Genomic DNA, 71,634 nt, shown 5'->3' with positions numbered 1-71,634 from the left:
CAAACCTTGGTTTTACTAAATAAATCAGTCTTTTACAACAACGGCTGTTAATTAACTGCATTAACAGCCGCCAAGAATTCAAAGAATAATAACTGAAAGCTTACTGTGGTTGGCAGAATGCCCAGAAGCAATTTGCAGGAAGCTGATAAGATAAGCAAGACAAGACACGAAGGTATGTGAACGAAGTTGTTCCCTGCAAATTGCTTCAGTCGGCGTTCTTCCTTAAACATGTTGCGGCCCTCAATGAAATCGAGTTTGACATCCCTGGCTTAAGAGATAACATTTTTCCATCGGAAAGGGCATTAAGAACCGTCCACCCTGTTCCATTCTCTCTTTTTACGTCCAAAAAACCCCACTCTTAGGATCCGTTGTGTGTTCTAAGAAACTCCGGCTGATTCTAATCCTTGCAGGAATCAGAATTGGGAAGGGTTCGCGCATCTTTCCCGACGCATTTAGTGTCTGCCTTATTGTCATTCCTGTTCTTTCCTGCGTGAAACACAGACGCGATGACCAAATTACTCGGGGATTCCAGTGACATGCTCGCAAACCACAACAGCAACAACAACAACAAAAATCTGGCTGCCTAAAGGGTTCTTTACTGTTACACTTTGTAATAAATTTCTTACTTTCTCTGTACAATATCCTACTCTTCACTTCCTGCCTTGGGCTGGCCTTTTATAAGATTTTATGGCATTTAGGAAAAATAGGGATGCAATTCTGATATTTTGTTTTTAAAGTACGTCTCCTCCTGTTCTCCTACCCTTCGCCTTTTCTAACCTAGGGCTCTCTCCAGATAGCCCTTAGAGGCGATGGGATTTGTAGTCCAAAGATATCTAGAAAGCCCTCTATGAATTGGACACGTTCAGCTTAGTGGTGGGTTTCAAGATTTTTTACTACCGGTTCTGTGGGCGTGGCTTGGTGGGCATGGTTTGGTGGGCGTGGCAGGGGAAGGATACTGTAAAATCTCCATTCCTTCCCCAATCCAGGGGAAGGATACTGCAAAATCCCCATTTCCTCCCAATCAGCTGGGACTTGGGAGGCAGAGAATAGATGCGGGTGGGGCAGTCAGAATTTTTACTACCGGTTCTCCGAACTACTCAAAATTTCCACTACCGGTTCTCCAGAACTGGTCAGAACCTGCTGAAACCCACCTCTGGTACAGCTCAATTAAGATATAGAGTACATGAGTTTCAGATGGAGGAACTCTCCCGTTAATTACAGAAAGTATAAAATGTTTCTAAAAGTCTCCCGAGTGTGAACAGCTTATATGTGTAGGCCGCTCTTCCTTTTTAATATAAAGGCCACCAGTGTCCCATCCCAGCTCGTGTGCATTTTATAACAGAAATAGGTAAAACACGTGCCTGTTCCGGTTTTGTCAGCCAATATTTGAGGACTCCAAGTATCCTATTTGTAAAATCCCCTGGAGCAGAAGCCCTCCACGCTGATTTGCACAGGGGGTGAGCTTACACTTACTCACAGAGGGAATTTGCACATGATTTTGCAGGGGGGGGGGGTCAATTTCCTTTTTGAAATCAACATTTTATATACAGCCTCCTGGGAGAGAGGTGCGGTGGCCTAGAGTTAGAGCTCTTGCCTCAGAGTCAGGAGGCTGTGAGTTCAATCCTAGGTAGCGGCAGATATTTCTCTCTCTCTCTCTCGGCACAATGAGAATATACCCTGCTGAAGAAAACTCCGCATTGGCGACAAGGAAGGGCATCCGGCCATGAAACTCTGCTAGCTCCATTCAGTTGCCCAGACTCCACCCCGCAAGGGATTATGGGGGTTGTTAAAAGAAGATGATATATATGATATATATATATATAGAAGATGAGCCATTAAGTCTTGAATTCTCAAATGACACGAGGCCAACAATGTACGTTCAAAGGGTGAAGATGTTGCTCTAGAATACTTGTGGGTTTTTGGACTATTATGGAAACAGCTGCCTAATTCAATTGAAATTTGCAGCTGAGAAATTGGATATTAGGGTAGGCGTGCCAGTTGACCAAATACGTTTGCGCTTTAGTTTAATTGAGCTGTAGAGTGCATTTCCTTACAGGTTTTTTTTCGCTCATCCAACGTTTTAAAGTCATTCATCAACTTGGTTCAGGTAGTCCTTGACTTATGACCACAATTGTGCCCCGCGTTCCTGTGGCTAACTCAGACAGGGGTTAAGTGACTCTCATTTTACGACTTTTCTTGACGCAACTGTTAAGTGGATATTCCCGACAACTCTACACTGTTTACTTATCACACCCCAGCTGTTTCATGATGAGTCTTAACAATTCAGGCTCACGTATTAAGCCCAACCTTTAAAACGTCGATAAAACCAATTTAAAAGAGTTGCATAAAATAAAGTGACTTGAGGTCCTCAAACACATACACCCCAAGAAATAAATAAATACCATATTTTTTGGAGTATAAGACGCTCCGGGCTATAAAACGCACCTAACTTTTTTGGGAAGGAAAACAAGAAAAAAAAAAATCTGCCTATGCCTCCCGGCAATTTGCCTCCTTGCAGCAAACAGCAAACAGCCTGTTTCAGTTTGTTTCATTTTCAGCACAGCCCGATTAGCACAAGAAAAAAAATCTGCCTCTGCCTCCCAGCAATTTGCCTCCTTGCAGCAGACAGCCTGTTTCAGCTTCAGCACAGCCTGATTAGCACAAGCAGCTGATTGTCGGTTGGATCAGCCTCCTGACGATCAGCTGTTTCAGGCTGCAGGGATTGCCATAGCCTATTGCCGCCTCCGCGCGTCCCATTTTCAGCCTCCGTGCACCCAGTTTGGGCAGTGGAGATCAGAATGGGCAGTAGGCAATGGCAATCCCTGCAGGCTGAAACAGCTGATGGTCGGGAGGCCGATCCAACCGACCATCAGCTGCTTGTGCTAATCAGGCTGTGCTGAAGCTGAAATGGGCTGTTTGCTGCTTGCTGCAAGGAGGCAAATTGCTGGGAGGCAGAGGCCAAAGTGTGGGGGCCGTAGGGTGGGCGGGGCTACATTCAGTGTATAAGCTGCACCCAAATTTTCACCCTCCTTTAGGGGGGGGAAGTTGTCTTATACTCCGAAAAATTCGGTAAATAAACATGCTGTGCCTCGCTTTCTGACACATCTCTGCAGGAAACACACACATGTTTGTGTGTGTGTGTGTGTGTGTTTAGATATTATGCCTGAAGGAGCCCAGTCTAAGGACTTTGAGGTCCCTGGTATTGCCTGAGCTTGGATGTATTCTTGCAGATGTTTTATTATTCAACTATGTCACATTATTAGTGGTTGCAGGATGTAGGGTGAGGAGGAGGAGGAAGAGGAGGAGGAGGAAAGAAGGGAGAAGGAAGAAAGGAGACAGTAGAAGGAGAACTTTTGTAGCTCAGGTTGAACTCTATGGGGTACTCGCTGAGGTTGGGTTTTTTTCTTGCAGAAGTTTCATCTTCTAACTTGGTAACATCATAGTGCTAGAGACGGTTTGTGGAGTGGAGGAGGGGAAGAAGGAGGAGGGGGAGGGAATAGAATAGAATAGAATAGAATAGAATAGAATAGAATAGAATAGAATAGAATAGAATAGAAAATTTGGAATGGAATGGAATCCAGTGTTGTGGGAATCAGCTGTTTAGCAGAGTGATGGCGTTCGGGAAAAAACTGTCCTTGTGTCTAGTTGTTCTGGTGTGCAGTGCTCTATAGCGTCATTTTGCGGGTAGAAGTTGAAATAATTTATGTCCAGGATGCGAAGGGTCTGTAAATATTTTCCCAGTCCTCTTTTTGACTCGTGCAGTATACAGGTCCTCAATGGAAGGCAGGTTGGTAGCCATTGTTTTTTTCTGCCGTTTTAACTATCCTCTGAAGTCTGTGTTTGTCTTCTTGGGTTGCAGAGCCAAACCAGACAGTTATGGAGGTGCAAATGACAGACTCAATTATTCCTCTGAAGAACTGTATCAGCAGCTCCTTGGGCAGCCTGAGCTTTCAGAGGTGGAGAAGGACGAGGACGAGGAGGAGGACGAGGAGGACAAGGAGGACGAGGAGGAGAAGGACGAGGAGGAGGATGTGAAGTCCTTGGTGCTCCCAGACGTTGGTTGTTTTCTTACAGGCGTTTCATGACCCAACTAGGTAACGTCACTAGTGTAGAAGGGAATGGGTTTCATCCCCATTTATATACAAGTAATTTTCTCTCTCGGTGTTGGTGGAGCTGTTCTGGATGATTCCTTGATTAAGCTGTTGCTTACTGATTGATTATTTGTGTAGTATTAATTTGGGTATTAATCTCTGCCTATCTGATAATCTCTACTAACTTAATCAAGGAACCACCAAGAACACTCTTGCCAATATTGATGGGGCAAGCCACTGGTATATCAACAGAGAACAAATCCCACTCCCTTCTTGCACTGAGGATGTTACCTAGTTGGATCATGAAACATCCCTGCAAGAAAACAACCAAGATCTGGGAGTACCAAGGACTTCACAGTCCTCCCCTCCTCCTCCCCCTCCACTTCCTCCTCCTCTTCCTCCTCTTCTTCCTCCCCACACCATCTTCCTCCTCCTCCCTGAAAATTCCACTCCCTTCTAGCACTGAGGATGTTACTTAGTTGGATCATGAAACGTCCCTGCAAGAAGACAACCAAGATCTGAGAGTACCAATGACTTCACAGTCCTCCCCTCCTCCTCCCCCTCCTCTTCCTCCTCCTCTTCCTCCTCTTCCTCCTCCCCACACCGTCTTCCTCCTCCTCCCTGAAAATTCCACTCCCTTCTAGCACTGATGATGATACTTAGTTGGATCATGAAACGTCCCTGCAAGAAGACAACCAAGATCTGAGAGTACCAATGACCTCACAGTCCTCCCCTCCTCCTCCCCCTCCTCTTCCTCCTCCTCTTCCTCCTCTTCCTCCTCCCCACACCATCTTCCTCCTCCTCCCTGAAAATCCTACTCCCTTCTAGCACTGAGATGTTACTTAGTTGGATCATGAAACGTCCCTGCAAGAAGACAACCAAGATCTGAGAGTACCAATGACCTCACAGTCCTCCCCTCCTCCTCCCCCTCCTCTTCCTCCTCCTCCTCCTCCTCCCCACACCATCTTCCTCCTCCTCCCTGAAAATTCTACTCCCTTTTAGCACTGAGGATGTTACTTAGTTGGATCATGAAATGTCCCTGCAAGAAGACAACCAAGATCTGAGAGCACCAAGGACCCCACAGTCCTCCCCTCCTCCTCCTCCTCCTCCTCCTCCTCCTCCTCCTCCTCCTCCTCCTCCTCCTCTTCTTCTTCTTCTTCTTCTTCTTCTTCTTCTTCTTCTTCTTCTTCTTCTTCTTCCTCCTCCTCCTCCTCCTCCTCCTCCTCCTCCTCACCCCCATCTTCCTCCTCCTCCCTGAAAATTCCACTCTCTTCTAGCACTGATGATATTCCCTAGTTGGGTAATTAAATGTCTGCAAGGAAACCACCAAGCTCAGACAGAACCAAGGACCCTCACAACTCAGTCTTGACCTACAAATCTTCTATCTGAAGACTAAATCAATACCCCCACCTAATACAGGTAGTCCTCAACGTATGACGACAATGGAGCCCAAAATGTATGTTGTTAAGTGAGAAATTTAAGTGAGTTTTGCCCCCCGTTTTACGACTTTTTTTGCCACATTTCTTTAAGTGAATCACTGCAGCTAAATTAATTAAGTTAATTAATTAAATTAGTCACCCGATGGTTAAGTGAATCTAGTTTCCCCGTTGACTTTGCTCGTCAGAAGGTCACAAAAGGCGAGCCCGGGGACACTGCAACCCGTCATAAATGTGAGTCAGTCGCCAAGCATCCAAATGTAAATCACGTGACTAGAGGGAATTCCGCGAGGGTCATAAGTGTGAAAAACGGCCTTTTTTCAGTGAGGTTATAACTTCGAACCGTCACTAAATGAACTTTTGTAAGTCAAGGACTACCTGCCCAGATGTCACACAACTAAAGCATCTTTCACCCCACATCCTCTAACAGGAAGTGTAGAATCATGCGTATGACAACGTATGAAGTCAGAACAAAATGGTTAAAAATGTTAGAGCCAAGGGGTATTTTATTGTCTGGATCAGGGGTCAGCAACCTGTAGCTCTGGAGCCGCCTGTGGCTCTTTCACCCCTCTGCTGCGGCTCCCTGGCACTCAAAATATGCGTCACAACCGCCAATGTGCGTCACCCGCCAGAACGTAATTTATTGAGCTTTTCAACCCCATGGATAAATCCAAGAAAAGAAAAGTTTCAGAAGAAAACAGAACGTTTAATTCAACTACATATGTTAGTTTTGTGGTCGCTCAAGAAATAGTCAGGCAGGGGAAGAGTTTTGTGGCTCCCGGTGTTTTCTTTTCTGTGGGAAATGGGTCCAAATAGCTCTTTGAGTGTTTAAAGTTGCAGAGCCCTGGTCTGGATTGTGTTTTATCCGTTTTCCTCCCTTCCCTGATGGCATCATATTTGTGGTACATGGCAAACCTGGATGGGTTGAATCATCCTTGTCGTGCGTTCCAACTCTGCAAATCTGTGATTGAATGATTTCAGATGAACGTGATGAAAAGAAACTTCTAGATCTCTCTGGTTTTGTGACAGAAATTGATTAAAATTCCTGCTCTCTTCTCTCTTTGGGGACCAGTAAATTGTCGGCCAGTAGACAAGATTGAACCAGACCTGAGTTTAACCCGTTGGACTTCGAAAACTGTCTGCATTTTGAACCTCAATGACCCTTTTTTGTACAACAAATAGAGAACAGACTGCAGCAAACAATTCTTCTGTGTAAACGCCCCTCTAGAATATGAATAATGCCTTTTCTTAACTTGTTTGCAACCGATAGATCATACTGAATGTTTTTAGGTAAACTTTGTATTGTCGGGGGAAGAATTACCCCGGGTCAAAGATTTATATTTTCATAAATGTTAAATTTAGTTACCTTTTGTTACAGGGTTGTTAAATTAGAAATCTACGGCTGTCTTCAACCATATATTTGTCTTGTCTACTACATTGTTTGTATGAATAAATATAAACGCCGTAATAAAAGCAACGACTTTTTGTTGTTATTTTTCTCAACGTTCGCATTCTCCACCAATTTTCCACAAGCACAGGTAGTCATCCTTGAGAGTAGTGCGGTGGCCTAGAGGTGGAGCTCTTGCCTCACAATCAGGAGGCTGTGAGTTCGATCCTAGATAGAGGCAGATATTTCTCTTTCTGGGCACAATGAGAAAATACCTGCCGAACAAAACTCCGTATTGGCAACAGGAAGGGCATCCGGCCAGAAAAACACTCCACTCCATTCAGTTGCCCAAACTCCACCCCGCAAGGGATTATGGGATCATTAAAAGATGATGATGACAGCTAGTAGTCCTTGATTTAAAGCCACAATTTCCATTGCTAAGCAAGACAGTTGTGAAGTGGTGTTTTGCCCCCGTTTTATGCCCTTCCTTGCCACAGTTGCTAAGTGAAGGCGTCATGAAGTGAATCCTCCCGAGTGACATGGCTTGTTTGTTGTTAAGCGACATGGTGGCAGTCTTCCAGTCAATCAGAATAGAACTGGAAGGGACCTTGGAGGTCTTCTAGTCCAGCCCTCTGCTCAAGCAGGAGATCCTATAGAATTTGAGATCAGTCTCTCCTTAAAGACCTCCAGTGATGAAGCACCTACAACTTCTGAAGGCAAGTCGGTTAATTGTCCTCACTGTTAATTCCTTAATTCCAGGTTGCTTCTCTCCCTGATTAATTTCCACCCATTGTTTCTTGTCCTGCCCTCTGGTGCTTTGAAGGTACTTGAGATGCTGTTACTGTTCTGTCCCCGTCCCACACGCACACACACCAACAGACGTCCAAGAGTTAAAAACCAAACCAGCCGACAAAATCCTTTTGATAACGGAACTTGGCAGCAACCTAGTGGCTGCCTGCCAAGAGTTTATTATTCACGAAGAGAAGAGATAACTTCTCTCCGCTTCTGGTACATCAAAGTAAAATGTTCAATAATTACAGAGTAAATCAAGTCCAAAGATAATCCAGCAAAGTCTATAGCAAAAGTCCGGCAATGCAGAATGGCGTGGAAGCTTTCAGCTTTGTTTGTCACAAGGCTTGACTGGCCACCACGCTCCCTTTTATACCCTGTGGGGTGTGTTCCAGTGACTCAGCCTAATCTCTGGCACGCCTTTTCTTCTGCTGCGCGTGCTTATCTCTGCGACGCTGGCGTGGATCCAGCCAAGACTCATTACTCTCATCACCTGTGGCTGCGTGGACGTGCTTGGCCCTGGCCCTATCTCTTGCCCTTTGGCGGACACCGAAGGCATTGCCAGAGAGGAGGGTCCTGGACAGGGAGGCCTTGCCAACTCCTCTCCTTCACTCTCGGAGTCCTCTCCTGCCGATGACACAGGCTCAGGTAACGGAGCCACAACAGTTACAGAGAAGAAGTGGAAACCTATTCTACAAAGCACCCGGGGACAAGAAGTAACTTCCTCCAATGGAAGATCATTGGAGGTCTTCGAGATCGAACTTTACAACTAAGAAGGAATTTCCTGACAATGAGAACAATTAATCAGTGAAATGACTTGCCTCTAGAAGTTGTGGATTCTCCATCACTGGAGGCTTTCAAGAAGAGACTGGACAGCCATTTGTCCAGAATCGTATAGGATCTCAGGAGGAAGACCACCAAGGTATCTTCCAATTCTATTATTCCATGTTCTAAATGATTAAATCAGAATGTTTGTATTGGTTAAAAAGTGTGTCTCAACTTTGGCAAATTTAAGATGGTAGCCTTCAATTCCCAGTTCATGGCTGGCTGGGGGGAATTTTGGGAGTCCACCTGTTCTGTCCCCGTCCCACACATGCATTCCCACAGATGGCCCGGAGTTAATAAGCCACACGACAAAATCTTTGAAGATAAAGCTGGCAGCAACCCAGTGGCTAGCTGCCAATTCAGACTTTACTCACACAAAACGAAGATTAGACTGCAGGCATTCCTATAAAGCAGGCACAGTTTCAGCAATACAAGGATTAGTCCAAATGGAGTCCGACAAGGCAGGCAGAAGTCCAGTAACGCAGAGATCATGGATTATTTCTAGTTTTTGCTCGTCACAAACTGAACCGGCCACCACACCCACATTTATACCATGTGGGGTGTGGTCCAGTGACCCAGCTAATCTCTGGCACGCCTTCCCCTCTGCTGCGCACGCTTCTCCCTGCGCCTCTGCCGAGGGTCCAGCCAGCACTTATCTTCTTCGTCACTGTCCACCTGTGGCTGCGGGGACGTGCTTGGCTCTGGGCCTATCTCTTGGCCTTCGGTGTCCTCCAGAGGCATTGCCAGAGAGGAGGGTCCTGGAGAGGGAGGCCTTGCCAACTCCTCTCCCTCAGTCTCAGAGTCTGCATCTGTTGATAGCCCAGGCTCAGGCAACTGAGCCACAACACCACCATCCATCTTAAAGTTGACAAAGTTTAAGAAACACCCACGATAGGCTAACTCTCTCAGGTCCCCGGCGTTTGACTGCACACAAGAACACATCCAAAAGTTAGTTTAATGTCTAGTCTAATGAAAAGAAGGACTAGGGGAGACATGATAGCAGTGTTCCAATATCTCAGGGGCTGCCACAAAGAAAAGGGAGTCAAGCTATTCTCCAAAGCACCTGAAGGCAGGACAAGAAGCAACGGGTGGAAACTGATCAAGGAGAGAAGCAACCTAGAACTAAGGAGAAATTTCCTGACATTGAGAACAATTAATCAGTGGAACAACTTGCCTCCAGAAGTTGTGATTGCTCCAACACTGGAAGTTTTTAAGAAGATGTTGGATAACCATTTATCTGAAGTGGTGTAGGGTTTCCTATCTAAGCAGGGGGTTGGACTAGAAGACCTCTAAGGCCCCTTCCAACTCTGTTATTCTAAATTCTAAAGTTGTTAGCCGTTTGATCTTGAGATAAAAGGTAAAAGTCACATTACGATTGACCAGTAGATGGAGCAAGCGTGTTGCACACTTATTTTTTTCACACCCACCTGATAGTGTTACCAGAATGGCAATCAGGGCATTGATGCTCTTTTAATCATGGGCAGTAGAGAACAAAACCCACAGGAAAATCTCTTCTATCCTCTGTTGCAAGAGTTTCTCTGGAAGTCCAGAAAAAGAACAGAATGGAAAATGATGGAAATGATCACAGCTTTTCATCTTTCCGGGAGCTGGCATGGTTTTGCAGTGATTGACATTTAGAGTATCTGCATCAGTGGTGAAATCCAAATTTTTTTTACTACTGGTTCTGTGGGCGTGGCTTGGTGGCCGTGGTATGGCTTGGTGGGCGTGGCTTAGTGGGCGTGGCTTAGTGGGCGTGGCAGAAGGATACTGCAAAATCTCCATTCCCACCTCACTCCAGGGGAATTATACTGCAAAATCTCCATTCCTATCCCACTCCAGGGGAAGGATACTGCAAAATCTCCATTCCCACCCCACTCCAGGGGAAGGATACTGCAAAATCCCCATTCCCACCCCACGCTAGGGAAATTATACTGCAAAATCTCCATTCCCATCCCACTCCAGGGGAAAGATACTGCAGAATCTCCATTCCCTTCCACTCCAGGGGAAGGATACCGCAAAATCCCCATTCCCTCCCCACTCCTGAGGGAAGGATACTGCAAATCTCCATTCCCACCCCACTCCAGGGAAGGATACTGCAAAATCTCCTTTCCCATCCCACTCCAGGGGAAGTATACTGCAAAATCTCCATTCCCACCCCACTCCAGGGGAATGATACTGCAAAATCCCCATTCCCTTCCCATTCCAGGGGAAGGATACTGCAAAATCTCCTTTCCCATCCCACTCCAGGGGAATGATACTGCAAAATCCCCATTCCCTTCCCACTCCAGGGGAAGGATACTGCAAAATCTCCATTCCCACCCCACTCCAGGCGAAGGATACTGCAAAATCCCCATTCCCTCCCCACTCCTGGGGGAAGGATATTGCAAAATCCCCATTCCCACCCCACTCTGGGGGCCAGCCAGAGGTGGTATTTGCTGGTTCTCTGAACTACTCAAAATTTCTGCTACCGGTTCTCCAGAACCTGTCAGAACCTGCTGGATTTCACCCCTGATCTGCATAATTCTAGAAACAATGGCAGTTCAGCCACTCAATAATTTAAGCCATGGCCAACACACACCCAACATTGGGAGGAGGGGGGGATTTTGTTCACTCTTGAGGAAAGTCTTTTGGCATCAAAAGAGGCATGAAAGAGGAAGGAAAGGTGAAAAGGGCAAGACACGTCGTAAAACGGGGCAAAACCGCCTTGGCAAATTTCTCCCTTAGCGACTTGAATTTTGGGCCTCAATTGCAGTCGTATGTCGAGATCTACCTATACAAGATCAGTATTAATGACTTTAGCAACTGAGCAAGTAGAAAAGCAAACAAAGGGAAAACATTTGTTATGCAAATGAGGGCTCTGGTTAATTTGCATTTAAAAAGGGAAGGATTCGGTATGACCCAAAGTTGACTTTGCCTCAACTTCCTTGTGAGTAAAAGTCTGTAGAGATTCTCAGTCATTCAGGTCACGGTTGTCCCAAAGGTGTTTTTTCAAGAGGCGACTGGACTTCCTTGTTTTTTCTTTTGAAGACGTTTTGCTCCTCATCCAAGAAGCTTCTTCAGCTCTGACAGGATAGTGTGGAAGTTCCTGAGGTTGGTTGGTTGGGGGGAATTCTGGGAGTTGAAGTCCACCTGTCTTAAATGTCTGTGGAGATTCTCCGTCATCCAGGTCCTGGTTGTCCCAAAAGTGTTTTTTTTTCAAAAGGCCACTGGACTTTCTTGTTTTTTTTCTTTTGAAGACGTTTTGCTCCTCATCCAAGAAGCTTCTTCAGCTCTGACAGGATGATGTGGAAGTTACTGAGGTTGGTTGAGGGGAATTCTGGGAGTTGAAGTCCACCTGTCTTAAATGTCTGTGGAGATTTTCAGTCATCCAGGTCCTGGTTGTCCTAAAAGTGTTTTTTTTTTCAAGAGGCCACTGGACTTTTTCTTGTTTTTTTTTTCTTTTGAGGACCTTTCGCTTCTCATCCAAGAAACAAAACAAAACAGAGCTGAAGAAGCTTCTCGGATGAGAAGCGAAACGTCTTCAAAGAAAAAAAAAGTCCAATGGCCTCTTGAAAAAAAATGCACCTTCGGGACGATTTATGAAAAGAGTTTCAAAAACGCCACCAAAGGATTACACAGAGACAGATATGGACCTGGTGGCTCAGCAGACTGAGAGCATTGTGATTAACACCAGCTGTCTGCAATTACTGTAAGTTCGAATCTCACCAGGCTCAAGGTTGACTCAGCCTTCCATCCTTTCTAAGGTAGGTAAATTGAGGACCCAGTTTGTGGGGGCAATAAGCTGACTTTGTATAACATATACAAAAGTATGAAGGCTATTGCTTAACGCATTGTAAGACGCCCTGAGTCTCCGGAGAAGGGTGGCATATAAATCAAATTAAAAAAAAAAAAAAGATATGGAAGGAAATCCCTTCAAAAACTCTACATCCAAACTTCCAGAGCCTCGTGGATATAAGATGTAGGTGTTCCTCATCTTATGACCGCCATGGAGCCCCAAAATCTCTCTTGTTAAGCGAGACAGTTGTTCAGTGAGTTTTGAGAAGCTTGGATTCTTGGATGAGAAGCGAAAGGTCTTCAAAAGGAAAAAAAAACAAGGAAGTCCAGTTTGTTTGTTTGTTTGTTTATTTATTTATTTATTTATTTATTGGTTCGATTTATATGCCGCCCTTCTCTGGAGACTCAGGGCGGCTTACAATGCGTTAAGCAATAGCCTTCATACTTTTGTATATACCTGCTTAGTAGGGCTTTCAGCCCCCCTCCTAAGCGGTGTTCTTTTTTATACAAAGTCAGCTTATTGCCCCCACAATCCGGGTCCTCATTTTACCTACCTCGAAAGGATGGAAGGCTGAGTCAACCTTGAGCCTGGTGAGATTTGAACTGTAAGAGCCTTGGTGGCGCAGTGGACTAAGTGCTGTTAAAGTAGCACTTAGTTGCCAGCTGCCTGCAATTACTGCAAGTTCAAATCTCACCAGGCTCAAGGTTGACTCAGCCTTCCATCCTTCCGAGGTAGGTAAAATGAGGACCCGGATTGTGGGGGCAATAAGCTGAACTTTGTATAAAAAAGAACACCGCTTGGGGGGGGGGGCAAAAGCCCTACTAAGCAGGTATATACAAAAGTATGAAGGCTATTGCTTTAGCCTTAACGCATTGTAAGCCACCCTGAGTCCCCGGAGAAGGGCGGCATATAAATCGAATTAATAACTAAATAGATAGATAGATAGATGGATGGATGGATGGATGGATGGGATGGATGGATAAATAAATAAATAAATAAATACATGAATGAGTGAATAAATAAATACATGAATGAATGAATGAATAAATAAATAAATAAATACATGAATGAATGAATAAATAAATAAATAAATAAATAAATAAATAAATAAATAAATAAATAAATAAATAAATAAATAATTGCTGGCAGCTGGTGCTAGTTAACAGCACTTTAGTCTGCTGCGCCACCAAGGCTCAATTGCCTCCTGAAAAAGCCCCTTTGGGACTGATGTCCTTGTGAGTAACTCAGGTGGGGATCCTGAGTCCTCTTCCCCTTCAGTAACTCCTCCTGGGATTTTTTTTTTGGGGGGGGATGGGTGAGGGGGCTTGGAAAAAAAAAACAGCATCCCAAATCTACCTGGCAAAAAACAAACAAAGCACAGAGAGATTGTTGATTGGTGGTTATTGTTGTTTTTTTCTAACAAACAAACAAAACTTGGCTCCTTCCTTTCATCCTTTGTCGGCTGAGGTTTACACACACACACACACACACACACACACACACACACACACACACACACACACAAAACCCAAAAACAACAAAAACAACAAAAACAACAACAAAGTGATCCCGGCTCGCTTGCAAGAAAAGAAGGGGCCCGATTCTCTCCAAAGCCTCGCGATCCAAAGACTTCGCAAAACTTTTCCAACTCCGTCCCCCCCCCCTCGCCCCCCCACGCCACAAACTCGTCTGGGTGCCCACGTGACGCCCGCTGCCCAATGAGGGCCGGTCATTCGGACAGGGCTCCTGCGAAAAGAGGCAGAATCGGAGAGAGAAAGAGAGGGAGGGAGGGAGAGGCAGAAAGAGAGAGAGAAAGTGGGAAAGAGAGAGAGTGAGGCAGAAAGAGAGAGAGGGAGAGACAGAGAGAGAGGGAGAGAGAGGCAGAAAGAGAGAGAGAAAGTGGGAAAGAGAGAGAGAGAGGCAGAAAGAGAGAGAGAGAAAGAGGGAGAGACAGAGAGAGAGTGAGAGAGAGGCAGAAAAAGAGAGAAAGTGGGAAAGAGAGAGGCAGAAAGAGAGAGAGGAAGAGGGAGGGAGAGAAAGTGGGAGGGAGGGAGAGAGAGAGTGGCAGAAAGAGAGAGAAAGTGGGAGAGACAGAATGTGAGAGAGAGAGGCAGAAAGAGAGAGAAAGAGGGAGGGAGGGAGAGAAAGTGGGAGGGAGGGAGAGAGTGGCAGAAAGAGAGAAAGTGTGAGAGGCAGAAAGAGAGTGGGAGAGAGAGAGAGAGAGGCAGAAAGAGACAGAGAAAGTGGGAGGGAGAGAAAGTGGGAGGGAGAGAGAGAGAGAGAGAAAGTGGGAGAGAGACGGGACAGAGAGAGAGGCAGAAAGAGAGAGAAAGTGGGGGGGAGAAAGAAAGAGAGAGAGAGGCAGAGGCAAAGACAGAGAGGCAGAAAGAGAGAGAAAGTGAGGGGAGAGAGAGGCAGAAAGAGAGAGAGGAAGAGGGAGGGAAAGAGAGAGAGAGAAAGGCAGAAAGAGAGAGAGACTGACTGACTTAGTTCCGGGGATGGCAGAACGCGATCCACAGCCGACTTCGATTCCGGAACGATCCCGAGACGACAGGTGAGTCGGCTGCTTCACCGATTTTTGTTCCCTTTCTCTCTCTTTCTGCCTCTGTCTCTGCCTCTGTCTTTCTCTCTCTCTCTCTCTTTCTCTCCCCCCCCACTTTCTCTCTCTTTCTGCCTCTCTCTGTCCCCTCTCTCTCCCACTTTCTCTCTCTCTCTCCCACTTTCTCTCCCCCCCCCTCTCTCTCTCTTTCTTTCTTTCTCCTGCTGGGTGAAGTCCCGCGGATCACCTGTCCACCCTTCCCTGCCTGCCCACCTGAATCTTGCAGGAGAACCGGGGATCCTTTTTCTTCCTGGATTCCTTTCTTCCTGGCGCCGCGGGGGATTTCACTTTCTCCAAAGTAAGTCAGGAGGAATCGACCTCGGTTTCTAACTAACCTTCTGATTCCGGCGCCGGTCGCTCGTTCGAGTCCAACGGCCGGGCAGGTAGACTGCAGCTGGCAAGGCAGGCTTGAAGCCCAGTCCCTCGACTTACGACGACTACAAGGGAGCCCGACATTTCCGTTGTTCAGTCAGACGTGTTGTTAAGTGAGTTCTGCCCCGTTTGGTGACCTCTCGCGCCGCCGTTGTTAAGTGAGTCAGCCGGTTGTTAAGGGAACCTGTCTTGAACATTGACTTGGCTTGTCAGAAGGTGGCAGAGGAGGATTACGTGATCTCGGGACACAGCGACCGTCATAAGTAGGAAACTCCAGTGGCCATACGGCTGGATTTTGGTGACGTTACCACGGAGGAGGCTTCAAAGGTCGTCGTAACTGTGGAAAAATGGGTCATAAGTCCCTTTGTTCAGTGCCGTTGAAACTTCGGTCTCTAAGTGAACTGTCAGAAATGGGGTAGGGTCTCCTGCTTGGGGGGTGGGACTAGATGACCTCCGAGGTCCCTTCCACCCCCCTGTTCAAGCAGGAGAGCCTATAGCACTTCAGACAAATGGATGTCCAGTCTCTTCTTCAAAACCTCCAGCGACGGAATAATTCACAACTTCTGGTGGCAAGTTGTTCCACGGATCAATTGTTAGTTGTTTCGCACTTCAACCAGGATTGGAAAATTTGGGGAATTGTTCAGAGGAACGACTTAAACCCTGGGAGCTGCTTCACCTAGACAGGTAGTCCTGGACTTAACGGTCAAAACGGAGCCCCAAATTTCTCGTCGTTAAGCGAGACATTCGTTAAGCGTGTTTTCCCCCCAACTCTTTTTGCCAGAGTTGTTAAGTGAATCTGGCTTCCCCACCACCACCCCTGGAATTGGCTTGTCCGACAGTCGCAAAAGGGGATCGCATGACCTTGGGAATACTTCAACCGTCGTAAATGTGAGTCAGGCATGCGAACGCAGATCGCATGCAGTGGGAAGTTTTCACTGCCGTTGTAACTTTTTTTTTTAATAAATTTTTATTATAGTTCAAAAAAAAACAAATACAAATGTATAATAGTTTTTCTATCACGGTGTAACATCACCAAAATATCCATGTGTATATACACACCAATAATCAGAAAGTAAAAATAGAAACTATTTACAGAGTCTTATGTACAAATTTGCATTTCCAATACTTATTGATTACCATAATTATACCATCATCTATAATTATAATCCAACATTATCCTTTATCTCTCTCGTTTCTGGATTCAACTGCCGTTTGTAACTTTGAATTGTCACTAAATGAACGGTTGTAAGCCGAGGACTAGCTGTACTCAAAGTCCCAGAGCAACATTCTTTGCCACCTCCATTGTTAGAATCCCTGAAACTAAACAAATATAGGTGTCGCCAAAGGGAGTTGGCCACGGGCGTTAGAAGGCATTGTTGCAACGGATTCGGCTTGGTTGGGCCAAAACTCACAACAAGCTGAGTTCCAGTTGTGAAGCTGTGAAGTCGGCTCGCAAATCGCGCAGAAAGACGGATTCTAAATCCGTCTTTCTGACGGGTGGTAGGGGGTGGAGTGGGGAATAACCGTTGTCTGGTAGCGAATCATACCTACGACGCCGAAAGTGTCGATTCTTGGCGTGAATTGCCGGGACAGAAAAGTGTGTCACAGGGGAAAGGAAAGTGCTGGGACCAAGTGCCCTTGTCCGCTTAACGGCTGCAGGACCTAAACAGAGTAACAGAGTTGGAAGGGACCTTGTGGGTCATCTAGTCCAACCCCCTGCTCAAGCAGGAGACCCTGGACCAAGGGTGAAATCCAGCAGGTTCTGACAGGTTCGGGAGAACCCGTAGCGGAAATTTTGAGCAGTTCGGAGAACCGGTAGCGGAAATTTTGAGTAGTTCGGAGAACCAGCAAATACCACCTCTGGCTGGCCCCAGAGTGGAGTGGGAATGGGGATTTTGCAGTATCCTTCCCCTGCCACACCCGCCAAGCCATGCCCACCAAGCCATGCCCGCAGAACTGGTAGTAAAAAAATTTGGATTTCACTACTGCCCTAGCCCAGGAATCAGCAATCCGCAGCTCTGGAGCCGCATGTGGCTCTTTCATCCCTCTGCTGCGGCTCCCTGTTGCTGGTCGGCTTCACAATTGATAGGGCTTTTGGTTAGGACAGGTAGAGGAAAAAGGATGCCACGCTAGGAGGAGACTCTATGGTGGGGGAACTGGACTTCCGGTCGGCTCCAGAATTATACGGGGGCTTCCGGTTAGGACCTTTGTGGCTCTTTGAGTGTTTAAGGTTGCCGACCCCTTCCCTAGCCAGTACTATTTCTGACAGATGGCAGTCCAGTCTCTTCTTGAAAGCCTCCAGTGATGAAGCACCCACAACTTCTGGAGGCCAACCATACCATGGTTAATGGCCAGAAAATTTCTCCTTATTTCTAGGTTGAGTCTCTTCTTGAAGAGTTTCCATCCATTGTTCCTTGTCTGGCCTTTGAAGACCCCTCTTCTTCGTGGCAGCCCCTCAAATATTGGAAGGCTGCTATCATGTCACCCTTGGTCCTTCTTTCCGTCGAATTAGACGTACCTAGTTCCCTCAGCCATTCATCTTATGGTTTAACTTCTAGCACCCGAAGCATCTTTCAAAGAACATAGAAGTATAGATGGGACCTTTGGAGCAGTGGTGAAATCCAATTTTTTGGGATTTCGGTTCTGTGGGCATGGCTTGGTGGGCGTGGCAGGGGAAGGATACTGCAAAAATCTCCATTCCCACCCCACACCATGGGAGGGATACTGCAAAATCTCCATTCCCATCCCATTCCAGGGGAAGGATACTGCAAAATCCCCATTCCCACCCCACTCCAGGGGAAGGATACTGCAAAATCTCCATTCCCTCCCCACTCCTGGGGGAAGGATACGGCAAAATCCCCATTCCCTCCCCACTCCTGGGGGAAGGATACTGCAAAATCTCCATTCCCACCCCACTCCAGGGGAAGGATACTGCAAAATCCCTATTCCCTCCCCACTCCAGGGGAAGGATACTGCAAAATCTCCATTCCCTCCCCACTCCAGGGGAAGGATACTGCAAAATCTCCATTCCCATCCCATTCCAGGGGAAGGATACTGCAAAATCTCCATTCCCACCCCACTCTAGGGGAAGGATACTGCAAGATCCCCATTCCCTCCCCACTCCAGGGGAAGGATACTTCAAAATCCCCATTCCCTCCCCACTCCTGGGGGGGGGAGGATATTGCAAAATCTCCATTCCCACCCCACTCTGGGGCCAGCCAGAAGTGGTATTATTTGCCGGTTCTCCGAACTACTCAAAATTTCCGCTACCAGTTCTGCAGAACCTGATAGAACCTGCTGGATTTCACCCCTGCTTTGGAGGTCTTCTAGTCTGCGCGAGCAGGAGACCCTACACCACTTCAGACAAATGGTTGTCCAGTTTCTTCTTAAAAACCTCCAGTGATGGAGCACCCAATACTTCTGGAGGCAATCCGTTCTGTTGATTAATCGTTGTCACTGTCATGAAGTTTCTCCTTAGTTCTAAGTTGCTTCTCTCCTTGATTAGTTTCCATCCGTTGCTTCTTGTCCTGCCCTCAGGTGCTTTGGAGAATAGCTTGGCTCCCTCTTCTTTGTGGCAGCCCCTGAGATATTGGAAGACTGCTATCATATCTCCCCTAGTCCTCCTTTTCATTAAACTGGACATACCCAATCCTTGCAACCGTTCTTCATATGTTTTGGCCTCCAGTCTCATCGTCTTCGTTGCTCTTCTCTGCACTCTTTCTAGAGTCTCCACATCTTTTTTTACCGCGTGGTGACCAAACGTTTCTCACCTTTCAAGTTCCTCATACTGAAGAAGGGTGCGATTCGAAGTGGTTCTCCTAAAGGTAGCCCTCGACTTATCGGCCGTTCGTTTAGTGACCGTTCGAAGTTAGAACAGCACTGAAGAAAAGTGACGTATGACTGGGTTTGGCGCTTCGGACCGTGGTCATGTGATTCCCCGTAGTCACATGATCGAAATTTGGGGGCTTGTGATCGGTCACCATTTATAACCTTCCCAACAGGCTCCCGACGAACTGAGTCAATGGGGGAAAGCCAGATTCGCTTAAGAACCGCAGTGCTTCGTTGAACAACTGTGTTAAAAAGGTCGCTCAACCCTCTTAGCGACTGTCTTGCTTAGCCACAGACAATTTGGGGTTCCATTGTGTTCGTAAGTCGAGGACTTAGAATGAGCTTGTTTTACGTCATGTTAGAGGCGGCTTCCTTTGAATCAGGAACCTCTAAACCTTTTGCGATCACACCAGAGGTGGGTTTCAGCAGGTTCTGACCAGTTCTGAAGAACTGGTAGTGGAAATTTTGAGTAATTTGGAGAACCGGTAGTAAAAATTATGACTGGCCCCGCCCCCATCTATTCTCTGCCTCCCGAGTCCCAGCTGATCGAGAGGAAATGGGGATTTTGCAGTAACCTTCCCCTGCCATGCCCACTAAGCCATGCCATGCCACGCCCACCAAGCCACGCCCACAGAACCAGTAATAAAACATTTTGAAACCCAGCACTGGATCATACCTCATTTAGGTGTCGCCTTAATGCGCACCTCCTCCTCTGCAAATCCCAAACACCACAAGGAACCCAAAAGAAACAATGAAAACACGACAACGGAGCTTTGAAAACGGTGAATTGGTAACTAAAATGTTCTTCACACCAATTCTGGACTCTCTCTGGGCTTCCCCCCCAAAAATGTGTCTCATAATTGGGGGGGGGTCCCTGCTTTAGGCAAATGTCTACGGAGATCTTCGGTCACCCAGATCATGGTTGTCCCAAAAAGGTGCTTTTTCAAGAGGCAACTGGCCTTCCTTTGTTTTTCCTTGAAGGCCTTTCGCTTCTCATCCAAGAAGCATCTTCCACTCTATCTGGATGGTGGGGAAGTTCCTGAGGTTGGCTGAGGGAATTCTGGGAGTTGAAGTCCACCTATCTTAAATGTCTGTGGAGATTCTCTTTTTTTTTTTTTATTATAATTTTTATTAATATATTCTATGCACTAATACACAAATAAAATATACAATCCTCCATCATCCAGGTCATGGTTGTCCCAAAGGTGCTTTTTCAGGAGGCAACTGGACTTTCTTGGATTTTCTTTGAAGATGTTTCACTTCTCATCCAAGAAGCTTCTTCAGTTCTGACCGAAGGGTGCAGAATGGAAGGATTGGGAGGAACCTCCAAGTGGCCTCAACGACTCTCGGAAAGTGTCCTAAGGACCCAGGTGACCTCAAGGAACATAAATCCTTCCATCTTCCACCATGTTCCTTGCAGTCATCTTTACCGCTGGTCTCTTGGAGTTCATCTGAATCCTTGAATTTCTCCATCCTTCAGTCAGAACTGAAGAAGCTTCTTGGATGAGAAGCGAAACCTCTTCAAGGGGAAAAAAAAAGGAAGGCCAGTTGCCTCTTTGAAAAAGCACCTTTGGGACCCGCGATCGGCACATTTTGTGTGTGTGTGAAACTGTAAAGTTGCCTAGCGTTTTAAAAAGTGTGGTTGTGGTACAAGCGTTGTGTGTGGTACAGCGGAAACTGGACTGAGCTGGATCGTGGGAAGACTTTGCGTTGAAATTCCCTTTTCCGCCTGACGTTTTTACTCGACAAATTACTACCTCTTTGTCTAGCCTACCTCACCAGGTTGTTGGGAAGATTTTTTTAAAAAAATGTGGGCTCTCAATATAACAACTCCTTTGTTGTGGTATAAACCGTGGTCAGCTTGCTTTGAAGCTGGGCGTACAAGGCATTTAACCTACTCTTGCTTGTTTTCACGCTGACGTCTCCCAAAAGAAAAATGGTTCCTCCCAATAAAGCTGTCTATAAATCTCTCCTTTATAGTGTATAATGGTGTAACTGGTGTTTTAAGGTTGGGAGCAGCTGTGTTTGACCGTCCTAAATGTTTATTTTTCTCTCTCCGTGATTCCTAACGGGCGTTCTAGAGAGTTTGCAACCTTCAAGTCAGGAAGAAAAATGGTAAATGATTACCTCAGAGCCTATATTTGTACTACGGGAAAGGGGGAAAGGAAGAAACTCGGAGCCTTTATCGTTTTTTTTGCTGGCGTACTTAGTAAGGCTCCTGAGCCTGAAATGTTTGTTTGTTTGTTTTTTGAAAAGAAGGCGTAGCTTTCTGGAAACGAACAAAGAAGTTGATATTCCTGCACGGGTGGTTAAAATGTGGAAGATCAAAAGGTGTTCTGGGGTGATGCTGAGAACCCGACCTACGTTTGAAGGAACATCGACTGTTTGATGTTAGGTGTCCCATGTTATCGTTTTGCAAACTGCTGGGTTGCATGAGGAGAAGCTCAGGGCAGGCCGGAAAACCCTCCGGCATAAAAGTTGTTTTTATTTTTATTATCCTATTTATTTATTTATTTATTTATTTATTTATTTATTTATTTATTTATTTATTTATTTTACAGAATTTATATGCCGCCCTTCTCCTGAAGGACTCAGGGCGGCGAACACAGATTAAAAACATACAATAATAAAAACCCACTAAAACCAGATTAAAATAATAAATAATAAAAACCCAAGGATCAGAATCAGCCCATTCGTTGGAATAACCAAGTCTTCAGGCCTCGACGGAAGGAGCGGAGATCCGGGGCTGTCCGGAGCTCGGTGGGTAGTTCGTTCCAGAGGGTAGGAGTGCCCACGGAGAACGCCCTACCCCTGGGCGTCGCCAGACGGCATTGCCTGGTCGACAGTACCCTGAGGAGAGCTATTTTATTTTATTATTTTATTTCATTATTTTATTTTATTTTATTTCATTATTTTATTTTACTTTATTTATTTCATTATTTAATTTCATTATTTTATTTCATTATTTAATTTAATTTTTATTTTATTACTTTATTTTATTATTTTATTTCATTTATTTTATTTTACTTTGTTTTTATTTTATTTTATCTTATTATTTTATTTCATTTTTATTTCACTTTTTATTTCATTTTTATTTTATTACTTTATTTTTTTTATTTTATTTTATTTCATTATTTAATTGTATTTATTTTATCTTATTATTTTATTTCATTATTTTATTTATTTATTTTATTTTATTTTTATTTTATTACTGTATTTTCTTATTTTATTTATTTTATTTCATTTCATTATTTTATTTTATTTATTTTATCTTGTTATTTTATTTCATTATTTTATTTTATTTTATTATTTAATTTAATTTTTATTTTATTTTTATTTTATTCTAAAGTGTTCATTTCGTTTCATATTATATTATATTGAATAGAATAAAATAGAATAACAGAGTTGGGAGGGACCTTGGAGGTCTTCTAGTCCAACCCCCTGCCCAGACAGAAAACCCTACACCACTTCAGGCAAATGGTTGTCCAACATCTTCTTTAAAATTTCCAGTGTATTGTATTGTATTGTATTGTATTGTATTGTATTGTATTGTATTGTATTGTATTGTATTGTATTGTATTGTATCGTATTGTATTGTATTGTATCGTATCGTATCGTATCGTATCGAATCGAATCGAATCGAATCGAATCGAATCGAATCGAATCATATAGTATCGTATTGTATCGTATCGTATTGTATCGTATTGTATTGTATTACATTATATTATGTGTCATAATATCTTCACAAACATCTCACTTAACGCCAGAAATGTTGGGCTCAATTGAGGTCATAAATCGGGGATTACCTGTATAGAGGGTAAGTATAGGGTTTCCTGCCTGAGCAGGAGGTTGGACTAAAAGACCTCCAAGTTCCCTTCCAACTCTGTTATTCTGTTATCCTCTGTCTAATTCCGAATGAACTCTGACTTAGCATCTCATCCACACAACAACACCCTTGTGACATCCTGGGATGCTTAGCGTGGATTTAGCATGCTAAGTACGGCGTTTTCATGGAAACCAGATGCTAATTCACTGGCTCCCTTCCATCCTTCTTTCCCTGAAGTAGAAAAGTTGGGTTTCAACTATATTAAAAGTCAAAACAAAGGATCCAATATGGAGCTCAATGTCGTGGAATCAAATTGTTGCCTCCGAAACGCGTAAAATCTTTTTACGTGGTCGATTCACTACGTTGCTTTCACGGGAAGGCAGGAGAATGCACCAGGAGTCCTCTTAACAACCACAATTGAGCCCACCATTTCTGTTGTTAAACGAGACAACTGTTAAGGGATTTTTTTATTTTTTTAATTTGATTTATATGCCGCCCTTCTCCGGAGACTCAGGGCGTCTTACAATGCATTAAGCAATAGCCTTCATACTTTTGTATATTTATACAAAGTCAATTTATTGCCCCCACAAACTGGGTCCTCAATTTACCTACCTTAGAAAGGATGGAAGGCTGAGTCAACCTTGAGCCTGGCGAGATTCTATCTTACTTTTAATTGCAGACAGCTGGTGTTAAATTACAGTGCTTAGTCTGCAGAGCTATCCAGGCTCCTTTTGCCTCATTTTACGGCCTTTTCGGCCACAGTTGTTTTGTTACTAAGTGAATCTGGCTTTCCCGTTCACTTAGCTTGTTGGAAGGTCGCAAAAGGGGATCATGTGATCCCGGGCCCACTGCCACCGTCATAAATATGAGTCCGTTGCCAAGCTTTTAACTTACGTGACCATGGGGATGCCGCAATGGTCATAAGTGTGAAAAACAGCCGTCCGTCTCATTTTTTTCAGTGCCATTGTCACTTTAAATGGTCACTAAATGAACTATTATCCCAGCTGCTGTGGCCTAGAGGTGGAGCTCTTGTCTCCCAATCAGGAGGTTGTGAGTTCGATCCTAAGTAGAGGCAGATGTATCTCCTTGCTTGGGCAGGGGGTTGGACTAGATGACCTGCAAACCTCCATCCTTCCAACTCTGTTAATCTGTTGGAAGTCGGGGACTGCCTGTTTCGGAAAGTCAGTGAGCATAATTGGGGGGGGGGATGATATTCACAGTATGAAATGGGAGGTGAGGTTTTCAGGAGGAGGACAATTTATCCGTAATTAACGGATATTTAATTCATACGTAATTAATGGATTTCCAAAATGTATTTCCTAGTAAGATACAGTAGTGGCCAAAATTGTGGAAACTTTTTGGGAAAAGTGTATTTTCTAAAAGAGTGACAGGGAGCCGCAGTAGAGGGGTGAAAGAGCCACATGCGGCTCCAGAGCCGCAGGTTGCTGACCCCGGCACTGCAGTGATTCACTCCACAAACGTGGTGAGAAAAGTCACGTAAAATGGAGGCAAAACTCATTTTTAACCAATGGTCTCGCTTAGCCACAGAAATTTTGGGCTCCATTGTGGTCGTTAGTTGAGGACTGCCTGTGTTTTTCAGCATCCGACATGCGTCGTGCTGTAAAGAAATCTGCTACAGATCGTATTGTGAAATATGCAAATGACATAGCAGTAGTAGGTCTTATCCGGGACGACAGTGAAGATGCTTATAGGGAAGAGTTTAAGGCTCTGGTGGACTGGTACAATAAAAATAACTTGGTTCTAAATGTTAATAAAAGGGGATCATTGTAGATTTTAGAAAGAGCCGGCACAGTCATACTCCACTCAGTAGCAAGGATGCAGCTGTAGAGGTGGTAAATAGTATTAAGTATCTGGGGGTTCAGTTAATTAACAATCTGACTTGGTCTCTTCATGAGTCATCCTTGGTGAGGCATGCAAACCAGCATCTGCATTTCCTGCGTCGGATGAGGAGAGCACCTCTTTCTCCTTCTGTCCTGGCCACTTTTTACAGAATTTACACAATTGAGAACCTTTTAACAAACTGCATTCCTGTTTGGTTTGGTGGCCGCAGTGCCTCAGATAGAAAGTCCATACAGAGAGTGGTGAGGACAGCAGAGAGCATTCTAGGAAGCTCGCTTCCCATTATCCGGGATACTGCTTATAAGCGCTGTGTGCTTAGAGCTCAAAGCATCGTTAGAGACCTCACACACCCACTTTACGGTCTGTTTCTGTTGCTCCCCTCTGGGAGGAGGTTTTCGAAATATTTCTAGCAGGAACTCGAGATTCTGTAACAGCTTTGTTTTGTCCGTCTCGTAAAGTTGCAAGATTCGTTTCTCTCGCCATGTACATGTACACATCCGAACAAGACTGTGTTGTTTCTCTGTGTCATATCATGTATGTGGGTATATGCATAATTTTGTATGTATGTATTTATTTTTTATTTATTTATTTTGACATGTTTATGCAGCATATAGTGGAGGTGGTGACCTTTTGAGAGCTGTATGTAACGAAATTTCATTTTAATGTATGCTGATTAATATACACTCAAAGTGCCAATTAAGTTATTCTAAGTCTCAAGAACGGTAAGGCAGTCTGGACCCTCTCCAAAATTTTGATAGCAAGTAAGAAATGTAAGTAAGTAAAAATAGAAATAAAATAAGTAAAATAAAATAAGTAAAAATAAAAAGTAAGGAAGTAAATAATAAAAGTAAGGAAGTAAATAATAAAAGTAAGAAGTGTAAGAAAGAGAAGGGACGCAGTGGCTCAGTGGCTAAGACACTGAGCTTGTCGATCAAAAGGTCGGCTGTTCAGCGGTTTGAATCCCTAGTGCCGCGTAACGGGGTGAGTTCACGTTACTTGTCCCAACTTCTGCCAACCTAGCAGTTCGAAAGCACATTAAAAAAATGCAAATAGAAAAATAGGCACCACCTTTGGTGGGAAGGTAACAGCGTTCCGTGTGCCTTTGGCGTTGAATCATGCCGGCCACATGGCCATGGAGATGTCTTCGGACAGCACTGGCTCTTCGGCTTTGAAACAGAGATGAACACCGCCTCCTAGAGTCAGGAACGACTAGCACGTATGTGCGAGGGGAACCTTTACCTTAAGAAATGTTGAAGGGCTGGAAGGGAAAATCTATGGAAGAACATCTGCAAAATAGAGATCATCTGACAAATTGCATTTCTTTTTCTTTCTTTTTAATTTTGATTTGGAGGTGGATGAAATGAAATTTAATTGTTGCCTGCTTTAACCACCTGGTTGTGTGTCGGGAACGCCTCTCCCACAAAAGGCAGGTACAGTACTTAACTCGTCTGTTCTAAATCCCTACAGAAATCACAATTTAATTAAGCCAACCAAGAGCTCAGAAAACTCCATTGCAACCTCAGAGTTATTTTTTCTTTCTGGCACTTTCTAAGCCAGATTGAAAAGTTGTCAGGGTGAGGGACTTTGCAGAAGGGCTGTTGTGATCCGCCAGCAGCCTGCGGAGCTGGCAGTGGAGTCAGACAGTGAGGAGGCTGGGGAGGAACATGGGCCAGTCCTGAAGTCTGGGGAAGGCCCGGACGAGGGCTCTGCGTCGGAGGCAAAGATGGGGCCAGGGCCATCTGGGAGTTATGTGCAGACTCCAGAGCCTTCAGAATCACACATCAGAGAGGCAGAGGAACAGGAGGAGCCTGTTCTTGGTGCGCACATGCGCAGAGCTCCAGAAGGCAAGAACAGTTAAAACAAAAGGGACAACTCAGGAGTAAGGCCTGGAGATGATTGGCCCCTCCCATAAGGCTTAAGTGAGGAGCAAAGGCACGTGGGCCCTTTGCAGGAAAGCAACGTTGTTAATTCTGTTCTAGTCGGCATCTCTGTTTGATTCTGGACTCCGTGTGGCTTTGCCAAGTAGGTCTTTGGCACAGTGTCAAGGGAGATAAAGGTTGGTGATTATCCCAAAGGACTTTTTGCAACTAATTGGGACTCAGCTGTGAATGAACATAATTCACAGCTGTTGCAATAAAAGAAGTTTTTGGAACTACTCGTGTGCTTTAATGACTCAGGAAGCCTAGGTCACAACAAGGGCATGCAAAATTTCCATATCTAAAAGTAAAATCCTCGACTTACCACACTTCATTTAGTCACCGTTTTGAAGTTACGACGGCACTGAAAAAGCAACTTATGACCGTTTTTGAACACTCATGATCGTTGCACTTTCCCTCTGGTGACAGGGAAGTGGTGGCAACTGACTCGTATTTATGATGGTTGCAGTATCCTGGGGTCACATGATCCCCTTTTGTGATCTTCTGACAAGCCAGGTCAACAGGGAAGCCCGATTCACTTAATAACTATGTCACTAAGTGAACAACTGCAATGGTTCACTTAACAACTGCAGCCTGAAAAGTCGTCAAATGAGAGAAAAATTCAGTTAACAAGTGTTTCGCTTAGCAACAAACATTTTGGGTTCCATTGTAGCCGTAAGCCAATGGACTATTTAAATTGCCAAAAGAAGTCCATCGCTGTGGGTATGATTTTCAGAAATGAAACTCAATTCGTGGAATTTATTTTAACTCCGTTTTCTTCCTTTCAGCCAAATCTGGAACAATCCAGAGGCTGAAACAAAAGAATTGTTTTGTGAGCCCCACGGTAAATTGCAAACCCAGGTTTCAAACGGTGTATAAAAACCAATCAAAATTTCAATATCTCCTGCATTAAAGAATTGGAAATAGAAATAGAATTCTTTATTGGCCAAGTGTGATTGGACACACAAGGAATTTGTCTTTGGTGCATATGCTCTCAGTGTACATAAGGAGAATAAAATACATTTGTCAAGAATAAAAATATACAACATTTAGTGATAGACAAGGTTACTCATAAACTATCAAATCGTACTAGAAAATAAATAAAAACAATATAAATTGAAAGATACAAGCAACATGGTTATAGTAATAAGTGGGAAGAGATAAATACAGTAAACAGTTTGCTCTGGGTTGAAATCCAGCAGATTCTGACAGGTTCTGCAGAACTGGTAGCGGAAATTTTGAGTAGTTCGGAGAACCAGCAAACGTCACCTCTGACAGGAGTGGGGAAGGAAGGGGAATTTTGCAGTATCCTTCTCTTGCCATGCCTACCAAGCAACACCACGCCCACCAAGCCACGCCCACAGAACTGGTAGTAAAAAAATTTGGATTTCACCACTGATTCCACCACTGTTCCCAACTATTTCCTCCAGCCTCAGTTCCCTCCTCCAAGGAGGGCTAATCCGTTGACCATACTTTAAACAAGTATGGTCTTATCATTTGATAGTTTCTATTTTTGGTTTCCTTTGCTCGGGGCTGGGCGCGTGGAAAAACCAATATTTGCTGACACGCTTCTATTCTTCCTTTGTGTCTCCATTTTCCCCATGACTTTAGTTACTATCTTCTTGTGAGGCTTACCCTTCAATTGTCTATAAACGGTTTGCTATAAACGTCGGGTTTTCAAAATATTTTTTCAAAGTCCACAATATCTGAGGTGCGTTTCGTGGCAACAACTTAAGAGTTGAAATGAACGGAAAATGAGGCGATTTAGATGCAATGCAAATTCTTTGGGGATTATCCCTGAATGCATGTACAATTCCAATAGACATATCTTATTTTATTGCGATCTCTTGCAAAGGGTAGCCGAATCTTAAGTAGTAAAACCCAGGATTTTTAAATATAAACATTCCATCTTCTCTTATACAGTTTGTATAAGACTTGTATACAGTTTGTATATGTTTGGGTAATATCTCTTGAAATAACCATCAGAATTTACAATATCCTTCACTACATTGATGTTAATTCTCTAAGCTTACAATCATAGTATATTAAACAATTGAGCATAGTAAACCTATCCGTTTTCCCCTCTTAACGTATCTTCTAATAAGAATATAATAAGCATAATAAGCATAATACGAACAATGATCATATTGTTTACATCTCTATCTTAACATATTTTCTACTCTCCTTTAATCTCCTCCTTTATTCTCGAACCATTGATAAAATAATTCCCATATCAACTCTTGTTTTATATTGAGTATTGACTGGTAGCTAATTGTTTGAATGACTGCTAGGGAGGGAGGCATGATAGCAGTCTTCCAATATCTCAGGGGCTGCCCCAAAGAAGAGGGAGTCAAGCTATTCTCCAAAGCACCTGAGGGTAGGACAAGAAGCGACGGATGGAAACTAATCAAGGAGAGAAGCAACTTAGCACTAAGGCCGTGATGGCGAACCTATGGCACGCGTGCCACAGGTGGCATGCATAGCCATATCAGTGGGCATGCCAGTTCAGCTGTGGCACGTCGGCCAGCTGATTTTAGGGCCTTCTGGGCCCACCAGAAGTAGGGAAACAGTCTGTTTCCTGCCTCCGGAGGGCCTGGGGAGGGGGAGGCCTGTTTTTCTTTCTCACCTAGCTCCAGATCCTTTCTATGCATCTGGGGAGGGCGAAAACAGCCTCCCCCCCTCCCGGAGGCCCTCCGGAGGCCTGAAACGGCCCATTTCCCAATTCCCGGTTGGAAAGGAAGTGACGTTTTTTGCTGTCCTCAGCCTCCAGAGACTCCTAGAGAGCGGGTGGGAGGGGGGTTGCACGTGCAGGCGCAGGGCGGGGCACATAGAATTATGGATGTGGGCACGTGCACGCACAAACCTCCCTCGCCTCGCCCCCCCCCTTCCTGGCACGCGATGGCAAAAAGGTTAGCCATCACTGTTCTATGTTCTATGAATGCATCCGTTGGATTTTTCCCACAAGGCCCGTGGCGGATGTAGTAGCTCGGTGTGATGTGTCCAGTTTGATTGATATATTTATTCCTAGTTAGGTTTAAGACTTTGGATTTAGACAACTAACACTTTCGATTCAGACAACAAACTATATGAAGGACGGCTGCAGATTTTGGGTCTGGCTAGTCTAAAGAAAAGAAGACTTAGGGGTGACATGATAGCAGTATTTCAGTATTTGAGGGGCTGCCACAAAGAAGAGGGGGGGTCAAATTATTCTGCAAAGCACCAGAGGGCAGGAGAAGAAACAATGGTTGGAAATTAATCAAGGAGGAGAATCAACCTGGAATTAAGGAGAAACGTCCTAATAGTGTGAATAATTAACCAGTGGAACAGCTTGCCACCAGAAATTGTGGGCGCTCCATTACTGGAGGTTTTTAAGGAGAAACTGGACAGTTACTTGTCTGAGATGATATAGGTTCTCCTGCTTGAGCAGGGGCTGGATGAGATGACCTCAGGATTCCTTCCAGCTCTATTCCATTCCATTCCATTCCATTCCATTCCATTCCATTCCATTCCATTCCATTCTATTCTATTCTATTCTATTCAACTCTATTCAAGTCTAATTCACTGTATTGTATTGTATTGTATTGTATTGTATTGTATTGTATTGTATTGTATTGTATTGTATTGTATTGTATTGTATTGTATTGTATTGTATTGTATTGTATTGTATTGCATTGCATTGCATTGCATTGCATTGCATTGTATTCCATTCTAGTCTAGTCTAGTCTAGTCTAGTCTAGTCTAGTCTAGTCTAATTTCTTATTCTATTCTATTCAATTCTATTCAAGTCTAATTCATTCTATTCTATTCTATTCTATTCTATTCTATTCTATTCTATTCTATTCTATTCTTCCCTTCCCTTCCCTTCCCTTCCCTTCCCTTCCCTCCCCTTCCATTCTACTCTACTCTACTCTACTCTACTCTACTCTACTCTACTCTACTCTACTCAGTTCTGTTCTATTCTATTGTATTCTATTCAATTCAATTCAATTCTATTCTATTCCATTCCATTCCATTCCATTCCATTCCATTCCATTCCAATATTATTCTATTCTATTCTATTCTATTCTATTCTATTCTATTCTATTCTATTCTATTCTATTCTATTCCATTCCATTCCATTCCATTCCATTCCAATATTATTCTCTTCTCTTCTCTTCTCTTCTCTTCTCTTCTCTTCTCTTCTCTTCTCTTCTCATCTAGTCTATTCCATTCCATTCCATTCCATTCCATTCCATTCCATTCCATTCCAATATTATTCTATTCTATTCTATTCTATTCTATTCTATTCTATTCTATTCTATTCTATTCTATTCTATTCTATTCTATTCTATTCTTCCCTTCCCTTCCCTTCCCTTCCCTTCCCTTCCGTTCCACTCTACTCTACTCTACTCTACTCTACTCTACTCTACTCTACTCTACTCTACTCTACTCTACTCTACTCTACTCTACTCTACTCTTCTCTACTCTACTCTACTCTACTCTATTCTATTCTATTCTATTCTATTCTATTCTATTCTTCCCTTCCCTTCCCTTCCCTTCCGTTCCACTCTACTATACTCTACTCTACTCTACTCTACTCTACTCTACTCTACTCTATTCTATTCTATTCTTCCCTTCCCTTCCCTTCCGTTCCACTCTACTCTACTCTACTCTACTCTACTCTACTCTACTCAGTTCTATTCTATTCTATTTTATTCTATTCTATTCTATTCTATTCTATTCTATTCTATTCTATTCTATTCTATTCTATTCTATTCTATTCTAAACTATGGATTTCATTCAAGCCAAATAATTGAACATAATTGAATGTTGTGTGCTGTGTATTATGAAAAGCTGCTTTGGGTCAGGATGATGGAAGATAATGACCCTCAACCTCCCAATTTAAAGCGTTGATTGACGTTGTGATGTTATGACACGTCTTTTATCCTAAGGCCCCTTCCCTCTCACCCGGTCTCCGCTGGTTTCTGTACCTTAAAGCATCCAAGGCTCCGATAAAAATTCTTGAGCTAAACATGTTTCTTAATGACCTTGTAGGATGCTCATAACTTGACGAAATAAATAAAGGATGCCTGGGGCCAGAAAATGATACCAGGTGTGCTTTAATTGGCCAAGAAGATATGCATTTCATAAGAAATAAAAATAATAATAATAATGCTAAGTTAGGTTTAACTGGTCCATTGAACTTTGACATTTGAGGAGCAGGATTATATTATATACCCAGGCATGCTTTGACTGGCTCACAAATATTTGTACAAGTAGTCCTTCTTTGTTGTTGTTGTTGTTAGTTGTGAAGTTGTATCCTACCCATTGCGACCCCATGGACAACGTTCCTCCAGGCCTTCCTGTCCTCTACCATCCTCTGGAGACCATTTAAGCTCACACTGACTGCTTCAGTGACTCCATCCAGCCACCTCGTTCTCCGCCGTCTCCTTCTTCTTTTGCCCTCCATCTTTCCCAGCATGAGGCTCTTCTCCAGTGAGTCCTTCCTTCTCATTAGGTGGCCAAAGTATTTGAGTTTCATCTTCAGGATCTGGCCTTCTAAAGAGCAGTCAGGGTTGATCTCCTCTAGGACTGACCGGTTGGATCGCCTTGCAGTCCAAGGGACTCGCAGGAGTCTTCTCCAGCACCAGAGTTCAAAGGCCTCAATTCTTTGGCCTTCTCAGCCTTCCTTATGGTCCAACTTTCACAGCCATACATTGCAACTGGGAAAACCAGAGCCTTGACTATACATCGATAATAAGTCCTCCCCCAAAAATAAACCGTCCCTGAAAATAACCGCCCCCCGAAATATTTAAATCCATGCACAGCCAGTCCCCACCATTTCCTCTAGTTAGAGTTAGAGCTGAAAATCAGGTAAGACGGCAAGAGGAGCCCCATCTTGCTCCATGTGCCCCAAAATAATAAGACCTCCCCGAAAATAAGGCCAAGCACTTATTTCGGGGGTTCAAAAAAATATAAGACAAGGTCTTATTTTCGGGAAAACATGGTATTAGTGTTCTTTAATATTAACGTATTTTGACAGCTCTAGTACGATATTGCTTTTACCTCTCTCCGTGCCTCCTTCATTTACGCGGTGTGTAAGTCTGGAGCAAGCGGCAAACTTCTCAACCGGGGAAATATTGTAGAGCTATTCCTGTTTCCATGGTGCTACCTAAACTCTGAATAAATATGTTTGTCCAGCTTGCTGAAGAAGGAGAGGGGCAGCCATCAGAGAACTAAAGGTCGTATTTTTGAGGCTGCCAATGGCAGGGTGGTAACTCCAAATAAACACAACTATCCAGCATTATCTCTTTTCTTTTATTGTTTTGGGTAGTTGCAATTTCATTTTTAAAAAAAAAACAAAAAAAAAACCCCAATTCTATAGCAGGGATGGTCCAACCTTGGCAACTTTAAAGACTTGTGGACTTCAACTCCCAGAATTCCCCAGCATGGCTGGCTGGGGAATTCTGGGAGTTGAAGTCCACAGGTCTTCAAGTGGCCAAGATTGGACCATCCCTGCTCTGAGAGTATTTAAGGCTTTCAAAAAGACAAGGACAAATACCTGGATGGGTTTGTGTAGCAGGCAGGAAAGATGAAGTTAGCAATAACATGCGTGGAAGGACACCGGCCAGCCAGAAGTGACTTTGCACGATGGTGTAGGCAGAAGTGGAGGAACTTGTACGTTGGTTCATATAACACGCTCAACTTTACAAATGAATGAATCCTCCTCCTCTTCCTTCTCCTCCTCCTCCTCTTCCTTCTTCTTCTCCTCCTCTTCCTCCTTATTCTCCTTCTCCTCTTCTCCTCCTCCTCCTCTTCTCCTTCTCCTCCTCCTCTTCCTCCTCCTCCTTCTCCTCCTGCTCCTCCTTCTTTTTCTCCTCTTCCCCTTCCTCTTCTCCTCCTCCTCCTCTTCTCCTTCTCCTCCTCCTCTTCCTCCTCCTCCTTCTCCTCCTCCTCTCCTCCTTTTTCTCCTCTTCCCCTTCCTCTTCTCCTCCTCCTCTTCTTCTCCTTCTCCTTCTCTTCCTCCTTCTTTTCCTTCTCTTCCTCCTCTTCCTTCTTCTCCTCCTCTCCTCCTCCTCCTCTTCCTCTTCTTCTTCTTCTCCTCCTCTTCCTCCTTCTTCTTCTCCTCCTCCTCCTCCTCCTCTTCCTCTTCTTCTTTTTCTCCTCCTCTTCCTCCTTCTTCTTCTCCTCCTCCTCGTCCTCCTCTTTCTTCTCCTCCTCCTCGTCTCCTCCTCCTCCTCCTCCCCTTCCTCTTCTCCTCCTTCTTCTCCTTCTCCTTCTCCTCCTCCTCGTACTCTTCTCCTCCTTCTCCTTCTTCTTTTGCTTCTTCTTCTTCTCCTCCTCCTTCTCCTCCTCCTCCTCCTCTCCTCCTCCTCCTCCCCCTTCCCCCCTTCCACTCCGCAAACCTCTTCTAACACTGCTGATGTGACCAAGTTAGCTCATGAAACTTCTGCAAGAAAACACCCAACCTCAGAGAGTACCCTATAGAGTTCACCCTGTGCTACAAATATTCTCTTCTACCTGAAGACTTTATTGTTTTTTGTTTGTTTGTTTATTATTTTGACAGCAAGGGAAATACCACAATTAAAAGCTTCCCATCCTGATTTCCTGATAAATACATTTAAAAACAAACCTAACAAACTTCAACAAACACATCCCTTGCTTTGATCGTGTTGAGCAGACTTCAAAAATGAGGTCATGTCAATCCCTTTGGCCCAGAGAGACGAGCCACAGGCTGTTTGCATATTCTGGAGAACATCAGCAGAACATGTGATTATCCCGGTCAAGGTGAAGGAAAAGTGAGAGCATTCCATTTGCATAAATAGGTCCATATTTTCTGGGCTCATGAAGGCTGTGACATCAATAGAACATAGAATCATAGGACTGGATGGAATCTCAGAAGTCAATCAATCAGAATAGAGCTGGAAGGGATCTTGGAGGTCTTCTAGTCCAGCCCCCTGCTTAAGCAGGAGACCCTAGACCAGTGATGGCTAACCTTTTTGCTATCACGTGCCAGGAAGGGGAGGCAGGGGAGATTCGTGAGTGTGCACGTGCCCACAACCATAATTCTATGTGCCCCGCCCTGCACATGCATGCATGACCCCTGCCCTCCCCACCCCCCGCTCCTGGCACACAATGGCCCGGTAGGCCCGTTTTTCTTTCTCACCTGGCTCCAGATCCTCTCTATGCATCTGGGGAGGGCAAAAACAGCCTTCCCCACCCCCTCGGAGGCCCGAAACGGCCCGTTTCCCAACTTCCGGTTGGACAGGAAGTGACATTTTTTGTTGTCCCCAGCCTCCAGAGACTCCTAGAGAGGTTGAGCTGGCGTGCCAGGTGACATGGCTCCGCGTGCCACCTGTGGCACGCGTGCCGTAGGTTCGCCATCACGGCCCTAGACCATTTCAGACAAGTGACTGTCCAGTCTCTTCTTAAAAACCTCCAGTGATGAAGCACTCACAACTTTTGAAGGCCAGCTCTTCCACTGGTTAATTGTCCTCACTGTTAAGAAGTTTCTCCTTAATTCCAGGTTGCTTCTCTCCTTGTTTACTTTCCATTTGCTGTTTTTTTGTCCTGCCGTCTGGTGCTTTGGCAAATAAATTGACCCCCTCTTCGTTGTGGCAGCCCCTCAAATACTGGAAGATTGCTATTACGTCGTCATCCCGTTTCTCCCCCCCCCCCCTCCGCCAGTCGTCCTTTTCTCTAGACTAGCCAAACCCAAATCCTGCAGCCGTTCTTCCTATGTTTTAGTCTCCAGGCCTTTAATCATCTTAGTTGCTCTTTCCAAAGTCTCAGCATCTTTTTTTGTAATGTGGGGACCAAAACTGGATGCAGTATTCCAGGTGTGGCCTTACCAAGGTTTTAGAAAGCAATACTTATACTAATACGTGATTTTGATGCTATGCCTCTGTTTATACAATCAAGGATTTTTTTGGCTGCTGCCACAAACAGCTGGCTCATGTTTATGTGATTAATAGATTATCAGAGTTGGAAGGGACCTTGTGGGTCATCTAGTCCAACCCCCTGCCTAAGCAGGAGACCCTACACCTGGGATGGCGAACCTATGGCACGCATGCCACAGGTGGCACGCAGAGCCATATTAGTGGGCACGCCAGCTCAGCTCTGGGGCGCATGTGCGCGCTGGCCAGCTGACTTTCGGGCCTTCTGGGCCCACCAGAAGTAGGGAAACAGGCTGTTTCCTGCCTCTGGAGGGCCTGGGGGGGTGGGGAAGGCCCGTTTTTCTTTCTTACCTGGCTCCAGATCCTCTCTGTGTATCTGGGAACGGCGAAAACAGCCTTTCCCACTCCCTTGGAAGCCCTACGGAGGCTGAAAGGGCCCATTTCGCCACTCCCGGTGGGACAGGAAGTGACGTTTATTCCTGTCCCCAGCCTCCAGAGACTCCTAGAGAGGCTCCTACAGACTCCTAGAGAGGCTCCTACAGACTCCTAGAGAGGCTCCTACAGACTGCTAGAGAGGTTCTGGAGGCTGGGGACAGCAAAAAATGTCACTTCCTGTCCCACCGAGAGTTGGGAAATGGGCCCTTTCAGCCTCCGTAGGGCCTCTTCTCTGGTTGCTCTTCTCTGCAGTCTTTCTAGAGTCTCAACATCTTTTTTATAGTGTGGTGACCAAAACTGGATGCAGTATTCTAGGTGTGGCCTTACTAAGGCTTTATAGAGTGGTATTAGTACCTCCCTTGATCTTGATGGGTTAGTTCCTTTTAAGTCAGCCTGTTTCCAGAATAAGGGATAGAGCCGTGATGGCGAACCTGTGGCGCAGGTGGCGTACAGAGCCCTCTCTGTGAGCACGCCAGCCGTCGCCCCAGCCCAGCTGCACTGTGCATGCGTGCGTGCCTCCTGCCAGCCAGCTGATCTTCGGGTCTCTACCCACACTTGCGTGGGGGACAGAGTGCATGCGCAGGGGGCGGGGCGCGTGTGCAGGGGGGTGCTCGCATTGCATTTTGCATTTTGGGGGTTGGCATGTGTGTGCCCTCACGGCACCCCCATTTTGGGCCTGGGAGGCCTGCGTCAAGCCAAAATGGGGCATGGGGGGCACTGTGCGAGGGCCCCTCCCCCCTCCCCCTGTTTTGGGCCTGGGACCAATCTGGGAGCCAACGCGGGGCATGGGGGGACCTCACGCGGCACCCCCGCACCCTGTTTTCGCTTTCAGGTTGGTGCAGTAGGCTTTCCAGGCCCAAAATGGGACACGGGGGGGTGGGGGCATGGCGCATGTGAGGAGCATGGTGCATGCACAGGGGCCTGCTCGCATTGCATTCTGGGGGTTCGGACAGGCGCATGCACCAAAAAGGTTAACCATCCCTGGGACAGAAGACACTTTCTCATGTAGCCGCTGCTCATTTTTACAATCCAAGTTTGTCCTGGTGCGTCATCTTAATGCTTTGTTGTATTGGAGTCATTTTACTCCTGTTTGGGTTGGTAGCTTTGAACAGAGCCTCTATTCTTCTGGGGAGGCCGAGGATGGATGAATTGGCAGGCTGGTCCGAGGCCAAACAATACTAAATCTTTTAAAGGAACAAATGCCTGTTTTAGCCTCCAAGCATTGTTTGACGACAGGACGGTAAATAACGTTAAGATTTTTTTTAAAAAAAATCAAACACCTTTCCATTCAAAGGGGAGGTGGAAAAATAGAAGTTTGTTTGTGGCTGTCTCACAATGACACTGCTTTCCTTGTGTGGAAATTGTAGGTTTTTCCTCCAGTCAATAGGACGTTTTTTTTTATATAATGCCCTAAAGAGATAAAGCAACTCCTGGCTGCCCTGTGTCGGTACAATCAGATTTACGTTCTTTCTACAAAGCAGTTTAAGTCCCTTAATTATTTTTGCTGGGACGATCGACTCAGGGTGGCTTGAGATACTGCAGTGGAAAAAGATAATTTCAAGGAAAATTCGGGGAAAGTGTCATTTGAGCTTCTTTGCGGGCGTGGAAAATGGTTAGTAGGATCTGCTTTAGGAATTGGGCCGTGGAAGCTGAAGACGTTTGTCGGCCTATGTAGGAGGTTGATGAAAACATTGGAGACTCATAGAAGCCGAGATCTGGAAGGGAGTCCAACTAGTCCAACCTTAGGCCTGAAAGCTGATTGAGTGACTTTGGGTCAATCACCCACAGACAGGGAGTTCTAGTCCAACCTTAGGCCTGAAAGCTGACTGGATGACTTTGGGCCAATCACCAGGAGAAAGGGAATTTCTAGTCCAACTTTAGGCCTGAAAGCTGACTGGATGACTTTGGGCCAATCACCAGGAGACAGAGAATTTCTAGTCCAACATTAGGCCTGAAAGCTGACTGGATGACTTTGGACCAATCACCAGGAGACAGGGAGTTCTAGTCCAACCTTAGGCCTGAAAGCTGACTGGATGACTTTGGGCCAATCACCAGGAGAAAGGGAATTTCTAGTCCAACATTAGGCCTGAAAGCTGACTGGATGACTTTGGACCAATCACCAGGAGACAGGGAGTTCTAATCCAACTTTAGGCCTGAAAGCTGACTGAGTGACTTTGGGTCAATCACCCGGAGACAGGGAGTTCTAGTCCAACTGTAGGCCTGAAAGCTGACTGGATGACTTTGGGCCAATCACCAGGAGACTGGGAGTTCTAGTCCAACCTTGGGCTTGAAAGCCAGCTAGGTAACTTTAGGCTGGTCACTCTCTCACACCCCAAGCTACTTCACAGGATTGTTGTTGTGGGAAAAATAGGAGGAGGAAGGTGTATTAGGTACATCTGCTTCCTTAAATTACTTACAAAAATAATAAATGTGGGATTAAAAAAAATAATCATTAAAAATATAGTGAGTCGATCCGGAAGAGTGTCTTGATGTTCTCGGAACCCGTCTCTGTGAAAATGTCACTATTTGAAATTGTGCCGTTCTTTTATCCTACCTGCCAAGGGGCATTTTAAACTTGGAAACGAAATCAAGGTGTTTTCTGAGGAATCTTGCCAAACAACACCATCTGTCTTGTAGCTTGGAGCAAACGGGAGTCGAACGAAAGATCCAGAAAAATTCTCGTGGAACGGAATACAAATACAGAACGTTTTATTCTTCTCTCTTGCCAAAAGTCGAGGTCACCTCTTACAACTAATTCCAAGAAAATCCAAATTTGAGGTCGGGAAGCACATTCATTTAAAAAAAAAAAAAGATTTCTGCCAAAATCTTGAACAGCCCCAATTTAGGTGATGCTGATGTTTTCAAACCTGTTTTGTAACTTCTCTGCCCCTGGCCCTTGTAAACAAAAATTGAGCGGAGACATTAAATGCCGGGTAGGTTACTACAAACGTAATCCCAGTTTCAGCATCCCCTGCAGAAGAAATCCAAGGCGATTTGTTAAGGTTTAAACTCTATTCTTGTGATAACCAGGTTTGGCTACAAGAGCTCAAGGGAAGCTTATACAGGAATTTCTTAAATTAGACCACAAAGGAGCCAAAGATTTCCATTGGTAAACAAGACAGTTTTTAAGTGAAATGTGCCTTATTTTATAACAGGAGTGTCAAACTCAAGGCCCAGCGGGACCAGATCCGGCTCGCAGGGTGCTTAGCAGGGGTGAAATGCTACTGGTTCAGACCGCTTCAGCCGAACTGGTAGCGATGGTGGGTGGTTTGGAGAACCAGTAGCGATGGTGGGTGGTTCAGAGAACCGGTATCAATGGCGGATGGTTCGGAGAACCGGTAGCGATGGGTGGATCGGAGAACCGGTAGCGATGGTGTGTGGTTTGGAGAACGGGTAGCGATGGTGGGTGGTTTGGAGAACCGGTAGCGATGGCGGGTGGTTCGGAGGACTGGTAGCGATGGCGGGTGGTTTGGAGAACCGGTAGTGATGGCGGGTGGTTTGGAGAACCTATAGCGATGGCGGGTCGGTAGCAATGGCGGGTGGTTCGGAGAACCGGTAGCGATGGCAAGTGGTTCGGAGAACTGGTAGCGATGGAAGGTGGTTTGGAGAACCGGTAGCGATGGCGATGCAAGGCTCCGCCCACCCACCAGGTCGTTGTTATTTCCTGGTTTTAACGGTTGTGTGCACTTCTGGACCAGTAGGGAAGGTAAGTAGATTTCACCCCTGATGCTTAGATCTGGCCTGCAGGGTCTCCCTGGAAAGGACTGGCCTGGGTGCCACTGCCAGAGAAAACAGAGTTTGGGAGGGCCACGTGTGGCTCCCCCGGGCCCTGTTTCTGGCCACGACGGCCTCCTACATCCCGCTGCCAGAGAAAACATACACACACATGGGCTTCGTTTTTGCTGGCAGAGGGCTATCGAAACGAATTAAAAACAAAACAAAAGGAGAAGCGTTTCTCCTTTTTCCATTTGAGCATTCAAGAAGGGACTGGAAATGAGAAAGTTGGGAAAGAGAAAAAGAAAAAGAAGGGAAGAAGAGAGCAAGGAAGGAAAAAGAAGGAAAGAGGGGAAGGAAGAAGAAAGGAGAATGAAGTGGGAAGGAAAAAGAAGGGAGGGAGAGAGGGAAGGAAGGAAGGAAGGAAGGAAGGAAGGAAGGAAGGAAGGAAAGGAAGGAAGGAAGGAAGGAAGGAAGGAAGGAAGGAAGGAAGGAAGGAAGGAGATTATAATGAGGAAGAGGGAGGGTCTAATCAGTGGTGAAATTCAAATTTTTTTACCACCAGTTCTGTGGGCATGGCTTGGTGGGTGTGGTCTGGCTTGGTGGGCGTGGCTTGGTGGGTGTAGCAGGGGAAGGATACTGCAAAATCCCCATTCCCTCCCCACTCTGGGGCCGGTTCTCCGAACTACTCAAAATTTCCGCTATCAGTTCTCCAGAACCTGCTGGATTTCACCCCTGGGTCTGAGGGAAGTTCTACCTTAGCACTTGGCCACCACAGGTGACCCCAACACAAGTGACGTCGATCTGACCACACCCACCGTGACCACACACACACACACACACACACACACCGACCACACCTGCCCCAGGCCCCTAAGGTCAAACACAACCCTGATGTGGCTCTCAATGAAATCGAGTTTGGGGGGGCCCTCCTGCTCTAAAGAAACACAGGTGTGGACTCTGTACTTAGCAGTCCTGCGAAGTTGCTTAGGGCAACTTCAGGCAGGTGAGAATCTCACAGAGGGGCCCGGAAGGAATCGAGAGGTCAGTTTTGCTGTTCTTGGCAAGGCTTCCAGCTGCCTTCAGTGCATTTCGGCTGCAAACAAAATGTCATTTGACTCACTCGGCAATCGGAGATAGCTACGGAAAGGAAAGTGTGCGGCCTGCCACATCGCACACTTCGACGCACACCTGCGGTTGCCCTGACTTTAGATAAATAGATGGCGCACCTGTTACCTGACATCTGGCACGCTTTCCTGCGCCGTATTACCAGAAAGCGACTTTACTTTGCATGTTGTCCCCCCCTCAAGGGTAGAAAACGTCCTTGCCTCTCATGGGTCATCCTCGAGTGACGACCACGATTCAGCCCAACATTTTGTGGCTGAGCGAGACCGTTGTGAAGTAACCTGTTTCCCCTAAAATAAGACATCCCCTGATAATAAGCGCAATAGGGCTTTGGAGCGCATGCACTAAAATAAGCCCCCCCCCCTTAAAATAAGCCCTCTCCAAAAATATTTAACCCATGCGCAGCTGGTCCCCACCATTTCCTCTGGTTTCCTCCACGTGCCCCAAAATAATAAGACCTCCCCGAAAATAAGGCCAAGTGCTTATTTCAGGGTTCAAAAAAATATAAGACAGGGTCTTATTTTTGGGGAAAGACGGTATGTTCTCCTGGCTGGAGAATTCTGGGAGTTGAAGTCCACAAATCTTAAAGCGGCCAAGTTTGAAGACCTCTGTTATAAGCGAATCGCTACAGCTGTTAAGTTAGTGAGACGGTGCTTAAGGGAATCGGGCTTCCCCGTTGACTTTGGTGGGTCAGAAGGTCCCGCAAAAGGGGATCACGTGACCCCGGGATAACTACCCTACCGTCATAAATATGAGTCAATCTTTCTTTTTCTTTCCCCAACCTTCCTTGCTTTTCTTTTCCCTTTCCCCTCGCTGTCCTCTTATTTGCTTTTGTGTTTTGTATTTTATAATATTTTATAAACTTAATAAAAATGGTTTTTTAAAATAATAAATAAATAAATAAATAAATAAATAAATAAATAATAAGGAAGGAAGGAAGGAAGGAGAAAGAAAGAAAGAAAGAAAGAAAGAAAGAAAGAAAGAAAGAAAGAAAGAAAGAAAGAAAGAAAGAAAGAAAGAGAAAGAAAGAAAGAAAGAAGAAAGAAAGAAAGAAAGAAAGAAAGAAAGAAAGAAAGAAAGAAAGAAAGAAAGAAAGAAAGAAAGAAAGAAAGAAAGAAAGAGTTGGTTGCCCAGCATCCAGATTTTTGATCAGGAGACCAATGGAGATGCTGCAACGGTCATCAAGTGTGAAAAACAGAATAGACCAGCAGAGTTCAAAGGGACCATGGAGGTCTTCTAGTCCAACGCTCTGCTCCAGCAGAAGAACCTATACCAGCGGTCACCAACCCATGGACCACTGGTGGTCTGTGAGAAAATTTTGGTGGTCCACAGAAAATTTAGTGCATTTTTAATATTGCACTAAATCAGGGGTCCTCAAACTACGGCCCCTGGGACGGATACGTGCAATGAACACTTGTGTTGCTGCAGACAGTCTCCCCCTTTGGGGTCTTTTTATGTGGGTTGGAGGGGGACAGAAATTCCAAGTTGGGGTCTGCTTCAGCCTCCTGGTGTGGGGCTTTGGGCGAAGGCTGGAGGGAAGCGCTACTGGTGGCGAAGGGCTGGAGGACCTCGTTCCAGTGGAACTGCCTCGTGGCCTGGAACTGGCTGACCATCTCAGCCTGCTGAGCCTCCAGGCGCCGGTATCTGGCCTTGCACCCCCATAGGTCTTCCCTCTGCTTGGAAAGCCTATGCTCCTAGTCCTCCGTGAGGTGCTTCTACTGAGCCTCCTTCTCAGTCAGATCCAATTTGAACAAACCTGTTTCGCCGACTCTTTCTCGTGGTGGCTCCTTAGCTCCAACAACTGCTTCCTTTTGGGGCCCTAAGGAGCCTGGGTGGGGAGGCGAGGAGTGGCCGGGGGGGTGAAGGTTGAGTAGAGGCTGGCGAGGTGCCCCTCGACATGAGTGACATCAAGTTGGCCACACCCACCCAGTCACATGACCACCTAGCCACGCCCACCCAGCTGGTCATTAGGCAAGTCATATTAGTGGTCCGCGGGATTTAAAATTATGAACTTAGTGGTCCCTGAGGTCCGAAAGGTTGGTGACCTCTGACATATACCATTGCAGACAGATGGTTGTCCAATCTCTTCTTTAAAAAAAAACTCCAGTGTTAGCACATTCACAACTTCTGGATTCAAGCCTTTCCGCTTGCTTGCTGGTCTTCCCTGTTAGGAAATTTCTCCTTAGTTCTAGGTTGCTTCCAGAGGTGGGTGTCGCATACTGTAGCTACCCGTTTGCCTAGCACCAGAAATGTGGTGTGCGTGCGACGTCAAACAACACGGCAATTCGCACGCACACCGTCCGTGCATGCCTGCGGCATCAAAGACACAGCACTATAGGACGGGATTGCACCTGGGCGAGTGGGTGGGCCCACCCACCCGCAGGTCGCCACTACCGATTCACCCAGTCCGAACTGGCTAAATCCCAGCCAGTCCAAACCGGCTGAATCCCAGCCAGTCCGAACTGGCTGAATCCCAGCCAGTCCGAACCGGCTGAATCCCACTTCTGGTTGCTTCTCTCCTTGATTAGTTTTGAATTAAATGAAAAGTACATGGGGAAAAAAAAAAAAAAAGAAACCAGGGTTACAGATCTGCAAAGCTGTGTGGATATCTTTTTTTCTGCTGAGGGTGTCGAAAATCAGGATTAAATTCCTCCCTTGGGCCTGATTTGTACACATTCGAGATCCTTACAATGGGGCATTTTTACATGTTCCTTATTTGTTTGCACCTTAAGTCACAGGTTGGTATTGCTTTGCAAGCACTCATTTTGCTGAGCCGAAAGATTCCCAGTGATTGCTATGATCTTAATAAAGGGCCTTTCACATCTACACCTCTTTAATTGCCCTTAGTTGTGTACTTTTAATAACAACTGGCCCTGAAGCCGCCTCTGGGTCGACATGTGGAAGGAAGGAAGGAAGGAAGGAAGGAAGGAAGGAAGGAAGGAAGGAAGGAAGGAAGGAAGGAAAGAAGGGAAGGAAGGAGGAAGGAAGGAAGGAAGGAAAGAAAGAAGGAAGGAAGGAAGGAAGGAAGGAAGGAAGGAAGGAAGGAAGGAAGGATGGCTCGTGGCAGGTTTCAATAAAGGAGAAGCTTTGTAGCTCAGCCTCCCCGAGCTCCATTTTTGTTGGCAGAGGGCTGCAGGAGGCCCTCACAGCCGAAAACAGAGTCTAGGCGGGCCTCGCAAGGCCCTCCCGAGCTCTGTTTTTGTTGGCAAAGGCACCACAGGCAGGTTCTTCACCATTTCCAGGGCAGCCCCACGGGTCAGATCTAAGCACCTCGCCTGACGCCTGACCCTCTAGCCTTGAGTGTGACACACCTGCACTAATTGTTGGGTGATATCTCCAGTATTTTGAGGTCAGCAGGTGTGAAATAATGGCTGTAGGAAAGACTTGAGGACTCGATCTTGCCGGTAAAAGTGATGAGCTACCAATCTAATGGGCTGCTGGTGCAGAAGTAATTTTCCATTGTATGTGCAGGAAGTCCTTGACTTATAAACCGTTCATTTAATGTCTATGGAGATTCTGACACATCCAGGTCAGGCTGTCCCAAAGGTGCTTTTTCCAAAACGTAACCGGACTTTTTTTTTTTCTTTGAAGAGGTTTCGCTTCTCATCCAAGAAGCTTCTTCACTTCTGAAGAAGAACTGAAGAAATTTGTCAGTCAGAAGTCAGCTGTCTTAACAGTGGAACTTTTGGGCTCCATTGCTGTCGTACGTCAAGGACCACCTGTTGTAAGTAACTTACAACAGCTCATTTAGTGACCGTTCAAAGTTACGATGGCACTGCAGAGAGGGACTTATGACCGTTTTTCAAACTTACAAACTTTTGCAGCATTCCTTATGTTCCTGCGATCAAAATCCGGACGCATGGCAACGGATTCACACTTAACGACCATTTGCTGTGTCCCAAGGGTCATGTGATCCCCTTTTGCAGCCTTCTGACACGCAAAGCCCACGGGGGGGAAAGACAGATCTCACTTAATAACTAGGTAACTCATTTAATGACGGCGGCGATTCGGTTAACAAATGTGACGCGGAAAGTCGTAAAAACGGGGCCAAAAAACTTCGCTTAACCAACGCCTCCCTGAGCGATGGAAATGTCGGGCTCAATTGTGGTCGTACGTTCGGGGACTGCCTTGTACCTGTGTGCGGTTCTCACCTGCCTGGAAGAAAGTTAAGAGAGCCAGCAACTGTCCGTAGTAATCCACTTTAGGATATTAAAATACAGGCAGGCTGAGCGAAGTGGCAAGTTAAGTATGGGAGCAGTTTGACTAACTTGGCATGTTTACATTTTTAGCTGGAGGGGTGGGGTGGGGAGGTGGAGGTGATGTTCTTGCAGAACTCCTAACTTCCTCCATGTGACTTGGCACCTGAGGAAACCAGATAACCCAATTCATAAAAGAGAACCTGAATGATTCAGAACACACCGACCAGTTTTACACGAATCGGATTTTGCCTGGGAGAAGGTTTCCGTTTATCCTTATCGCTTCCTGACTCGCATCTTCAGCAGATGTTCTTACTTATTCTTTTCCTCTTTAACCAGATTGACTTTCTGTCACCCAATGTAATCTTTGCCCAGAGAATTAAGTTCTCCTGTTTCGGATAGGATAGGATAGGATAGGATAGGATAGGATAGGATAGGATAGGATAGGATAGGATAGGATAGGATAGGATAGGATAGGATAGGATAGGATAGGATAGGATAGGATAGGATAAAAGAGAAGAAGAGAGGAGAAGAGAAGAGAAGAGAAGAGAAGAGAAGAGAAGAGAAGAGAAGAGAAGAGAATATAGAAAATTTTCTATAAATTTTTCTATAAAAACAGTGGCCCGCAATGCCTCTGCCACCGAAAACGGAACTCTGGAGGGCCGCACGCAGCCTTCCTATGCTCTGTTTTTGCTGGCAGAGAGCTGCAGGACATTGAGCTGGCCACACCCACCCCGCCACGCCCACCCTGGTCATACCCACTCGGCCCCCCCGAGATCAAACACAACCCTGATGCGGCCCTTAATGAAATCTAGTTTGACAGCCCTGGACTGCCAAACCCAAATCCTGCAGCCGTTCTTCCTCTGGTTTAGTCTCCAGGCCTTGGATCATCTTCTCTGAACTTTTTTCCAAAGTCTCAACATCTTTTTTTTTTTTTTTTGTAGTATGGTGACCAAAATTGGTTGCAGTATTCCAGGTGTGGCCTTACTAGGGTTTTATAAAACGGCGCTAATACTTCAGGTGATCTTGATTCTATGGTCTATATCAGGGGTCGGCAATCTTAAACGCTCAAAGAGCCATTTGGACCCGTTTCACCACAGAAAAGAAAACACCGGGAGCCACAAAACCCTTCCTGTGCCTGACTATTTCCTGAGTGGCCACAAAACTAGCATATGTAGTTGAATTAAACATTCTGTTTTCTTCTGAAAATTTTCTTGGATTTATCCATGGTTGGCCTACTGGGGTCGAAAAGCTCAATAAATCGTGTGCCGGTGGGTGTCGCACATTGGCGGTTGTGGCACATATTTTGAGTGATAGGGAGCTGCAGCAGAGGGGTGAAAGAGCCACATGCGGCTCCAGAGCTGCAGGTTGCTGACTCCTGATATAGATCTTCTGATTATCACCAGCACACGGGCGGATCTAAAAAAAGACTATTTATGACCAAGAATGACAAAACATTACTTTGTACTTGCTATTTGTTCAGTTTCCTCCTGGGTAATAGATATATATATTTTTCCTCCTCCGATACAACTGCCTGTTTCTGAGTTCTTTTGTGAAGCATGAAATGCAAATTCTGTTTTTTTTATTTTATTTTATTTTAATTTAATTTATATGCCGCCCTTCTCCGGAGACTCAGGGCGGCTTACAATGCGTTAAGCAATAGCCTTCATTCTTTTGTATATTTTATACAAAGTCAGCTTATTGCCCCCACAAACTGGGTCCTCATTTCACCTACCTTAGAAAGGATGGAAGGCTGAGTCAACCTTGAGCCTTGGAGAGATTCGAACCAGCAGAAATTGCAGGCAGCTGTGTTAATAACAGGGTGCACTAAACCCCTGTACTATCAAGGCTCAATGTTAACCATGCAAAGAACCCAGTCCCAATAAAATCTATCTCATTTCCCGGTTTAGCATCCCAGCATAAGGCAGTTCCAGGATGGTACTCATCATAAATGTCCATAAGAGCCAATGGCTTTTGTAGAGTCTAAGCAGAGAGACTTGATATAGATTGTAGATTTATAGCTAGATATAAATAGAGAGAAACAGAGATAGAGGTGGTATTCAGCTGATTCGGGTCAGTTCTCCTGCGGAAATTGGTAGCTCTGTGCTAAGGGTCTGTAACCTTAAATACTCAAAGAGCCATTTGGACCCATTTCCCACAGAAAAGAAAACACCGGGAGCCACAAAACCTGAGTGGGCATGGCCAACTCGATGTCACTCACTTCCACCAGTCACATGACCCCCCCTAGCCACGCCTACTCAGCCGGTCATTAGGGCAGAGAACCAGTTGTTAAAAAACACAGGGAACCATAAAATCCTTTTGACACATCTCTCACCTTCCTCTCTCCCTCCCTCTCTTCCCCCCTCTCCCTCTCTCTCTGTATCTCTCTCTGTCTCTCTTTTCCCCCTCTCTCTGTATCTCTCTCTGTCTCTCTCTTTCCCCCTCTCTCTGTATCTCTCTCTTTCCCCCTCTCTCTATCTCTCTATGTCTCTCCCTCTCCCCCTCTCTCTGTACCTCTCTCTGTCTCTCTCTTTTCCCCCCTCTCTCTCTCTGTCTCTCTCTTTCTCCCTCTCTCTGTATCTCTCTCTGTCTCTCTCTTTCCCCCACTCTCTGTATGTCTCTATGTCTCTCTCTCTCTCTCCCCCTCTGTATCTCTCTCTGTCTCTCTCTTTCCCCCTCTCTCTGTATCTCTGTCTCTCTCTTTCCCCCTCTCTCTGTATCTCTCTCTTTCCCCCTCTCTCTGTATCTCTCTGTCTCTCTCTCTCTCCCCCTCTCTCTGTATCTCTCTCTGTCTCTCTTTTCCCCCTCTCTCTGTATCTCTCTCTGTCTCTCCCTTTCCCCCTCTCTCTGTATCTCTCTATGTCTCTCTCTCCCCCTCTCTCTGTATCTCTCTCTGTCTCTCTCTTTCCCCCTCTCTCTGTATGTCTCTATGTCTCTCTCTTTCCCCCTCTCTCTGTATCTCTCTATGTCTCTCTTTTTCCCCCTCTCTCTCTATCTCTCTCTGTCTCTCTCTCTTTCTCCCTCTTTCTGTATCTCTCTGTCTCTCTCTTTCCCCCTCTCTCTGTATCTCTCTATGTCTCTCTCTCCCTCTCTCTGTATCTCTCTGTCTCTCTCTTTCCCCATCTCTCTGTATCTCTCTATGTCTCTCTCTTTCCCCCTCTCTCTGTATCTCTCTCTGTCTCTCTCTTTCCCCCTCTCTCTGTATCTCTCTATGTCTCTCTCTTTCCCCCTCTCTCTGTATCTCTCTATGTCTCTCTCTCTCCCCCCCTCTCTCTGTATCTCTCTGTCTCTCTCTTTCCCCCTCTCTCTGTATCTCTCTATGTCTCTCTCTTTCCCCCTCTCTCTGTATCTCTCTCTGTCTCTCTCTTTCCCCCTCTCTCTGTATCTCTCTATGTCTCTCTCTTTCCCCCTCTCTCTGTATCTCTCTATGTCTCTCTCTCTCCCCCCCTCTCTCTGTATCTCTCTCTGTCTCTCTCTTTCCCCCTCTCTCTGTATCTCTCTGTCTCTGCCCTGGCCACTTCTCCATCCCCGCCGTCGCCCTTACCTTCTCAGGCCAGGCGAGGAGTGACTGGGAGAGGAGGGCGAGGGGCAGTGTCAGCCAGTGGTGGGATTACTTGACAGGGAGCCACAGCAGAGGGCCTAAAGAGCCACATGCGGCTCTGGAGCTGCATGTTGCTGACTCCTGCTCTATGCCAACCTATTTGGGCACGTTTTTGAGGCTGGGTGCATGCGTGGAAGACACGCATGCCAGCAAAGCGCATGCATGTAAGGCCAGACGCATGTGTGGTTAGGGGAAGGCCGGGCGCATGTGCGCACTCACATTTGTGAACCGGTAGGGAAAGTAAGTGAATAACAACCCTGGAGATAGATATAGATGATGTAGATAATAGATATAATAATACTGAGGCTAAATCGTAGAATCTAAGCAGAGAGTTTGGATATGGACATATAAATATTAGATAATAGAGAGTGAATCGCAAAGACTAAGCATAGAGACTTGATATAGGTTATAGATATATAAATATATAGATAGATATAAATAATATCAGCTGCCCCCAGAGATAAGGAGAATCCAAGACCTCCGTGCCTTCCGCCACGCCCTTAAAACTTTCCTTTTCCAACAAGCCGGGCTGGCCTAACAAATCCTTTTAAATGATTTTAAATTCGTATGTCTTTTAAATTTTGGGCCAAATTGAGATATTTCCTTTTAATCTTTTTCTTAATGTTTGTATTATGTGTTTTTATCTGGCTGTACACCGCCCTGAGTTCCCAGGAAGAAGGGCGGTATATAAATTGGAAGTAAAATAAAATAAATAAAAATAAATATAGTTATAATAAAACAAAGGGTAAATCACAGTCAAAACAGAGACTTTATATAGCTTTAATAAAAGCTATTTATAGATATATAGATGTAGATATAAATATAGATGATATAGATATAATAATAAAGAGGGTAAAATCCTAGAATCTAGGCAGAGAGATTGGATATGGACATATAAATATTAAATAATACAGAGAGTAAATACAGAGTCTAAGCCAGGGGTCAGCAACCCGCAGCTCGGGAGCCGCATGTGGCTCTTTCATCCCCCTGCTGCAGCTCCTTGTCGCCGGTCGGCTCCACAATTGATAGGGCTTTCAGTTAGAACAGGTAGAGGAAAAAGGACGCCATGCTAGGAGGAGACTCTATGGTGTGGGGGGGGAACCAGACCTCCAGTCAGCATAGGAAAAAGGATGCCGTACTAGGAGGAGACTCTATGGTGGGGGAACCAGAATTCCGATCGGCTCCAGAATTGAATGGGGGACTTCCGGTTAAGACCTTTGTGGCTCTTTGAGTGTTTAACATTGCTGAACCCTGATCTAAGCACAGAGAGTTGATATAGGTTATATAGATATATAGTTAGAGATATAATAAAACAGAGGGTAAGTCACAGTCTAAGCAGAGAGAATTGATACAGCTTATAGATCAGAAGTGGTATTCAGCCGGTTCGTACCAGTTCGGGCGAACCGGTAGTGGAAATCGCGGGTGGACCCGCCCACCCACCCCCAACTCTATGTTGTCCTATTTAGGCACGTTTTTGAGACCGGGCACACGCGCGGAAGGTGCGCAAGCAAGCAAAGCGCATGTGCGGAAGACCGGAGGCATGCACGGAAGGCACGCAAAGTGATTGTGCGTGCCTGCAGCGAACCGGTGGTAAGAATATTGGAAACCCACCGCTGTTATAGATATATAGTTAGATATAGATATAGATATAGATGATATAGATATAATAATACAAAAGATAAATTGTAGAGTCTAAGCAGAGAGATAGGATATGGACCAGTGGTGGGTTGCTCCCGGTTCGGCCCGGTTCGGCCGAGCCAGTAGTGGTGATGATGTGATGTCAGCGAACCGCTTCTCTATGACTGTGAGCTGGGCCCTCCCGCCCGCCCCCGCGTTATACCTACCTTTATTTGTCATTTTTTAGCCCAGCTGATAGAGGTGGCAGAATGGATTGCTGCGCCTCAGCTGGGCAGAAATCTAATGCGCTTGCGCAGAGCGCAAGTTCGGCGCGTATGCGAGCGAAGTGAGCACATGCACGGCGATCGCGTGCAAAGCGCGTGCACGAAGAGAACCGGTGGGAACCCCGGTGGAAACCCACCACTGATATGGATGCATAAATATTAGATAATACAGAGAGTAAGTCACAGCACCCGAGCATAGAGACTTGATATGGGTTATAGATATATAGATATAGATAGAAATGAGCTAAACTCACTTAACAAATGTTTCACTTCGCCACATAAATTTTGGGGCTCAATGGTGGTCCTAACTCGAGGACTACCTGTGTTAAGCCACCAAGCCGTCCTTGATTCTTTTGTATTCTGTCCCGTTCCAAATCGTATTTCCAAAACAAGATGGGGGAAAAAATGGGAGAGCTCTTTTTTTCCTCCGCGACTCGACTTCCCGTTTGGCCAGTTCTTGAGGCGATTGACTGGTGATTGAAGGCGGTAAGAGCAAAAACATGTTGACAAAACGAATCAAAGCAGCCCAGGGAGTGTGTCCCCAGTTGCAGGCTAGAGGTGAAAACCGCAACTTTTCTGACATCAGCCCACCTCAAAAAACGAGTTGGACAGGTAAGCAGCCGCAAAGGTGATCTGTCTTTCAACTGGCTCGGAGCTGCATATTCCAGTCATATCTACGGGGGGGGGGGAGTGCAGGTTTCCAACAAGATAAACAGTCATCGTATTCCAGATAAACTACATGCCATACATTACGTCCCAAAGCAGCATAATTTAAGACAGATTGCTAGCAGGAAGAGTTGTTTTTTTTTTTTTTTAAAAAAATAATAATTTTATTTATATATTTTTTTTTCTTTAACATCCACAAGTGTGTAGTGGACAGTGTATTATCTGGGTCAATATATTTTGCATACCATTCTGTTTTGTTTTGTTTTAAGTTTTTTATTTTTATTTCTCCTAAACACATTTACATGTACTGTCATTTCCATCATTTTTCATTCGTCTTTTCTTTTAACTTTCATTTTTCATTTCTACTTTTTTCCGGACTGTTCTTTTACCCTTTACCTTTACTCCAACCTTTCTTCTTCTCCTCCCCTTCTCTTCCTTCCTCTGCAGACCGTTGCAGCTTCCCAGGGTCATACGATCCCCTCTGACAAGCAAAGACAATGAGGAAGCCAGATTCGCTTAACAGCCGTGTTCAGTGATGGGATTCAAGTAATTTAACAACTGATTCTCTGCCCTGATGATTTCTTCCAACAACCAGTTTGCCAAACTGCTCAGAAAGTTAACAACCGGGACTTCCGGTTTGCGAGCTTCGGCGACGGCGGTGATTTTCTAAGACCGCCAGCCCCGCCGCCTGTAGAGCCGCCCCGCGAACGAGGAGCGGCTCGAAAACTCCGAAATCTTGAAGATTGCAGGAGCAGAGACAGCAGGGCACAGGTTGAGCCCCTGTAACCCCCCCAGGGAATTGTTTCTGGGGGTGAAAACAGGAGCGGCTCCCTTCCAACCTGCGGAGACTCCGGGCGGCGTGGGACGATTCTGCCATCAGCAGAACAAGCCGATAGCAGCAAACTCTTAAAGTGAGAGGAACTAATTCTAACAAATAGCGGAAATACCAACTTGAATCCAGAAACCTGAAAATTGCAAGTATTAGTGCTTTATTGACTTTTTGAATCAAGAGAAAGTGAGCGAGTGAAAGTGATTTGGAAAAAATATGGCGTCCAGCGCTTGAGTTAACGAGCTAGTGAAAGTGAATTTGTGAAGCCTCTCTGCTTTGCTACAAAGTTGAAAAGTTGCTACAAAGTTGTCTTACCTAAAGGAAAACATTTCTTTTTGCTAAAATTTGACTTTGCTTTACTTCAGTTTTATTTGACTAAATTTGGGGGACTTTTTTAGAAGCTTTTGTGGAAGAGGGAAAGGAAAAAGAACTTCCCTCTCTAGAAAAATCAGCCTACGTGGCACAATGGCTTCAAAGAAGCAGGAAGGGAAGGCATCAGGGGGGGGATCCCCCACACACAAACATCAAACGCAACTTCCCCCTGCTCAACAACTACAAACTCAGAAAAAAGAACTTGATGTGGGAGATTTAAAAGACTTTATTGCTAAAACTTTGGATGAAAAATTTCAAGAATCTCAACAGGAAATAGATCATAAACTTCAAAAATCACATGAGGAATTTCTGCAGGAAATTAATGAAGTTAAAGATATGGTGAAGCAGAATCAAAATATGGTGACCAAAAAAATATCAGAAGTGGCGTCTGGCCTGGCAAATTTTATTGGGAAAGTTGATTTTAAAGTTGAAGAACTCAAATTAGAAGTTAATGTTAGGATGAAAGATAATGACTATAAAATTGAAGAAGCTGATAATAAAATGCAGAGAATTGAAGATGAGATTGTCATGATACAATTCCGGGCGATGGAATTTGCCATACGGCTTCGGGGAATTCGAGAGGAGGAGAGACAGGATTTGAGACAAGTTTGCTCTGAAGCCCTGGCTAAGATCTTACAAGTTAACCCTGATTTGGTATTTCACAAAATAGATAAAATTTACAGAGTCAACTCTTGGGTGGCCAGACAAAGACAATTGCCTAGAGATGTGGTCATATACTTTACTGAGAGAGAAATTAGAAATGAAATCCTCCAAAAATCTTTTCACACCTCTGTAGAAGTGGGGGGCTCACGACTTGTAATTTTTAAAGAATTACCTCCTAAAATGCTGAAAGCTAGAAAAGAGTTTGGTTTTCTTGTTAAGGAACTGAAAGACTTACAGATACCCTTCCGGTGGGATGCACCAGCTGGGATAATTTTTAGATATAAGGGAGAAGGATATCGATTGAATACCGTGGAGAAGGCACAACATTTTTATAGTACTATTCTTAAGGAAAGAACACCATCTCCACGTACATCTACAGTTTTGGAGATTAAGGAGAGTGAAGAGAGGCAGTCGGAAGAACAGCCCAAGCAAGAATTAGAAAATGTGCAAGGTGCAGAAGGAGGTTTTCTGAGTGAGCCCTTGCTGGATTCTTCTCCAATTTTGGATTTGATTCAGCTGACTGAAGTTAAAGATCAACGTATAACTAGAGCTCAATCCAAGCTACTTAAACAAAAGCAACAACAACAACAGGAAAGACAAGACAAGATGGCAGCTAAGAGTACCCCACAAGAGAGTGGAGCTATGGGAAGAGCAAGATCGAAGCTTTTGGATGAACTTCAAATATTTTGCTCTGCGCTCCAGAAACAGGCCGATGACCCTTAAGTGTCTATCTTGGAATGTTAATGGGTTGAATTCAGCACAGAAAAGGAAGAAAATATTTACATATTTGAAACAATTTAATAATGATATAATTTGCTTACAAGAAACACATATTACAACTCAAGATCAGAAATATTTGATAAATTCAAAATTAGGAGTGCATTATATATCTTCAACTTCGCAGAAAAAGAATGGTGTGGTTATTTATGTAAATAAAAAATTAACAGCAAAAATTATAGAAGTAGATCAAGATGGTAGGTTTGTAGCAATTGAATTGCTTACAGCAAATGGTCAAATTCTTTTGATTGGAATTTATGCTCCTAACCAACAACAGGATTGTTTTTACAAGATGTTACATACTAAAATATTGCAATGGGACTATAGATCTATTTTATTTATGGGAGACTGGAATGGAGTAATTGATTCTAAATTAGATAAAAAGAGCTTGGCAAAGTCTAGAATTAGACTACCGCAGACTTTTTTTGATATGAAAGAAGATATGGAACTAAAAGATGTTTGGAGAATACATAATCCGAATGAATTGGATTACACTTTTTTTTCCGATAGACATAGATCCTTTTCTAGGATTGATTTTATTCTGTTGTCAAATGATTTACTTATTAAGACAAAAAGAACAAAGATTTTTCCAAGAACTTTGACTGACCATAGCCCTGTATGGATAGAAATTGAGATGGATAAGGTTGAGAGACGTTCTTGGAGATTAAATGAGAACTTGTTTAGATATGAAAAAAATACAATAGAACTTAAAAAGCATTTGAAAGAATTTTTTGAAATAAATTTGAATAAAGGTACCCCAATTGAAATTGTTTGGGACGCTAGTAAAGCTTATATGAGAGGGGTACTTATCTACATGAATTCTAAACACAGACTGTTCCGACAAAAGAAAAGATCTGAGTTGGAAATGGAAATAAAGAATAAGGAACAGTTACTTATTAAAAACCCAACAGATGAAAGAATAAGAAGTGCTATAAAACTTTTGAAAGACCAATTTCAAATGCTTATGGCGGAACAAGTTGCAACAAGTTTACAATACGCAAAGCATAATACATTTTGCAATGCTAATAAACCGGGCAGATGGTTGGCTTACACACTGAGGAAAAAACAAAGTATACGGACTATTGATAGTATTGACATTGGAGGGAAAGAAATTTTTCAACAAAAATTAATTAAAGAAGCTTTTGTGGATTATTATACTAAATTATATGCCAAAGAAGAGGTGCAGAATGGACTTATAGAAAAATATTTAAAGGATAAGAGAATTACAAAAATTACTGATCAACAAAAGGAAAGAATGAATTACCCTATAACAGTGGAGGAGATAATAGCAGCAATTAAGCAGCTAAAAACAGCTAAAGCGCCTGGCACGGATGGTTTGACAGCAGTGTATTACAAAACTTTACAAGCTGAAATGGTGGAACAACTTAGAGATTTATTTTGTAATATTCAACAAGGGGGTAAAATACCCCCATCTTGGACAACTGCTTATATATCTTTGATACCAAAGGAACAAGTTGGTCCTAAAAAACCAGAGAACTACAGACCAATATCTCTTTTGAATACAGACTATAAAATTTATGCGAAGGTATTAGCCAACAGGTTGATGCCAGTAATTCAAAAAGTGATTCATGAGGACCAAGCGGGATTTATTGAGGGCAGATATATGAAGGATAATGTAAGGCAAGTAATAGACTTATTGGAATATCTTGATAAGAATAAACAGATTTCTGCAGTGCTGGTTTTCTTGGATGCGGAGAAAGCCTTTGATAGAGTGGATTGGAATTTTCTACTAAAGACTTTAAAAAAGATGGGCTTTGGGGACCAATTTATACAGGCGATTTCAGCAATTTATCAAGAGCAAAAAGCACAGATTATTATTAATGGAAGTTTGACGACAGAGTTTAAAATTGAAAAAGGAACAAGACAGGGATGTCCGTTGTCCCCACTTTTATTTATATTAACATTGGAAGTCTTGCTAAATATAATACGGGACTCAAAAATCTTGAAAGGTATAGTGATAAGGCAAGAGGATTATAGAATAAAGGCATTTGCAGATGATCTGGTTGTTACCCTATCACAACCAATGGAATCAATAATCCTGATGAACGACATTATACAAGACTATGGTAGAGTTTCAGGTTTTAAACTGAACTCAAAAAAGACTAAAATGATAGTTAAGAATATGACACAAGATCGTAAACATGAGCTTGAAAGGAGGGCAGGTTTTGAAATTGTACCTAAGGTAAAATATCTTGGAATTCAGGTTGCAGAATCAAATATGAAATTGTTTCAAAATAATTACGAGGTGTTGTGGCGAGAGGTTCAGAAAGACATGGAGACCTGGAAAAAGCTGCAACTGTCTTTACTTGGAAGAATAGCAGCAGTTAAGATGAATATTTTGCCAAGATTTCTGTTTTTGTTTCAAATGATTCCGGTGCTTAAAAGTGATAAACAACTGAAAGTCTGGCAGTCTGGTGTGAATAAGTTTGTCTGGAACGAGAAAAAGCCGAGAGTGAAATTGAAAATTATGCAAGATGTTCCAGAAAGAGGAGGCCTTAAACTCCCAAACCTACAGTTATATTATGATGCAGCAGCTTTAACTTTAACAAGTGACTGGTTTGGAAATAAAAAGGCTGGAATATTGAATGCAGAAAGTTTTGATCTTGAATTTGGATGGCATGCTTATTTATTTTATGATGATAAAGTTGATAAAGTATTTAAAAGTCATATACTCAGAGATTCTTTGATGAGAGTTTGGAAGAAGCACCGACTCAAATGGGATTATAAAATACCGCTATGGCTGGATCTTGGTCATACCTTGTGGAATACAAATATAATGTCACTCGGGGGGTTTTTATACAAAGAGGTTCTTTTTACAGATGCGGGCAGATGGCAGCTGAAGACATTGCAGACACTGTTGGACGAAGGGATTAATTTAACCTGGTTACAATATAATCAATTACAAATGAGATGGAAAGAGGACCAAAAAACTGGTATTATGTTGCATGAGGAAGAATTGGTTAGACATATAAGAGAGAAAGGTCCAATGCATATTAAAAGGCTGTATAATGTTTTGTTAGAAAGAGATTCAGAAACGGAATTAGTTAAAGATTGTATGATTAAGTGGGCACAGAATTTTGAAGAACCAGTGATGCTGGAAACTTGGGAAAAAATTTGGGTTCAGAATGTTAAATTTACACAGTCGCAAAACCTGAGAGAAAATTTTTATAAAATGTTTTATAGATGGCATTTAGATCCTAAAAAGTTGTCATGTATGTACCCTAATGTTCAGCCAAAATGTTGGAGATGTGATTGTGTAGATGCTACATATTATCATGTTTGGTGGACCTGTAGGAAAGTTAAGGCTTTTTGGATAAAAATTTGGTGGGTCATGCAGAATGTTTTGAAGAAAAAAATTCAATTTTCTCCACAATTGTTTTTATTGGGTATAGTTAAGGGTTTTACACGGGGTGAAATAAAACTAATATTGTATATGATAACAGCAGCTAGATTGTTGATAGGTAAATATTGGAAGAATGAAGCTTTGCCTACTATCGAGGAATGGACTTTGAAGATGGCCAGCTTTGCAGAGATGGCGAAGATTTCAGCGTATTTAAAAGATTGTTCACAAGAGACTTACGAATGGGAATGGAAAAGGTGGATAGAATATGTTCAGAACAAATACCAAACCAGAAAGTATCAAATAGCTTTTATTTGAAAATAATGTATTAGAAATATTTTTATGTAAAGAGACAAAGAGGAAAAATTATATAGGGGGAGGGATGGGTTCAGGTTTATATATTAGTGTTATTAGTTATGAGTATGTAATAGGGAAGTCTGGGGGGGGGAGGGTTAGGGAGGGTTAGGGTGGATGGGAAGTTTGGGGAGGGAGGTGGGGGGGTGAAAAAAGGGGTGAAAATGTAATTGTAAAACTTTTGCAATAAAAAAAAAAAAAAAAAAAAAGAAAGTTAACAACCGGTTCTCCCGAACTGGCTGAATCCCACCACTGGCCATGTTGCTAACTGAACGATTGAAGGCATTCCCTGAACAGTGGCCAGACGGATTCGTAAAAACGGGGCAAAATTCACGTGTTTCACTTAGCGACTGAAATGTTGCGCTCAATTTGGGGTCATAGGTCGAGGACTACCTATATTTTTATTAGTATTATTTTTGAACCGAATTGACCGAAACTGATGGACATGAATTAACAGAAATATCTGGAGAGCCCAAGATTGTCTCATCTCTAGGAGCAGGTTTCAGATAAGATCAGTGGGTCAAAATGTGAACTTCGGGCAAAACTATTGAAGGAAGCAACTCTAGAAATATGCTGGCTGAAAATAGTTCAAATACTTCCGTGGATGTTGTATTTCTTCTGGCTTTATCAGGAAATCGCAAAAGAATATTGTCATCCAAGAATTCCTTGAACAATAAATGTTGGGGCGTAGGCTATTCATTCTGCCTTTCAAAGGAAAATCCTGGTCTTTTTTTGAGTTCCACTTGTGGGCTAACCATATATCTTCAGTAGATTGATGTACAGATTCTACAGAGTAACAGAGTTGGAAGGGACCTTGTAGGTCATCTAGTCCAACCTCCCACCCCCACCCAAGCAGGAGACCCCACGCCATTTCTGAAAGATGGCAGTCCAGTCTCCTCTTGAAAGCTTCCAGGGATGAAGCTCCCACAACTTCCAAAGGCAACTTCTGTTCCATTGGTTGATTGCTCTCACTGTCAGAACATTTCTCCTTATTTCCAGAGATTTCCAGAACAATCTCTCCTTGTTCAGTTTAGTTAGATGGATGGATGGATGGATGGATGGAGAGAGAGAGAGAGAGAGAGAGAGAGAGAGAGAGAGAGAGAGAGAGAGACCAGGAGGGAGGGACAGAGAGAGAGAGAAGAAGATAGATAGATAGATAGATAGATAGATAGATAGATAGATAGATAGATAGATAGATAGACAGACCAGGAGGGAGGGACAGAGAGAGAGAGAGAGAGAGAGAGAGGAGGAGATAGATGGATGGATGGATGGATGGATGGATGGATGGATGGATGGATGGAGAGAGAGAGAGAGAGAGACCAGGAGGGAGGGACAGAAAGAGAGAGGAGAAGATAGATAGATAGATAGATAGATAGATAGATGATAGATAGATAGATAGATAGATAGATAGATAGATAGATAGATAGATAGATATAGAGACCAGGAGGGAGGGACAGAGAGAGAAAGAAAGAGAGAGAGAGAGAGGAGGAGGAGATAGATAGATAGATAGATAGATAGATAGATAGATAGATAGATGGATGGATGGATGGATGGATGGATGGATGGATGGATGGATGGATGGATGGATAGAGAGAGAGAGAGAGAGAGAGACCAGGAGGGAGGGACAGAGAGAGAGAGAGAGGAGAGGATAGATGGATGGATGGATGGATGGATGGATGGATGGATGGATGGATAGAGAGAGAGAGAGAGAGAGAGAGAGACCAGGAGGGAGGGACAGAGAGAGAGAGAGAGGAGAGGATAGATAGATGGATGGATGGATGGATGGATGGATGGTAGATAGATAGATAGATAGATAGATAGATAGATAGATAGATAGATAGATTTTTTTATTGGCCAAGTGTGGTTGGACACACAAGGAATTTGTCTTGGTGCATATGCTCTCAGTGTACATAAAAGAAAAGATACGTTCATCAAGAATCATAACGTTTCCATCCATTATTCCTTGTCTGGCCTTCAGATGCTGTGGAAATTAGCTTGGCCCCCTCCTCTCTGTGGCAGCCCCTCAAAGTTTGGGTGACTCCTATCCTGTCTCCCCTGATCCTTCTCTTCACTAGACCAGCCAGGCCCAGTTCCTGCAACCGTTCATCGTATGTTTTAGCTTCCAGTCCCCTCATCATCCTGGTTGCTCTTCTCTGCACGCTTTCTGGAGTCTCAACATCTTTTTTATAGTGTGGTGATCAAAAATGGATGCCGTATTCTATGTGCGGCCTTACTAGGGCTTTATAGAGTGGTATTAGTACCTCCCTTGATCTTGATTTGTCTCCTAACCAGCTTTCATAACTTTCATTTCAGATGCCCGTGAGGTTAAAACCATGGTCCTGGAACTCCCTGTGATTTGTTGGTAAGTAAGGCTAATGGAAAATATTTCCATGACTCCTTTTGTCTCAAGAACATCTTGTAACTTACAACTTATAAACAGTATGCTAAAATTGCCTTTTTTCCATCCCTTATAAATGCACGTAGCCCAGTGGTGAAATCCAAATATTTTTACTACCGGTTCAGTGGGCGTGGCTTGGTGGGTGTGGTGTGGCCTGGTAGGTATGACTTGGTGGGCGTGGCAGGGGAAGGATACTGCAAAATCTCCATTCCCACCCCACTCTGAGACCAGCCAGAGGTGGTATTTGCCGGTTCTTGAAACTACTCAAAATTTCCGCTACCGGTTCTCCGAACTGCTCAAAATTTCCGCTACCGGTTCGCCAGAACCTGTTGGAACCTGCTGGATTTCACCCCTGATGTAGCCCTTGATTTATGACCACAATTGCGCCCAAAATTTCCGTTGCTAAGTGTAGACATTTGTCCAGTGACTTTTGCCCCGTTGTACGACCTTCCTTGCGTGATTGTGGGGATGCTTCAAAGGTCATAAGTGTGAAAAATGGTCATAAGTCACTTTTTTTAACGCCGTTCTAAACTTTACCTGTGGTGGTTATTTTCCAGTGTGTATGTGTGAAAGTGTCAAGTATTTGCAAGCCATTGGCACGTGTGTCATATAGACACCAGTGGAGGCAGAGAGTGTCTCCACCCTGTGTGGAAAGGAGGGGCTTACCCTGAGTATAAAACCCCCTCCAACCTTTTCCACCTTGCTCTCTCTCCATCTCTCTCTTTTCATGTTTGTTCCTCATGAGACTTGATCTCTGTTGTACATAGTTAATATGATTTATCATATGAATAAATACGTTTAAGACATTTATTTATGCATCTGCCTCTGAACTCTTCTATGCTCCTGGGTGTTTCTACGATCCTAATTCCACAGAAAGAGCGAGAGAGGAAGGGAAAGAGAGAAGGAAGGAAGGAGGAAGAGAGAGGGAAAATGTGGGAGGGAGAAAGAGGGAGAGAGAGGGAAAGAGAGAAGGAAGGAGGAAGAGAGAGGGAAAATGTGGGAGGGAGAAAGAGAGAGAGAGGGGGAAAGAGAGAAGGAAGGAGGAAGAGAGAGGGAAAATGTGGGAGGGAGAAAGAGAGAGAGAGAGAGGGAAAGAGAGAAGGAAGGAAGGAGGAAGAGGGAGGGAAAATGTGGGAGGGAGAAAGAGAGGGAGAGAGAGGGAAAGAGAAGGAAGGAAGGAGGAAGAGAGAGGGAAAATGTGGGAGGGAGAAAGAGAGGGAGAGAGAGGGAAAGAGAGAAGGAAGGAAGGAGGAAGAGAGGGAAAATGTGGGAGGGAGAAAGAGAGAGAGAGAGAGGGAAAGAGAGAAGGAAGGAAGGAGGAACAGAGAGGGAAAATGTGGGAGGGAGAAAGAGGGAGAGAGAGAGAGAAAAAGAGAAGGAGGGAGGAAGGAAGGGAGAGAGAGATAAGGAGGGTGGGAGGAAGACAAAGGTGGGGGGGAAAGAGAGACAGAAAGACAGAGAGATCAAACTCTAACATCAACTTCTGGTAAAGGAGAATATTTGTAGCTCAGGATTGACATGAGGCGTCCTTCATGTTCTCTGAGCTTGGTTCTTTTCTTACAGAAGTTTCTCTACACTAACTAGTCAGGACTAGCACTAACACAGGGGACATGGTGGCTCAGTGGCTAAGATGCTGAGCTTGTCGATCGAAAGGTCGGCAGTTCAGCGGTTCGAATCCCTAGCGCCGCATATCGGGATGCGCTCCTGTGACTAGTCCCAGCTTCTGCCGTTCAAAAGCACGTAAAAAAATGCAAGTAGAAAAATAGGGACCGCCTTTGGTGGGAAAGTAACAGCGTTCCGTGCGCCTTTGGCGTTTAGTCATGCCGGCCACATGACCACGGAGACGTCTTCGGACAGCGCTGGCTCTTCGGCTTTGAAACGGAGGTGAGCACCGCCCCCTAGAGTCGGGAACGACTAGCACATACGTGCGAGGGAAACCTTTACCTTTAGCACTGAGCATGTTACCTAGTTTGGTTAATGAAACGCCTGCAAGCAACAGGTATAGGCAGTACAAGGCAGCGAGCCGTGTGCAGATCTGTACTTTGGGGAAACAAAACAGCCACTTCATAAACTTCCTCATCCTCCAGACCCATTCCCTTTTAGCACTGATGATGTTACTTAGTTGGGTCATAAAACGTCTGCAAGAAAAGCACCAAGCTCAGAGAGCATCAACGACCCCATAATCATTCTCCTCTTCCTCTTCCTCCTCTTCTTCCTCCTCCTCCTCTTCCTCCTCCTCCTCTTCCTCCAATCCCCCTCCTTTTAGCAATGATGATGTTACGTAGTTGGGGAATGAAACATCTACAAGGGAACCACCAAGCTCAGAGACCACCAAGGACCTCCCAGTCCTCTTCCTCCTCCTCCCTTCTGGCACTGATGACGTTTTACGGATTTTCTTGCCACAGTTGTTAAGTGGATCGTGGCAGGTGTTCAGTTAATAACGTGGTCGTTAAATGAATCTGGCGTCCCCATGGACTGTGCTTCTCAGAAGGTTGCAAAAGGGGATCCCACGACTCCGGGGCACCTGCCTCCGTCATAAGTATGAGTCAGTTGCCAACTGTCTTGAGTTTGGATCCCGTGACCCTGGGGAGGCTGCCACGGTCCTAAGTGTGAGAAAAAAGGTCATAAGTCACTTTTTTTCTCCCCCTGTGGGAGAACTTTTGAGCGGTTGCTAAATAAAATTGTTGTAAATCAAGGACTAGCCGCCTTTTAACTTTTTTTGTTTTTTTAAATTCTGCTGGGTTAAGGGAAGCCATTTTCACTGAGCGTTTCTTCTGTCTGGCCTTTTCTGTCCTCCCTGATTTCTGATCGGTTACGTGGCTTAGATTTTTCATAGCATTTGGGACCCAGAAGCCACAGCTCTTGAAAGAGTGGATGGATCTTCTCAATTTCTCTGCTGTAGCATAGCTTCTCAATGTTTGCCATCTCAGGAGCCTGGATTTGGTTCTCTGCTCCTGTCTCACTTCTAGGTAGAGCTTCGCAGGTCGTTTCAACTCCCATTTGGCAGGGGAACAAGCCGCTAGTTAATATTTAACGAAGGAAATACTTTCTGTTTCTACTACTATCCTGTTTGGTAGAGGAGGAAAATGACTTCTCTGTTTATCTACTGGTTTAACCTTGCTATGTCTTCAATAGGAAAGAATGAGAGAGTGAGAGAGTGAGAGACAGAAGGAAAGAAGGGAGGGAGCAAGAGAGAGAGAGAGAGAGAGAGAAAGAAAGAAAGAAAGAAAGAGAGAGAGAAGAAAGAAAGAAAGAAAGAAAGAAAGAAAGAAAGAAAGAAAGAAAGAGAAAGAAAGAGAAAAGGGGAAAGCAGGGAGGATAGGAAAGAGAGGAAGGAACGAAGAAAGGAAGGAAGGAAAGAGAAAGAGAGAGAGAAACAGGAAAGGAAAGGGGGAAGGAAGGAAGGAGAAGGAAGGAAAGAGAGAGAAAGGAGAGAGAGGAAGGAACAAATGAAGGAAGGAAAGAGAAAGAGAGAGAGAGAAACAGGAAAGGAAAGGAGGAAGGAAGGAGAAGGAAGGAAGGAAAGAGAGAGAGAGAGGAAGGAAGGAAGGAAGGAGGGAAGGGAAGGAGGGAAGGAGAGAAGAAGGAATAAATGAAGGAAGGAAAGAGAGAGAGAGAGAAACAGGAAAGGAAAGGAGGAAAGAAGAAAGGAGAAGGAAGGAAGGAAAGAGAGAGAAAGAAAAAAAAGAAAGAAAGAAGGAAGGAAGGAAGGAAGGAAGGAAGGAAGGAAGGAAGGAAGGAAGGAAGGAAGGAAAGAAGAGAGAGGAAGGAACAAATGAAGGAAGGAAAGAGAAAGAGAAAATAGAGAGGAAAGGAGGGAGGGAGGGAGGAAAAAGGAAAAAGAGAGAGCGCGGGGGAGGGAGGAAAGGAGAGAGAGGCTCAGGAAGGAACACATGAAGGAAGGAAAGAGAAAGAAAGAGAGAAAGAAAGAAAGAAAGAGAGGAAAGGGAGGGAGGAAGGGAGGGAGGGAGGGAAGTGCAAGCAACATGTTGATTGAGCCAAATGTCATCACCCTTAGTGTTTCCCATGTTTAAACATAATTGGAAACTCATTTTACTCAACGCGCCCTTTCAAAAACCAAGTGGAAAGTTCCTACTTTATTCCCTAATTCTGATGCTTGTTTGTCCCCCCCCCTTCTCTTTCTCTTTACAGATACTGACAAAAGAAGAATCCAGATGGGGTGCAAATGCTGCAAAATGATTAAAAGGTAGGATAACCTCCATCTCGTTTCTGCCAGGGCTAAAATCAAAGAAGGTTAATGATTATGGCTAGCTCGCCCAGTCATTTTTTTTTTTTTCACTTATACATTTTGCAAGCTGACCCGACCCCAAAATTGTGGCTGGCCTCCCACAAAAGCAAAAAAGTTGTGTATGTGTGTTAATGGGGGGTTTTTAGTTGCGTTGTCAAACATCAAGAACCTGGGTAGTTAACTTTAATTCCATTTCAATCAGAGGTGGGCTTCAGCCGGTTTAACAACCGGTTCGGTGAGCACGCGCTAAAATTGGAGATTTTTAAATCTCAGCTGCTTACCTTCTAAGTCAGCCCCGGTAAAGTAGAACAGCTGAGGGGCGGAAATCAGCTGTAACGCACGATTCAGACAAGCTAGAAACAAGGAAATAAAGGACAGGATAGGACGGGGGTGGGTGGGCGGGGCCATCTGATCGTCAGAACTACCGGTTCGCCCGAACCGGTCTGAACCGGTCGAATCCCACCCGATTTCAATGTAGTTGCGCCGTGCTTTTCTACCGCGGTAAAAATGCTCAAAATTCAGAGGAGAAATCCTGGCGAATTTAGCAGGTTTCTCCATAACAGGTGGGGGGGGAGGAAAAAATGAAATAACTGGGTACTCTCCGTTTTTCCCCTAGTTACATCTTTCATCCCCAAGACGTACAGACGGCCGCATATATCAATGAGATAAATAACTATAAATCAGATGAAGAGGAAGAAAGAGGGAGATTTCATTGCAAGCAGAACAGTGACATTCTGGACCGTAGAAACGAAGTCCAGATTGCCGAGACGCCGGTAGCCACAAACCAATGCAGGTTCCACTACTCCAAAGATGCTCTCTGGAGTTCCAGAATCCCTGCTCTTCCAGACAAAGGACTTGGAAACGCCGTAGTAAAATGTAACGTTAATGGGATCCACTCCTCCAAAAATATCGGCGCCTCTCCTCATAAAACCCAACCTAAAGAAATTAACCTGCACACCTCTTCCGCTCAGCAGTCTGATCCTCCAGGCAAAAGAGTTTTCCAGCCAAAAACAGGTGATAAACTGGAGATTTTTGATCCTGAAAATCAACCAAAGCAGACTTTGGAAACTTCGAATGCTCTTTGTGAGGAGGAGGGCCCTCGGACTACCGCCGAACCCATTTTTTCCATACCGCGTGCCCTACCAGAGATCCGAGACAAAGTGCTTCGGTTGGATAATCCGTCTTTTCTTCCCGAGGACAACCGTGCTGAGAAATCGAGGGCTGTTGGGAAGGAGAACCTCTCAAACCATATTGTGCAAATCAACCAAAGCACGGGAAACACGACCATCGTCCACAACCGGAACCCATCGTGCAGTGAGTCCGATGAAGAGAACAGTGTCTGGAGGACGAGTCCTTTCGGCTTCTCGTTCGAGGACCAAATATCCACTGAGATCCTCTCCGGGAGGAAGAAGGGAGAGTCTGCTTGGGAAGCCAGATGTGACAGCCTCACCAAGGTCAACGGAGAACTGGAAGAAGATGCAGAAGTTGCAGAGGCCCTGGCAGCCCTGGAGGCCGCTACGGCTGGTGAAATTTTTGAAGAGGAGGAGGAGGAAGACTATTAGGTGGCTGCTCGGGGTAACGATGATACGTGCTTCATTTAACGAGGAGGAGTTGCTTCCCTTGAGAAAGCCACTTGGAAGTTCTGAGCTCAGGATGGTCATAGCTGGTCAAAGGAATTGACCAAATAAGATAGATAATGACAGTAGACATCGTTGGGTCCACTCTACACTTTTTCCAGCCTCACGGGATGAGCTCTCATGAACATCACCCATCTAATGTTCATGGACCGACCTTCTACCCTAGAAGACCTTGGCCAAGTCCTCTTTAATTGACCATGGTCTGAGAACATATCCTTCTTGTAAGGAACGGCTCTCGAGACCTACGTTTTGATGGCTTGCTAAGATGTACATATATTGTCCAGAAGACGCTTGGTTATGGAAACATAAAAACCACAAACGAACAGGGATTTCCCATTCATTCCTGGAGGGAGAAGGGGTTGTTTTTAATAAACGAATTCTGTGTAGCCCATGGTAGGGCTTATGCGATAGTGGTGTTTTGTGTGTCCTGTTTCAAAGTGGTGGGAAAGTCGGGCTGGTGATTGTAAGCCGTTGCTAATATTTGGTGCTCAAGACCCTGTTTGGCGTCCACTTCCTTCCTTCTTTCTTCTTTTTTGGAAGGAAAGAAGAAGGCCCCCCCAAAGCATCAAGTCGGGAACTCAAAAACACTAGACGGGTAATTCAGAAGTACTCTTATGCCCTTAAAGAGGCATAGGTTGAAACTTCGACACTGCATGAGGTTTTCTATGGTCTCCAGACACTATCTTCGGTAGGGGAGGGCTTTTCAAACTTCTTTTCAATCCTTTGTTTTCTTTTCCTTTTGTTTCCTTTCCTTTCTTTCTATTCCCCTCCCCTTCCCTTTGTTTTCCTTTCCTTCTCTTTCCCTTTCCCTTCCCTTTCCTTTCTTTTCTTGTCCTTCCCTTTCCTTCTCTTCCCTTTCCCCTTTCACCTTCCCTCCCCTTCCCTTCCCCTCCTTTCCCCTCCCTTCCCTTCATTTTCCTTTGTTTTCCTTCCCTTCCTTCCCTTTGTTTTTCTTTCCTTCTCTTCTCCTTTCCTTCCCTTCCTTTCCTTTTCCTTCCCTTCCTTTCCTTTTTCCTTCCCTTCCCTTTATTTTCCTTGCCTTCTCTTTCCCTTTCCGTCCCCTTCCCTTCCTTTTTCCTTTCCTTTCCTTTCCTTCCCTTTGTTTTCCTTTCCTTCTCTTTCCCTTCCTTTCTTTTCCTTTTTTCTCTTCCTCCTTCCCTTCCCTTCCTTTTCCTCTCCTTCCCTTTCCTTCCCCTTTCCTTTCCTTCCCTTCCTTGCCTTTTTCCTTTCCTTTCCTTCCCTTTGTTTTCCTTTCCTTCTCTTTCCCTTTCCCTTCCTTTTCCTTTCCTTTCTTTTCCTTCTCTTCTCCCTTCCCTTTCCTTTCTTTTCCTCTCCTTCCCTTTCCTTCCCCTTTCCTTCTCTTCTTTCCTTTTTCCTTTCCTTTTCTTTTTCCTTTCCTTTTCTTCCCTTCCCTTTGTTTTCCTTTCCTTTTTCCTTTCCTTTCCTTTTTCCTTTCCTTCCCTTTCCTTCCCTTTGTTTTCATTTCCTTCTCTTCCCCTTCCCCTTTCCTTCCCTTCCTTCCCTTTTTCCTTTCCTTTCCTTCCCTTTGTTTTCCTTTCCTTCTCTTTCCCTTTCCCTTCCTTTTCCTTTCCCTTCTTTTCCTTCTCTTCTCCCTTCCCTTTCCTTTCCTTCCCCTTTCCTTCCCTTCCTTTCCTTTTTCCTTTCCTTCCCTTCCCTTTGTTTTCCTTTCCTTCTTCCTTCCCTTCCCTTCCTTCCCTTTTTCCTTTCCTTCTCTTCCCCTTCCCCTTTCCTTCCCTTCCTTCTCTTTTTCCTTTCCTTCCCTTCCCTTTGTTTTCCTTTCCTTCTCTTTCCCTTTCCCTTCCTTTTCCTTTCTTTTCCTCCTCTTCCCTTTCCCCTTCCACCTTCCCTCCCCTTCCCTTCCCCTCCTTTCCCCTGCCTTTCCTTCCCTTCCCCTCCCTTTTTTCCAGCCTAAATGATGGATACTTAACATTTCATGTTGAAATTTCTGCAAGGAAATGATTTGCATGTATAAAGCCGAGGTATATAAGAAAGACTTTGGGATAATTTGCATTAAAATGATATCAGGAGATTTGCATTTTTTAAAAAAAGATAAGAATGAGTAGTGGGAAAAATACAGAAAGTCTTTGTTCAGGTAAGTTACCATAGGTTTTTGTGTTTGTTTGTTTTTTAAAAAAAACCCTACATTTTCAGCAAACTGAAATTCCTAGTACCCTCTTTTCAGATTGAACAAACGTGATTGAAAGGGATGAAGTTGTAACAGGCTAACAGGTCTTTTGCAACATCTACACACTTGGGACACTAAAAGGGGATTTTTATTGACCTTCCTATCTTCAACTCAAAGCTAAAAAGAAAAGAAAAAAAGATGCCCAGATGGAGGTCAAAACAAGCTTTCTGTTTCAACTGGAAACTCTCCTCTTTTTCTCACATGTGTAAAAAAGCAAAATAGGTCTTCAATTTAGACCCCTGGGACCAGTGATGGGATTCAAATAATTTAACAACCGGTTCTCTGACCTAATGGCCAGATGGGTAGGCGTGGCTCGGTGGTCATGTGACCGTGTGGGCGTGGCCAACTCAACGTCACTCAGGTCGGTGAGCACTTCGCCTTAGCTGTTACAATGTAGAAAGGGTTAACCAGAGAGGCAGTTTCTGTAAGCAGGGCAATAAAGATTAGGCTAGAAACACCACCAGAATGTTTCCTTCCTTACAGGATTAGCCATGTATAAAGTGGAAAAAAACAAAATAAGATTTCTTCCAACAACCAGTTCTCCGAACTGCTTAGAAAGTTAACAACTGGTTCTCCCAAATAGGTGAAAACTGGCTGAATCCCACCACTGCCTGGGACCCCAGTTGCCCACCCCTGTTCAATGCGACTGGGAAATCAACCAGTTTCAACTGCAAAATCCCCATTTCCTCCCAATCAGCTGGGACTTGGGAGGCAGAGAATCGGTGGGGGGGAGCAGTCAGAATTTTTACTACCGGTTCTCCGAACTCCTCAAAATTTCCGCTACCCGGTTCTCCAGAACTGGTCAGAACCTGCTGAAACCCACCTCTGGCCTGACCCCTTCCTCTCTGGGGGCAGCCCCTCAAATATTGGAAGATTACTATCTTGTCTCCCCTGGTCCTTCTCTTCACAATTCCTTAAGCCACATCCCAGACTGCCTCTCTGCAAACAAGCATCACCAAATGTCTGGTTTAGCAATAACTTAACAATCCGGCTGATTCTAGCTAGTTTTCATTCTGGTATAACTTCATTCTTTAACGAAGATTTCCTGGCTGCAGCACAAAACAGCGCAAAGCCGCAAGTTTTCTTCCTTTTGCTGCAGCAACTAGAAACTGGTTAAATTAACACACTCAGTTCCTGCTTTCTTGGCAGGGTGATTCAGGGTTGCACAGGAACATATATATATTTTTTATTTATTTATTTTTATATGCCGCCCTTCTCTGGAGACTCAGGGTGGCTTACAATGCGTTAAGCAATAGCCTTCATACTTTTGTATATTTTATACAAAGTCAGCTTATTGGCCCCACAAACTGGGTCCTCATTTTACCCACCTTAGAAAAGATGGAAGGCTGAGTCGACCTTGAGCCTGGTGAGATTTGAACTCGCACTAATTGCAGGCAGCTGGCAGCTAAGTGCTACATAACAGCACTTAGTCCGCTGCACCACCAAGGATCTCGGAGGTTGATCTGTGTCACTAGTGGTACCTACATCACAAACCGGTGGTTCTTGTAGTCTGCAATTTTTCTGGAAATCAGTTCATACTCCGCACCATTCAAAGGGTGAATGGATTTCCAGAAAAATTGCAGATTACAAGAAGCATTTGCGCTTCGGTTTGTGATGTAGGCACCGCTCGTGACACAGATCAACCTCCAACTGGCCTTAATGACCCACTAAAAGGATGCAAATGACCAGCTGTCTGCAAGGAATATCAACCCTTCCATTCCCCACCATCCAGTCAGAGCGGAAGAAGCTTCTTGGAATGAGAAGCGAAATGCCTTCAAAGAAAAACCAGAAAGTCCAGTTTCCTCTTGAAAAAACACCTTTAGGATATCCATGACCTGGATGGCTGAGAATCTCCATAGACATATTAACTTATTCTTGATCAGTAATTTAGATTGAGGGGAACGTGTGAAAAGAGGTTATTTTAGGCCAGTTTTTGACCTGTTAACCTATTTTGTGTTTACTATATACCAGTGATGGCTAACCTTTTCTGGATCGAGTGCCCAAAGCATGTGCCCAAACCCCCAGAATGCAATGGGCATACAGCCCCCACATGCCCACCTCTCCGGCATGGACCCCTGCCCTTGCCCCACCCAGCCCCGTGAATGCGTATATCCGCCAAATCCTGGTAATGTAACCCGCAAGTCGTCACTACCAGTTCGCCCAAAGCAGTTCGAACTGACTGAATACCACCTCTGGTGTCGCATCACGTCCAAAATATTCTAACGTTGGGGGTTTTTTTTGTTTTTGTTTTTATGATTTGGATGATTTCCCTTGGCTTTCCCAGGTGGCTTATGCCCTCTTCCTTTCTGATTTTCTCAACCCAGCCTATACGTAACAGCCACCTGTCAATCCACATTTCAAATGCTTCTGAGGTGGGTAAAATGAGGACCCAAATTGTTGGGGGCCATGTTCTGATTCTGTAAACTGCTTAGAGAGAGCTGTAAAGCACTGTGAAGCGGTATATAATTCTAAGTGCTATTATTATTATTATTATTATTATTATTATTATTATTATTATTATTATTATTATTATTATTATTATTATTATTATTATTTATTCAATTTATATACCGCCCTTCTCCTATTGGACTCAGGGCGGTGCACAGGCAAGGATAAAAAACATACCAATACAAAATTTAAAATCAATTAAAAGAATTATACAGCTTTGGCCCACAGTTTAAAACAATCCAATTAAAACCCAATTTACACTTAAAAGGTAAGAAGCTAAAAAGAGCTTCCGTCCTTCCTTTCCTTCCCTTCCTTCCCTTCCTTCCTTCCTTCCTTCCTTCCTTCCTTCCTTCCTTCTTTCCTTCCTTCCTTCCTTCTGTCCATCTGCCCTTCAACAACAATATTAACAAACAACAAACAAAGTATATATAATGTATATAAGTACACATATATACAAACCTAATTTTCCCTTTTTTTCCCCCTTAATGACGGTGTATAATTATTACTTTTAATTCCATACTAAATTTGACTTTACTTTCTTTTCCATTGGTTTATCCACTCATACCAACTGTCCCATATCTTAAAATACTTGAGTCTTCCTTATCTTTCAATTTCAACGTTAGTCTATCCATTTCTGCACATGTGTAAATTTTTTGAATTATTTGCTGCTCTGATGGCAATTGATCTGTTTTCCAAACTTGTGCTAGGGCTAACCTAGCTGCCGTAATTATATGTAATATTAGGTACTTTTTTTTCCCTTTCTAATGTTTTGTTTAATCATTCCTAACAAAAAAATTTCTGGTTCTAACTCAATATCCTCACTATCAACATGGAGATCATGTGAAGTGTTAATGCCACTTTATAAGGCCTTGGTAAGGCCACACTTGGAATATGGCATTCAGTTTTGGTCGCCACGATGTAAAAAAGATGTTGAGACTCTGGAAAGAATGCAGAGAAGAGCAACAAAGAGGATTAGGGAGACTGGAGGCTAAAACATATGAAGAATGGTTGCAGGAACTGGGTATGTCTAGTTTCATGAAAAGAAGGATTAGGGGAGACATGATAGAAGTCTTCCAATATCTCAGGGGCTGCCCCAAAAAAGAGGGAGTCAAGCTCTTCTCC

The 71,634-nt window shown here is 44.4% G+C and overlaps 1 protein-coding gene across 1 annotated transcript; it reads left to right on the top strand.

Annotated features, from left to right (window-relative positions):
* Positions 1 to 14,590: 14,590 nt before the first annotated feature.
* PGCKA1 (PDCD10 and GCKIII kinases associated 1) lies at positions 14,591 to 66,212 on the top strand. Its single transcript, XM_070948715.1, has 4 exons — positions 14,591 to 14,857; positions 59,888 to 59,936; positions 64,125 to 64,179; positions 64,838 to 66,212. The coding sequence occupies exons 3-4, from the start codon at positions 64,148 to 64,150 to the stop codon at positions 65,781 to 65,783; spliced, it is 978 nt and encodes a 325-aa protein (XP_070804816.1). The 5' UTR covers positions 14,591 to 14,857; positions 59,888 to 59,936; positions 64,125 to 64,147; the 3' UTR covers positions 65,784 to 66,212.
* Positions 66,213 to 71,634: the final 5,422 nt, after the last annotated feature.

The sequence above is a fragment of the Pituophis catenifer genome, unplaced genomic scaffold (genome assembly GCF_029215685.1).
Source record: "Pituophis catenifer annectens isolate HBS135680 unplaced genomic scaffold, rPitCat1.0.hap2 SCAF_8, whole genome shotgun sequence".
Lineage (NCBI taxonomy): Eukaryota > Metazoa > Chordata > Lepidosauria > Squamata > Colubridae > Pituophis > Pituophis catenifer.
The sequence above is the reverse complement of the archived record's forward strand: the minus strand, read 5'-3'. Positions and strand labels throughout refer to the sequence as shown.

Bases quoted from the DNA above. Each gene is read 5' to 3' on its own strand.
- PGCKA1 (XM_070948715.1), top strand. From the start codon at position 64,148: ATGGGGTGCAAATGCTGCAAAATGATTAAAAG. The intron at 64,180-64,837 runs GTAGGATAACCT...TTTTTCCCCTAG, and splicing joins TGCTGCAAAATGATTAAAAG to TTACATCTTTCATCCCCAAG.